Here is a 71,211-nt window from a genome sequence, read left to right as displayed (position 1 = left end):
CATGATATCAGTGTTTTAGTGCCAAATGTAATAAATTTTGTGGGCCTTATGATGCATTTGGGAACAGTTTTAGCATTGGAAATGGAAGGGCTAAGCTGCCCTATACTAGATTGGTCAGTTAACAAAAATTAAGAAATCAATAGAATCATTTAGCAGATGTTTTTTTCAGTAATTCACTATTGTTTTCTGGATACCCTGAATTTCAGAATGTGTTACCTCTGACCTCACTCATTAAACATAGCCAAGGTAAACTCTAAATTAAAGTAAAAATTAAGTTAAAAATCAAAATTAAATTAAATTTAAATCTATGCTTTTGTACAATGCAAAATGGAAGAAAATAAAAGAAAAAGGAAGACTGTGCTGTTTCCAATGTCATTAAACTTAGGCAGGACACTGTACATAACTTTAAACTGTTGTTTTGAAACCACTTGGTTTGTTTACTGCAGAAACAGTGTTTTGTTATGGGTGAACTTAGCAATGACCGACTAGGGATCCCTGTATATTGATTTTTTTTTTTTGTTTTATTTAAGAATAAATTTAGATGGATGGATGAATTTGGAACGCTGTTGCTTCATCTTTATCCCTAATTGAGATACTACCATGGATTGTAAGGCTCTGGAGTATAATGATTTGTCAGCACAGGACACAGAGTGGACCAATTTAATAGTTGCTAGAGGGGTTAGGATTCCTACCGCCTTTGATGAAATCTTTTTTAGGTCAGTAACATTTAGAGATATAGAAAATAAAATGAAGTAATTGGAGAGAAACCAGATGGTTTGTGGCTAATTTGGAAAAGTACAGATTATTGTTGTGCAGCATCTTATTCATTAAATGAAAAGGCCTTAACATTTTATAAGGGACAGCTTAATACTGATATCACGTTATGATTTACACTGTTTAGTGTGCAAACATCAGCCATCCCTTATGTTTTTCTGCCCATGCTCAATGCTATCACTGAAGCCACTGCAGGAGGAATTACCATGGTGAGTCAGTAGGTGACAGCCTTACAAGTACATTTTTCATTAATGTTTTCCTGCTACAGGAAAAACATTTGCACACAAAACACAAATTCAAGTATTACAGAAGCAGCCAAATATGTGCTTATCATGGGAATAAAATACCATGGGTGAGTGAAGTGTTGTTGCAGTGTGTCGCCATTTCCTGTCTCACCTATCCCATCCCCCTCAAGGATGCCAACCTTTCCCCCTCCCCCTGTGTCCTCCTGCCTGGCACCTTCCAGCAAGGTGTTGAGTGATTGGCAGATGCCCCCCAGGCCTGGGCTCATTGGTTTGTTCCAGTGTCCACATCCCCTGACCCTTCCCCTGCTCACACCTGGTTGGCCCTCACCTGTCCATCCCCTCCCCCTGTCCCCGAGGACACAAGACCATGCGGCCGGGGTCTCTGCTGTGGTTCAGTCTCTGCCTGTCTGGCTGGAGCTGATACCACATTCAGATGTCTACCATGCTACAATAAACTCTGGATCTAAGCTACACGGCAGAACCCGCTCCTTTTCTCTTCACCGTCTGAACCTTTTCCACCAAAGGTAAACTGAGTTCCTATTCTGCCTGGACCTGTTCTGAGCGCCCAGCTGCAGCACCCAGCCAGCCAAAGGCATCTCTGGGGTGAAAACCGCCACAGCTGCCGCCTTTGGTCCAGCAGCGAAGCCAGACGAAGCCAGGCAGGATACACCCCGAAACATTTGGGGCTTAATATTTAATAAAGTGTCACAAGCATAAGCTGGTATCTGCATTCCCTGCCATTTTTTTCAGAACATCTTGAAAGGTAAAATGTTTACCCATCTCTAACCAGGTAAATATTATTTTACTCAGATTTATTACAATAATGCCCAGGGACTCTGAATGAAATTGCTGAGCAGTTCATAGGTACTGCAAGGGGCGATCTTTGCCTCACACGTTTTGCACCGAAAATAAGCAAGACAGAAAAAAGATGAGAATGCACACACAGCCTGGGAAGTGACTCTTTTAGAGAGGCTTTATAAGAGAGAGGTGGAATGCTTAGGAACAGTGTCTGCTGACTGAGCTGAGAGATGCTGATCATACACACGAACGGCCCACATGTCCCAACAGATATGCAAGTGAAGTATTTTTAATTGAGAAGCATGAATCATAATATATATTTATAATACATTAATATACTTTATATTTGTGTATTGATATATATCTATGTCTAATTTTGTCATATTTCAAGATGTCATTACAAATTGTTCACAGTATATTGCAACTGGTATAGGGGATTTTTTGGTTCCTATTAGCTAACATAGTGTTCTTAAGGCCTTAACCTTCTGTTGTGGGATGAAGAGATTTAAACTTCACAGCCTCTTGCTGTCACTTGCTGGCATAATTGAGAATATTGCCTGAGATTTTTGGAGAATCCTTTCCATTTGGCAGAGATGTTTGGACACGCTTGTTAGGAACTGAACATTACAAAATAGATGGTCAGCTCTGGAGGGGATTCTTCAACGAGGGAATAGCTGTAAGAAAACAGTGCCAAACAAGCAGCATTTTGCTGAGAGGTTTTCAGAATAACATTCTTGACTTAGAGCCCATTATCTAACAGATGTGTATTGATTTAATAAGCCTCCCTACTGTTTCACTGTAAGCACTTAGTTCTCTCATCTTCAGTGGAGGACGTGAAAAAGGAATCTATTAATAAAAAGTCTCTTATTCCAGCAAAACATGTTGATGCCCATATTTGGCAAGGACAATTAAGTATTTCAAAGCCAATTAAAACTTCATTTTTTTGATTGGGACACTGTGGGCAAGGCCCTCAGCTGGATATAGTGACTGATGTATATACACTGATGTCCTTTTGCTTGACCAAAGAATAATATTGCAAACTATTTAATCTACACTATTTTTTACCTCAAATTGATCTTACAAAACAATATGATTTTCTGTATCTACAGAAGAAAGTAGTTCACAACTTGCCACTGTCAAGTTGTTAATTCATTCTCATTTCTTTTTCTAGAACGCATTTTAATTTTTTTTTCTAGATGATTTTTACTGACCAAGAGCAAAACAGGAAAGATTAAAATAGGTATGATTTGGCACAAAATCTGTTGAAAGAATGCATAAGTGTGGGAGGGAAGAGGGAGGCCCAGCTCTACAGCAGCCGCAGAGTTCTGTCAGGTTTAGCAACAGATTTGGTTTGTGTGGCAAGGCTTTGGTAGTGGGAGGCTCCAGGAGTGGTGTCTGAGAGAAGGTGCCAGAAGGCACCAGAAGCTTTCCCCGTGTCTGATAGAGCCAATGCCAGCCAGCTCCAGGACAGACCTGCTGCTGGCCAGGGCTGAGCCTGTCAGCAACAGGGGATGGGATACAATTTATTCCAGAAGCAGGGAAAACTCGCACAACAGCCACTGCAGTTGGGGAGATGAGTGAGAATACAGGAGAGAAATTCTGCTGACACCAAGTTCAGTGGAAAAGGGGAGTGTGGAGGTGCTCAAGCCACTAGAGCAGATTTTCCTGCAGCCCATGGAAGTCCATGGTGGAGCAGAAATCCACCTGCAGCCCCTGGAGGGAGACCACGTCAGAGCAGGGTGCCTGAAGGAGGCCATGACTCCGTGGGAAATCAGGACCAGCCTGTCAGGACCTATGGGGAAGAGCCCACGCTGGAGCAGGTTTGGTGGCAGAACTTGGGACTCTGGGGACTCTGAGCAGGATGTGAAGAACTGCAGCCTTGGGATTGGACTCATGTTGGAGAATTTTGTGCAGGACTGTGTTCTAGGGGAGGGACCCTGTGCTGGAGCAGGGGAGAAGAGTGTGAGCAGTGGTTCCCCTGAGGAGAAGGAGCAGCAGAGACAGATGTCTCTATCTCCTCAACCTCTTGAAGAGTACCCTTAATGTTTCCCTATGCACATCCCAAAGTAACAAGTCACTTTTGAAAATCTTGTTCAAACGTTATATCCTTTCTTAGAGATGCCTCAGTTAAAAACGTTGTATTTGCATCCCTGTATTCCATATTTCTGTCATGCATACAATGGAAAGCACCCTACGTCCAACAGAGGAAGCATTCTATACAACACAGCTTTTTGGAGGTAAGGAAAGCTTGTGTGAGTGGTTCAACAGCTGTTTTGAACATTGGATCTTTCTTTCATAATCTATTACTACTTTCTGTAAAGTTTCAAGTATATTGCTTCTCTGAACCAGGCTATAAAGCTTTTAAGTGTAAAACTGATCTCCTCATAAAGTACAAATGTTCTGATGCTGTAATTACCTGAGGCCTGATCTTCCAACCCCTCACAGCCTAAGTAATCTGTAGTCATGTGTCTAATCTTTGTGATTGGATACAGGGAGAGTCAAGTGATTCCAGAATATCTACTAGGTCTCTACTAAACTTTCCTAAATCACATTTTGTTTTCACATAGATAAGTGATCTAAGTGAAGGGTTAACAGTTTTCCGTCTCTCTTAATTTGAGATTTGGAAGACAATTATAATTCAAAATGTTTCTTCTAGTTGAGACTCCTTAGGAAAAACACATACATAGCCTAGAGCTAGAAGTCCAACTTTGCTTTTAAATGCAAATATTTTAACAAGTATAACACAAAGAAGCATGAACTATCAATTATTACTACTAGGCATATGTAAAACATCTTGTTTATCCCAAAGAGCCCAAATTAAGCTAAAAAAAAAATAGAAATTTGTAATTGAAATGTTGCCTGTTCTCCTTTAAAACTGCCCATTGTTGTTATCAGAAGTAGCCTTCAGGTTGTCTTGATGCATCTAAAAAGATCTTTCAATAAGAAAAGATGGGAACTGCCAGTGTTGGCAGACTGACTGTCATGCAATGAGATTTCCTGGGAATGTGTTAGAACAGTGCATTATTTACAGCACCAGCCTGTCACTTAAGAGTTAAGGCTTTGTTTCCCCTTACTTTCATTCTCTAGAGGTCTCACTGGTACTTACAGAATGACAGGAGGAAGTTTCAACTCGGGGAGAGGGCATTTCCCAGCTGACCTACCAACACAGGAATGTAGACAAAAGCCCATGGAAATTTTGAAAGTGTTAACTTCAGCAGATATTTTGAATCCAAATTTAAAGGCATTCAACTGAAGATGAAACAAGTACAAGTTTCAACAAATGTTGGATTTTTCAGTATAGTACTGTCTCAGCCTCAGTCAAGTAAAATTCTACTGTCTATCTCCATCCCCCAGAAGACCTTGTTCTGAGACAGTAATACCTTGGGGGTTTGGTTGATTTGTTTCTTTGTTTTTCTAGGCTACTACTACTTCTCTTTTAGGCTTATGGCTGGATTGAGTCCTAGAGGTGATTTAGTTGCATCACATTGTAGACCTGACAGTTTTACCAATGCTTTCCCTTTCTCCAGGGTAGTTGGTAGGCTTTGACCAGAAGATAACTGTGTTAACCACCCTCAGTGCACCTTCAGGATGTCCCCTTGAACAGGAGGAGTCCCAGGACGGCACAGTGCTGTGACTCGCGTGCTCAGGGAACTGAGGAGTTATCCCTGGAACCCTTCTGGGAAGTCAAAGCTGCAGCGCAGCAGGCTCTTGCTTCCCCCGTCCCCATGGCTGTGGAGCTCCTCTGGGACTGGAACTCTCTACTCACTCTTGGTTATTGGACTGTCTTGTTTTGTCCTTTTTAGGTTTTGATACAAATTTTTGTACCAAAAGTTGGCCTCACTATGGAGTAAATTCAGAGCTCCCTGTTGCTACTGGGGTTCTGTATATCACACCAGGCCCCCTGATCTGCTTGAGGTATTTATAGAGGTTATTTCTATTATATCAGATACAGTTTCACCTTGGAATTTACAGTGGTCATAATTGAATCTATTTAATATTGACAAGATTGATATTGTTGTTTAATACCTATTTTACAGAACAGCATGTCTAAGTACTATTCTTTAAAGATGTACTGTCTGCATTGTTTCACAGTCTCTTCTCTCTTACTGATGACTTCTATGCTTTTTCAGGTTCTGAGGGTTCAGATATCAGAACACAAACTGTTTTCCACTCTAGACTTGTTGGAATTAAAGGAAGGCTACCTCTAAACAAGGCTGTCTCAAAAAGTTACATTATTTTTGTTTAGTGTATGACCCCCCACCCCCATAATCAGCTGCTTCTAATTTCTCTAAGAGCATACAATTAAGGAGATTTGGCTCAGCTCCAGAGACTTTCACTTCAACTCATTAAGTTGAATGCCCAAATAATATTTACCTCTGTCAAAATAATAGGTCCTCTGCTAGGTGGTGTTGCATGTTTCTGGTGGTTTTATATATAAACACAGCTACTTCTGTTTTTACCAGACACCTTGTACGTGCATATACAGCATCTGATTTCGCATTTTAATACAGTCCAAGAGTAGAAGTCAGGCCATACCCTTTGTGTCACTCCAACTTCAAAAGGACGTAAAATAGCTCTCACATCTCCATATCACTACCCAAAGTCTCTTCTTTTTTGTTTGGTTTCTTGCACCAGAGAGAAAGGAGTGTACCTGAGGCAGTCAGTTGTGTCTTGTCTCTGTATTGTTTGATGTGTGATGAGCTATCAGATCTCAGTGTGCAACCAAATATGGCTTCACTTGCTCCAGAAAGTGCTTATCCACACAAGGAGACAAATATGCCCTCTACTGACTTCGTCTGTGGCTAGAGTTTAAAAGCTGCTGTCAGAGAGTACACAATGGAACTGTTTGCAAATAAAGCAAATTAAAATAAACATCTTTTATCATAAGAAAGCAATTAGTGTTGACTCGCAGCTTCACTTGGTTTTTCTTTCCTGACCTTGACTACATTGTGATGGTTTTGTGCTTCCTCGGACAGTTTCTACTTGCATCTGCATTGATTAAACCTTGATCTCATTTATTATCTCAGGAAATGGTCTCAAGGTCACAGGGCTGGAAATTTAATTATGGTGGCAGTATATTAAGTGGCACATTTAAAGATGCTGAATTGTAGTAATTAATTTTTTGGATGGTGGTCTCTAGGGAACAGGTTTTCTCTACACTGGGTGTTTAGACATCCATCATAGCCATTCAGCTTGGCAGCTGTCTTTTAGCTTTAAACTGCATCATTATTCATCTTTTATGACTGACTTTAAAAACACTAGACAACTATATCCTTTTTTATTGTAATATATGTCAGATGCTTGTATTAAGCTATACTTCACCTTTGCTATAAAACATTAACAGAGGTTGCTAGCAGCTACCTAGGCTGGCCTCTAAATTGAGACAACAATTACCCTTCGCTGACATCTAGTGTCAAGACATGAGATATAGCTGGAGTGCCGAATCCATTGGCCTGGAAATCCTGCACTTCCCCACTGATTCAGGCTCACCCAAGAAGCTGCAGCACTGGACATAATTAGTGGACACGAGGGATTAACTTGGCACACAGTGTTGACTTTGTAGCAGCACTAGGTTATAGGATGAAATGCAGCACTGTCAGGGTCTTAAAAAGCTTGTAATGTTTAATGAAGGAATGGTCATTAAACTTGCTGGATCAAATATTAGGCAAGATGGAACTGGGAGGTATTTAATAAAGAGGCCTGAAAATATGAACTAAATCACATATATTCATTTAAACTGCTGGCTAAAGCCCAACATATTTCAAAATAATTCACTGCTGGTTTAAGCTAGATGATATGAACCGGGAAGGAGAAGAGTAAGCAGGTTTTAGCTTTCTGCATAACTTTACAGATTTTTTTTCTCCTGTAGATTTATTTTTCTTAAATGAAATAATTTAAAGTTCACATATTCTGTTGGGACTGCAAAAAAATAAGTTCTCTAGGGAATGGGTGTTAGAGTTCTCAAAGTGAATGAGATTTTCAAGTGAGGCCTTTCATACCATTTGTCAAGCTGAATCTTACAGGATTGATACCAAAATATTAAGCAGTGGATTTTTAAAATATTGTTACAAGAGTTGGTCTTCATACCAGTACATTAATAACACTATTTTTTACAGGCTGAGGTGAAGATGATCTCTTAAAGCAGTTGGGACAGTTGGAGAATGGAATGAAATTCTAAGTAGAAATACTGGGTGTAGCATTCCTCCTGCACCTTGTCACCTCCTGAATCTCACTAGACATAGTTCTTCAGCTGTAAAAGCCTTTGAGCTTGCAGTATTTGACCTTCTCCTTAAATTTGTGTTGGGAACCCATCTAGTTCTTTGTGCTATTTGGCCTTTCTAGACCAGTAATCTTCTGGAGAGATGAGCTAGATCTCCTTTTTGTGCTGTGTTTTGTCATTAGAATTATGTGATGGTGGGTGAGTTTAAATGCAGTGGAGCTGAGAAAGAATCATCCTCCCAGGTGTATGTGTAATCTGAGTGCACCTTACTTCCCTGGGCAGCTCCATATGCTCAGCCCCAGGCTCTTGTTAATTCAGAGGATTTGTAGGCAGTATTTGTAAATGCCGGGCATGTCATTCCTCCACCTGTGGTCTGTGTTCCTACAGTTTGAGAAGAAAATAGCAGGAAGAACAGCAGGATTACGGGGAGAGAAGTGGGTGATGGATCTGTGAAGTGAGATATATGAAGGCACACAGCATTTTTCAGCTTCACTTGGGTTTGATCAGAGAGTGCCTGCAGAGGACATCTCCCAGCAGTGTCACAACAACATAGATGGTCTCAAGGCTGGAGAGTGAGCACAGCAGATAATTTGGATCAGGTCAATCAAGTCACAATCAAGCCTACTTAGAAATGGAAATGAGTGATACCACAGTGAATTCTTACAGAGCTGCATATGGAACTTTGGAGGTGTCCACATTTCATCGAATTGAAGAGGTGCAGAGAGGTGGGAGATGGCCAATATCTAGTCAAGAGTCAATTTAAACAGGAAATGTTTGCAAGTATAGTGTTCAGTCTGCTTTCCATCTACACGTGGTTGAAAACTCCTTGGTAATTCCCTTATAAAAACAGACGGTAAACTTGTAAATTAGCCCTCTCCTACTTTTAAATATTGCAACAGAACACAGAAATGGGAATAAGGTATCCTGATCACTCCCGTGGATCATCATGGTTATGTTCTAAGTGCCCTAGTCTGTTCTAAATTGTTAAAATTGGATAAATTGCATGTATGTATGGTTATACATCTAGCTGAGCAAATCAGGGCTAGCTACAGCTGCAAAACCAGGGTAGTTAAAATAGCTTTTTCTTCCCCCATGGGTTTCTGAAGAAGCCCCTTGTTCAGAATCCACTGGATTTTATGAAGAAACAAACAAATCACAATATAAGAAATATGGTGGAATCACAGTATTTGATGGATATTGGTGGGTCCTGATACCTGGAGCATAGTAAGTACCAAAAAAATTCAAGAGGATATATGGTTATTCTTTTTCTCAAGTTTGTTTTCTATCTTCTTGTAACCCATTTAGCAAAGACATGTAGATATTTGGGTTGTAACTCTCTACGCTATTGGGCCATTCACAAATAGTTTGAATATATCTGCATGTAAATATTGCCATCCATATGTACATATGTGAGTATTCACAATGGAGTGCAGACCAGCTCTTTAGAAAGTTTGAATTTTGGAGCATGTAGAAGAGACAAAAGCAGTATAGCTGAGGCAGCAATGATGGAAGAGTGATAGGTATATAATAAATAATCCATAGGTTAAGAGAAATTATTGCAAGTAATTAGATGAGTAGCTTTGAACAACAAATAGAGAAACAGAATTAAAGAAACAATTATGCTAACTTCAGAAGTGCTCATGATACCAAATCACATATTCACCATGAACTGCTTCTTCTGCTGCAGTCATGACATACATTCTATTCAGATTAATTTATTGCTGGATTAAGTCACCAGCATTGTTATCGAAATCAAGATAGCAAATGTTTCCATAATTCATTTGCAATTTATGAATAGGAAAATTAGTCTGTTTTGTTGGGGTTTATGTCAACAAGCTCAATAAAATCACTTATTTCTCCTGTCTGGAGACTTTTTTACCTAAAATGCTACAGCAGAAGAGTAGCAGCGGTAGAAAATTGTTGCACTTCAGCACCTTTTGCAAGAGACTTGCAAATGTTTGGTAAATTCTTCTACTGCTGAAAGGTTGGATCTATAACCAGTCATGAGAGGTTTGGATCCAGTCTGTTGTAAATCATCAGAACTTTCAAATGACATATCAGGTTTTTTCTCTGATTTTAAAGCCTCTCTTACAAGAATAACATGGTGTTTTAATGTATTGACTTTTGCAAATGTCTTGTTGGAGTACAAATTTTTTTAAAAACATTTAAAGCCATTGCTCAGTATACTTGCTTTACTTTTATGGTAGTTCTGAATGCCACAGTTTTAGCCCTTATCAGAGAAAGTTCCTTTCAGATGAGGTAGGCAATAATTGGATTTCTATGTATACAAACTGTCTTTCAAAACTGTTTCGGTGCATACTCACATGAGTGATATCCTCATAACCATCCACCCTGAACTACATTCAACTTTCCTAAATGAGATTTTATTGGAACTGATTATGATTAGATAAATGGGTGACTTCACTAATGTATAATACACTTTTCAATTATAGAGTATGTATGATAATTTACATTTCTTGTTTGATAGTATGATATTTATGTGACATATTCTGGATGAGATCTGCTGCTGTTTATATAATGGCCTTACTTTTCTTTTAAATTAAATCTGCTTTCAACTTTTTCAATATATTTAATTTTTTAGGATAAACAAAGACATTACAAATCCACCTTAATTTACCCTTCAGTGGAATTAAATCTCTTGGTGGATAAATTCTGGTCCCCAAATTTGTTGCCTGAGGAGATAAATTCTACCATCAGAAGAACATAATGTGGCTTGGAAGATCCCCAATTAAGTGACTGCAGAATCAAGCAGAGATTATCAAAGTAACAGCTGAGAGACTGTTACAGAAAAATGGAATTTGATGGAGAAACAGGGTTTCTTCTTTCTTGCAATAAATCTGATTTATGACTCCTGGGTTAACAGTTTTCTTTACATGTAGAATGCATTGCTAATTTTGAGGTAGGTGAGAATTAGAGCATCTTCCCTGGCAAAGAACCTCTGGGCAGAGGAAATAAAAAAAGTATTTAATGTATTTATTTTTTCTGCTAATAGACTTTACAAGTTTTTATATGGTGTGAACACCCAAAGAAATAGCATTCAGTCAGAAAAGAGACATTGTCTACAGATATATCAATAAATTGTATGGCTAAATAGTTTTTAAACCTTATGTTTAAAAAATAAAAAAGAAAGAGTTGTGGTTCATATCTGTAATGAATAAAGAATTTTGAAAACTATCATATCAAATCAAAACTATCATATCAAATTTAAAGTGGTCAAGATACTAGAGAAATACATTTCTCTAATTTAACATAATCTTTCTGAATGTTTTCAGGAGTTTGCTGATGACACAATGCTGGGAGGAGCAGCCGATCCCCCTGAGAGCTGTGCAGCCACGGGAGGGACCTGGGCAGGCTGCAGAGACAGACAGGGTGGCTGAAGTTCATCAAGGGTAAGTGCAGAGTCCTGCACATGGGGAGGAACAACCCCAGGCAGCAGCACAGGCTGGGGCTGACCTGCAGGGAGGCAGCTCTGTGGAGAAGGACCCGGGGCTCCTGGTGGCAAATGAGCTGTCCCTGAGCCAGCAGTGCCCTGTGGGCCAATGGGATCCTGGGTGCCTCGGGAAGGAGTGCCAGCAGGGCAGGGAGGTGATCCTGCCCCTCTCCTCAGCCCTGGTGAGGCCACTCTGGAGTGCTGTGCCGACTGGCACAATAGTTGTGGTTCATTACAGATATGAACCACGTTCTGGGCTCCTCAGGACACAGAGATGTGGAGCACCTGGCTTCAGTGGAGGGCACAAAGGTGGCGAAGGGACGGATGCACAGGAAGTTCCACCTCAACATGAGGAAGAATTTCTTCACTGTGCAGTGACTGAGCACTGGAACAGGCTGCCCAGAGAGGGAGTGGTGTCTCTCTCATGGGATATATTCCAGAACCCTCTGGACACAATCCTGTGCCTTGTGCTCTGGGATGATCCAGCTTGAACAGAGAGGTTGGACCAGATAACCCACTGTGGTCCCTCCCAACATTTAAACATTCTGTGATTCTATGATCAACAAGATTTCTTGAAAGAAAATCACTCAGGATGTAATAGAAGTATAAGAAAGTTCAGGATAGAAGCTGATGTGTCTGAAATCCATGAATGCCCCACAGTAGCCTTCCCAAAAGGAGAAAATCCAAAAAACCAGATAAGCTGTGCAGTTGTAGTGAGGTGATCCCTTTGTGTTCCATTGCTCAGTACTGGTTTCTTTTGGAAGGGATAGTTTTTCCAATCAGGCAAATGGTCAGTTGCTTACGTGGGACAATACTGATACTAAAAATCACTTTGTGTATTTGTGTGTGTGTGTATATATTTATATATCTATATATAGCATACATATATCTATATATATATATATAGTGTGCATATATTTACATGCACATACAGTATCCTCAAAACTGACAGTAATTCCAGCATCTCTGTAACATATACAATGAATTTATGTTTAGTCAGTATGGAACTGATACCAATACTTGGCTTTTAATTCCTTAAAGGGTTTTTAAAAAACCAAAACCTGATGCTTTTGCAGAAGCTTTGCAAAGAACTGCGAACTCACAGATGTGTCTTTATGAAACTTTGAAGACTGTGACAACATTTTTCTTTTTTTCCTGCTCCCTTCATGGCAACCAACAGAGGCAATTGGTAATAGACCTATTTCACATCCCAAATTTTCAATTGTTTTGACTATCCTTCTACTTGAATCATTCCTGGCAAAAGTCCACTGGACTTAGAGAAGGAACAAGGCCTTCTCTAAGTAAGAAGGTACTCTCTAAGAGTACCTTCTCTCTGGGGTTAGCTGACCAGGGGGATTTGAATATGAGCACTGAAATGTCTAAGGTTAAGAATTTGTTAATAAAATATGATTGTGTGTACTTTTTGCTTCCATAAAATGTTTTATCACTTTATTCCAGTTAATATCCTTGTTGTGAGATTGCTGCCATGGGTCTCTAACTTGTAAAAATATGTGAGTTAATGAACAACTTTCACTTGGCTTTTGCCAAGTCACTGAATTATATTAATAGCTGATTGCAGCCTACTGTTTTATTAGGACAGTATTTTCTTAGCTATTGACAGATACATAAATGACAGTGATGAACAACTAGCAGTTTTAGATTGAACTTATGAACTATTTTTATAGTGGAAATTCTTTTTTTCCCAATTTAAAGTTTAGTAAGCATAATGTTTTTAAATTAAAAGAGGGTTGATTCAGGCCTGATATATGGAAGAAATTATTTATGATGAGGGTGGTAAAGAACCACAGCACATTTTCCAGAGAGGCAGTAGATGCCCCATTGCTGGAAACATTCAAGGTCAAGTTGGATGGGGCTCTGAGCTACCTGATCTGGTAGAAGATAAACCAGTTCACTTGGAGGGGTATTGGGCTAGATCTATGAATGTCCTCTCCAACCCAAACTCTTCTATGACTCTAACTCACCATAAGTAATTTGAAGGAAGATATCCATATTAAGCTTTTTGTAAAAGAGGGAGGGGTAAGATAAATACTTTGGGGTTTCTATTTGTTTAACTCACACAGCTCTTTGAGGAGGGGCATTCTCTTCCTTCTGTTTCTTAAAGTTCCCAGAAGTGTGAGGACAAGGCACAGCCAAAGAAGTATTCTTGTCTTAAAACCAATGAAGCACACCAGCTATGTAGTCAGTAATCCCTGAAATGTTTCATTATGTAGGACTGGGAAGCAGGAGCTACAAAATGATAAGCTAGAGGGCAAGCTGTGCTATAAAATGCTGTTTTGGAGCAATCTGCATCTGAGTTAGGGTGACTATTATGCCTGCAAGTCCTTCACTTGAAGATCAAAAAAGGAGGAGTGGTGACTCCAAGCTCCTCTGGTGAGACATGGGGATGCTGCCCTCCAGAGAAGAAACAGGAGGTTAACAATCCAGATGGTGGTTTGAGAAGCCCCATGGAAAGCTTCCAGAGAAGGCTGGATCCCATCTCTGTTCTCTCACTGTAAGACAAATCAAATGGCAGAAATGATGCCATTTTAGACTTCAGTGAGTAAGCACATGTAGGTTGGAAAAAATACAGTTCCATGCATGATGCCATTGGTACAGTTAGAATGGTAGTTCAGAGGAGGGAAAGCAGACTAGGCTGCTCAGGGTCCCATCCAACAAGGCCTTGAACACTTCCAGGGATGGAGAATCTCTGGGCAACCTGTGCCAGGGCCTCACCACCCTCACAGGGAGAATTTCTTCCTAATATCTACTCTAACCCTGCCCACTTTCAGTTTGCACCCATTTCCCTTTTCCTCTCTCTCCGTGTCTTTGTCTAAAGTCCTTCTCTGGCAGCCCTTTTGTGACCCAAATCTGACTCCTCTCTCTAAATCACTTCTCTGCCTTTCAGTAGCAAACTACTGACAATGCAGGTAGTTTGATTAAGAAAAAATCAACTCTTGTGTAAAAGTAGACTATACACATAAACCAGTATGAGGCAAAGCAGCTATAAACATAATTCTCCTCCTCCGTTAACAGGACACCACCTGCTATTTAAGTCACTAACTATTCTGATTATTTTAGACAAATTTCAGTGTGCCTTTTCTTGTGTCTCAGTAACAAGGAGTGTGTTTGCTTTAAAATCACCCTACTACAACTAAATGTGAGAGCATGTGTATTTGATTCATACTGGGCTTTGAGCTTTGCTACTGAAACAGAACAGGAATACTCCCAAGAAGTAAATACTTAAATAAACAATAATGCTGATGCAAATAAGAGGAATGCTGAGTCTAGAGAATGCATTATGAACAGAGTATTAGTACTCACGTTGGCTGAGACGTGTGGATAGCTGTGCATGCTGTAAATAATTCTCTGGCTGTCAAAATAGTAGTGCACAAGACAATTGAACCTAGTGCAGGCAAAATGGCATGAGCCACTTTATTTTCTCTTAAAATCATGGCTCATTCATGAATCAGTAGACAGCTCTTAGATTTTAACAATCTGTTAAAGCCATTGGGCAAATTCCTTGTCACTGGAAGATTACTGCTGACCTCTGGTCTTGTTGTTCTCATCTGAACTGGGGAATGTGTATATACATATATGAGGCCTTGATCATACCTTTACATTTCCTTTTAGAGATTTCAAAGTGTAGTTGCTTTGCCCCACTGACTTTAATATTGTTCTTGTGCTTCTCCACAACAATAACTTTTCTAGCCTATTTTGGACTCTATAAGAACTTCCTAAGGAGCAACCAAAAAGAAATTTGCTTCAAATTAAAATTTTTGAATTCAGGTATGATTCATGCAAACAACAGGCAGAATTTATTTAACCTTCAGCCAGCTGCTTAACCAAGTTGAAATTATTGATAGCCCATCAGCAATGATCAAGATGGAGAACCTAAATGAAGAGGTGCCTTTTCTTTTCCAACCTTCCCTGCACTCCCCTCCCCCCGCTTCCTTGTTTTTTCTAAATAAGAGAACCATTGAGCTGGTAACAAGACTTGAAATTCCATGTCAGCTCAGCCAGCGTGGTCAAGGAGCTCAGCTGTAGAAGGGAAATAAAACTGTTAAGTTATGACTGCCCTCCAATCAGTCACAGGGGTAATGATGTTTGGCTTTAGTCAGGTTATATGTCAGTAAATATACATCTCTCAGACAGCCTTTAAGACAGCCTTAAGATCATGCTTATTGTTTTATATAGATAGGGGTCGGATGCTGATATATGGTGGTCATAGGCCACTGAAATAAATTTCACAGCATTCAGCAGGTAAAGTTAATCTCAGTAGAACAGAATGTGGCAGCACTCTTGATAGAATATTCATTCAACAGTGATGGGGCATTTTTTTTCCGTTAGGTTTTGTGCAAATCACTCAAATGCATATTTCCCCCCCCACCTTGATTCTGAATTTGTGCTACCTGAAGTGCCCATTTCCATTTGGTCTTTAGTGTGGAGCTGTGTCAAGATCAAAAACTCCAGTTTATAAACAACACCGTGTTCACCCTGTTCACTATATTCTGTTCACCCTGCTCACATACAAATCACTTTCAAAGGTAAGGAAATCTCAGCATTCTACGTTCTGCCAATGAAATATCAGTCATGTTTGGGTGATAACAGGAACTTTTGTCTCAAGAGCAAAGGACTGACACAAGACCTTGCCAAGAGAGACATTCTAGACTTACAGCTCTGTGAACTAAAATTTTACTATAGACTTAGACAAAAAAATTTTACCATATTCTTTCTGATAATGATATTTAAGTTTTCACTTAAGTTTACTGCTAAGGACTTCATATAATTTGCAAATATTGGATCATACCTTTCATTCCTGTAGCTTGATATTAGACATTAAATTCGCCAAGACTCCCCATAGCATTTTTAATAAACGTTTTATAACGTTTTATTCATGTTATACAAAGAAGAAGGTTCCCATTATACCAGCTTCTGCTCTCTTACTATTATTCAGCATTACCACTACCCAGAGTAAGAAAATGTAAAAACACAGCCTACATGCATTTCAATAACAGCAGTGCAATTAGCCCAGAATTTGATAAAGCCATGTGTAGTACTTACACCCTAAGTAAAATGTCCTTTGGGTTTTAGAGTAAAATTCAGTGTCCATTTTTAAATTCAACAAAATTATGGCTATAGGCCTAAGGTTAAACTGAAGCATCAAGCTGTCCTTTGGTGTCAGAGCCTTTAATCCAGATCCAGAATAACAAAACTGTTTTAGTTTAATTTAGTAGGATTTATCAGAGCAATGGCTTAATCCTAAAGTTTTATTTTGTGTTTAAATTGTTAAATTTAAACGCCATTAATTAAGTTAATGGAAAATTGGTCTGGGTAAAGACAAAAGTGGAAAAACAACAGGCAATGTCTATAACTGAAAGCAGATGCTGTTGATAAGCTGATTGTATATGTATATCAGGCTTTCAATTTTAACCTTTGTTGATGTTGTTTCACCAGGTTTTTTTGAAGCTGCTGCAGTCAATGAGTAAGTTAAACTCAGAAACTGTAATATTCATTTCTTTATATTATAATATTACAGTTATAATATAACTGTAATATTATAGTTCTTTATATTTGCTAAATGCTGTTCCAAGTCCTAAGAGAAAATATCATAATGTCAGTATAAACATACCAGATTTTACCTTTTAAATCTGCCAGGAGACTTTTTATGAGACTCCAAAACATTAAAAAGCTTTTTTCTCCTCTTAGATGGTATTAACTAGTCTATATTCACAAATTTTAAAATTTCTTTCCTAATATCTGAATTTCTTTTAAAGAAGATGCTCTAATATTCTGGGCTTGCACAGCTCTTTTTAAACAGGTACTGCAGACAGCACTGAATGATGCTTCATAGGCTTCTTGATACAAATGTCATCAGCTGAAAAATTCCCACTATTACCAGAATCCCATAGTTCAATGAAATCCTTTACCTGTGAAAACTGAGTAAGAAATGAGAGTTCATGTTGTCTGAACTACAACTAGGCATGAAATTATCCAGAGACTTCCATGTGATCATCACATGTTAACTTTCAGTTAAGGGGAAGGCCCTTGCAGGGAAGTGCTTAGGCAGGTATTTCAAGCTATCAGCTACTGTAAGCTGTGATTAAGAGCTTTCCTCGAGAGTGACTCTAATTATCATTCTCATGTCTTAAATAAGGTGGGCTATGTCTGCAGACCGACTTAATTTGGGGAATATAGGCTCAGCTTTTCAAATTAACTTATTAAGGTTTTTTATTTTCCTCATTTAGCATATTAAGTTCCTTCAGAGAAAGAAAATAATTTTAAACTATTTTTGAATTCTTCTCCTCTCTGAGTCAAGTTTCGAAAACATTAACTTCCAGGCCTCTGAATATTCTGTTATAGATTTTACTGGCCAGTTCTGACTGTTCTTCTGCTTAATATTTGATCAGTGTGTGGAAAGGCACTGATCTGAAGGAACATATGATCAGTAATGAGTTTGCTACTTCCTGTCTTGCTGAGAGTTGGCTCTCTTGTACCTTATATTGAGTTACAAAAGGTTTAAGTCCTTATGTGCAAGGTTAACGTCAGTGTTATATTATTTATTTTTATTTACCTTTTTTACATCTATATATTATCACCCAGTACCATAACCAGTTCTCCTAAAAGCTCATTTTTCAAATTTCATTTTTTTTCTTGTTTTTCTGTCATTTCTTTAAAAGCACATTAAAATAATTCAGATATTCAAAGCAGGTCTTATTTAGAATGTCTCTAGCTGAAAAAAAAATTTAAAAGCTTCTGCATCTTTATAATGATTTAATGAGAAGTAAAAAGTTTCCTTGATGTGGATAGGGATCAGTATGAATTGTGTTACATTGATGAAACAAATTCTTATGAAGGAAACACAAATCCTTCCAAGTTTTTACAAGCACTTTTAAAATCACTGTACTTTCATATATGCCAATTTTTTTTTTTGCCATTATATCAGAAAACAAGTCACAGCCTTTTGTGTAATGGTCTTGGTGTGATTGGTCAGTATCAATTATTACTTCTTTTCTGTTAAAGATTCTGCATTGCAGCCTAGTGATCTGTAGAGAGCCATGGAAATAAGTATTTGATTTGTTTCTCACAACTTCTTTTTCAAGAAAAAACCAAAAACTTTTCCAGCTGTTTTCTCAAAGTATAGTCTTTTCCAACCCAAATATATCCTCAAGAACTACTAACATAATTCTGTAACTACTAATCTAATTGTTAAACCTCCTAATGTAATTGTTTAACATTTCATAATAGGCTACCCAAGAACTACACCAATGCCCAGAAAATTGAAAGCAAACGGTCACATAGTAAATTACTAAGTTTACATAAATGATGTGGAAGTAAAAGTTCAAATCTATGCAAAAATTATTATTGCAGCATTTTAGTTAGGCTGATAAATGATATTTTAGCAATATTGTGTATGGGATTCTGAATTAAGCTTTTTCTATTTATATCTTCACTGAACAGATTTTCAACACTTGTACATAAAGTATATTTTTCTTATTTTTCTTTCCAGGGCTTAACAAACTACAGCTTATTCCCATATGGGAGGTGGGGGGGAAAGAAAAAGTATTTTATTACTGCACTGCATATCCAGCGTTCAGACACCCTTTAAAATGATGTGATGGTTTTTTGTGTTCAGGCAACTTAAGGCAGACTTTATGCCAAGATTCCCCCAAAGTACTCTGGGAATAACTTTTCATAGTCTCTACTTCCAAACACGCAGCTTTGGATAGGAATTTGTTAGCTAGTTAACACAGAAATTAATCAAATCACAGCTGGCTAGAGCCAAGACAGATATGCCAATGCTCTTTTGCCAAGATCTATCTTATGCCTATGGAGATCATCAGCTGCAGCACTAAAAGGAGGCATTTCCATGAGTTACTCCACAAATTAAGTGTGATTGGTTTTAATACATTCACTGCACTGAATGCTGTCACTGTTGAAGAATAAATGATGAAGGTTGGTTGATGATTCTCAGCAATCACTTCCTAGGCTATCTTTGCAATGAGAGTCAACTGTATCACAAGACACAATTTCTGATTTTTGCTTTTAATGTCTAGGGATCCGTGGCAATTGGCATAGATTTGGCTTTTAAAAAACACTACTAAAACATTCCAAATGGAGAACTGAAAAATACAAGTAAATGTAAACTGCAGTCTTTAATCACGTGGCCATCACTGCACACACAAATAATCTGTAGGAATTTAGTGGTTTTCTAGAACTGACCTCTATTTTTCTTGTCCTTGGTTGCTGAAACATAGAAGTATTTCTCTTAATTAAGACAAATTATTCTGATATTTTCCATAGGCACAGTTTCTGAAGGCAATATAGCATTAATTTTTTGAGATATTTGTCTTGTCTTATAGAAGGTGTTTCATCATTCTCAGAGAAGCTCCCTGTGTAGTTGCCAGTGAAGCTTCACAAACATTTAAATCCCCTACTGGAGGGGAGGTGGATTTAACTGTGAGTCAACATACTTTTTAAACCTCACCACAAAAAAAAGAACACCAAAAAAACCAAACAGAAAAACCCCACCCACAACTGTTTTTAATCAACTCTGCTCCTGAGTATGATTAACAGGAAGATTTCTCTTACAGCATTACAAGGAATAATTAAGCTGTAAATGTAGTCTCTGTTTGCCAAGTGGGAAACAATATTTTTACCACAGGCTTCCCCAACCTCAACTTTATCTATCTAGATAAACATAATTAAGTAGAAGATGATGGTTTGTTAGCATTTTATTACATATGTTTGCAAGGGCATTAAGAATAATCATAAAATGCACAACAAATGTTATAGGTATTAAGGTTTTCAGCAGTAGAAAACGTGACTTTTTAAAATCTGCACTGGAAACATGTATGCCTACAAATTAACTATTGCTCTATGCAGAACAGCCATTGAGATGCTGCTGTCTCAGTTGATTTACATACACTAATTGCTAGTTCCTATTAAGCACTGAGTGGTCACCTGCTCAATAATATAAATAGTTCCTCAGTTTGGGAGATTCAGTTCTGTACCTGACTTCTGAAGATAGTTTTATTTTGGGTTGTTTGTTCTGTTACAACACTTGCCACTTTAAAATGTCCTGATTTTTCAAAACTAAAATACCACAACCACCACCGTGAATTTCTTTTATAGAATTCTTGATTCTCTACACAGGTAGTTTAATTTTCTAGAAAATGAAAAAAACTAGCAAGTGAAATAGTTTTTTTACCTCTGTTTAACTCTTGGTGTTTTGAGGAGTATGTTCAGAGACAAGAGGACCTTGGTGCTCTTGCTGAAGGTATGAGTGTATAACATGGGATGAAAGTAGCATGAACAGCCTGCCGTAGGAAGGTGACAAATACCAGACCTTAGAAAATGCTTTTAAAGTCATTCATTACTTCTGTTATGCCATTGAAGAGGAACGGAACTGCCACTGCTGGAATTCCAAGTGAAACCTCCCTACTTCCATTCACTCCTGGAAGTTACTGATTTTCAGTTTCATGTGCAGCCTAAGGTGCTGAATTCTGCTTGTGCTGTGTTTCTACTGAGCCCACCGAGGACACACTGGAATCCAAGAGGCCATAATTAAGGAGGAAGGGCAAAGGACCCGAGAGAAGCACTCTGAATTTAGGACATTATTGTCGAATATATCTGCATGGTTTTGATGATAAATATTGTCCTGCATAAAGCAAAATAGTTGATAATTCAATCTGATGGACATAATTACTTCTTTTTACTCTGTGTGTGTGTCTTTCTAACAGTTATTTGTTAGAAATATTATTCTAACATTATTTGTTATTCTATGTTATTCTAACATTATTTGTTATTTGTTCATTACTGTGATACTTCTAATGTTAATTACTAATAATTATTAGCTTGAACTGCACTTCATCCCAAAAAGGTGTGTAAAAGTGCACTGATGTTGTCCTTTTGAAATGCTTATGTGATAGTGTAAAGGTTATAAATCATTCCTGTGAGCCAAAATATAATTTTCTACTGTCAGAAGGCAAGTTAACAGTATTACAACTTTGTGGAAATTTGAATGCATTCCACATTCAATTTTTTTTAATAATAAGAACTGTAAATAACAGGCCATTTTGAAGTATAATAAATGATCCTTTCCAAAGCCTAATGATAGCTTACTTTAGTTATAGCCATTCTTTTATAGCAATAGACAGCTTTAAAAAATCATTCTTGCCACATACACATAATTTTAAGGAGCTGGCATAAAGTTTTGGAGTAAATCCATTCATTAAATTTACAGAGGTATGGCAAATATTAGGAGTATCTTTGATGACCTAAATCTCATCTTACACAGAAAGCTGCCTTAACTTCTGGGTTTTGCACATAGTACTTTCTTCCCAGGTATTTCATATTCTAGAGATTTCCTTTCTACTTAGGGTATTGCTTATCCTCATTGATCAAACTCATCAATCAGAGGCTAAAGATTTATGTTTAAAAAAAATAAGATTAAAAAAATTAAGGAAGTATCTATTAAAAACTTTCCTCTGAATTTGCAATCTTTGAATAATATATTTTCCAGATATTAACTGGAATCCTAAAGAGTAATACTTTTTTTTTTTAATTAAGTAAAGCACCAATTCCAAATTAGTCACTCAGATTTGGAAGTTGCAAATTTAAAAAAAAATAGTAAGATTTATTATCTCATTCAGAGGTCAAAATAATGCAGCATATTATTAGCATTAACTACAGCATTATAGTATTTTTAACCTACAAAATAGCAGATAGCTTTTTCAATTGAACTAAGCTTCAAATGTTCTGGAAAAAAAATAGAGTGGAAAAACCAAGTTCCCTTCAAAGAAATCCATGTATTTTTCTGGCTGTGATGTGGCTGTGATTTTGTTGCTCGAAAGCAAAAAGATAAAAAATACTACACATAATAATGCATCATGAAAAGAAATTCTAGTATAAACTTCAGTTTGAAACCACAAATATCTGGTGTAGATGAAGAATACCAATGGTTTTTTGCTATAATGTTTTGACTGCTTGTTTGGTCCTGCTCTTACTACAGATAACAATGCCCAATCACCACAGTGTGTGAGCATGTTCTATGGAGGCTATAGCCATGGAAAGCTCTCCAGCTGGAATTGTGTCTGAGGAAAAAAACAATGAAAATGATTTGGTTTGAGTGGGTATTTTTTTTCTTCAAATTTTGCTGGTGGTCACATTTATTCTTGAAGAGAAAGATGTGACATTCTTGCTTCCCACCTTTGTTCTAAGGGTCAATCATCAGCTGGCACAGCCTTTATTGTCCTTTTTGCACCACTTTATTTTTGTTACGAAGTGTGAATTTCATGGTAGTTGAAAAGATGAAAAGCTGTTTCTGGAATAAACAGCAACACAAACCAGCCAATTCTGCACAGCATAATGGGATTTTAATGTATTCTTCTTGTTGGCATAGTGTATTTCTGTGATAATTTTATGTGACAGCATAATTAAACTGGAAAACAATTCCCATTTCCTATGTATTTTATCTATTTATCATAATTTATTTCTTTACTTTCTTGCTCTGCTATAAATATTATTGTAAGGAGAGTTAAATAAGTTAAACCAATGCAATTACTTTTACAGATTGAAATTAACTTCATATATCAATTTATACTGGTTTGTATACAGCACCTACTATTTGCCCTGTACAAATAAATGCATTTGTTGCAGTATATTTATAGTGTCACTATGGTTTCCATGTTTGCACTCCTTTTGACTAATGTTCTATATGTTAAAACTTGACACTTTAACAGTATTTTCAAACAATTTCATTCATTATCAAATAACCATTTATTACATTGTGGCAATTTCAAACCATTTACTGGACCCTCTAGACATTGCTAAACAATGATTTATCAAGGAGCGTGCAAATTTTACTGCTTATCACAGCAAATACAAAAAGTAACATTAAGTACTGACTTGACAACAGCCCTGACTAAATTATTTTCCTTTTTTAATCCTGATGAGTCATAGTTAGTAATAGCAGTTTGTAAATGCACTGGAAATTGAGGCCAATATTCTAGATTGCTCCATTACATGAGGTTCTTTCTGGTTTGCTCAACTGTTTTGCATGCCTGAGGGATAAACTGAAGATTGTGGTACCCAACAGATGCATCTCTTACTGTTTTTATTTCCTAATGGCACTTATGATGCCCCAACATTGTCCTGTGTGACAGTGCTTTTCACATTTCATTTGACCATGAATTTAAAAAAATTCACCTCCAGCCAAATCTGTATTGATTTTTGCTTACCTAGAGTGAATAGCAGTGAGGCAAAAGATTTTCAGGAAAAATCTCCTTCCAAATATTCTAGCCAATAAGTAGAAGTGATTGACTTTTCTATGTGGACACTGGGCTGCAAAATGCTGCACTTTTAACAGCATCCCTTGTCTCCCCTGCTTCTATAGAATTTGAGATCCATTCTATGTCTGTGAGAGAACTGATACCCACAAGTGACAATCAGGTCTCTGCAAGCACTTAAGTGTAAACCTTACAAGAAACAGTATTTGATGGAGACACCCCCATTCTCAGAGATCTCAGGAATTGCAGAGCTCACACACTCAGCACTACACAAAGTAAATTGAAAGGCTTAAATATTCCAGAGGATATTCACAGAAGGGATTTCAAGGACTTGGAAGTATTCCTCATTTGTGGGGTTCATACACAGAGTAAAACTGAACAAATATTATTAACACTGAATTTAAATGATCCCTATGATCCCTAAATCAATAGTTTGGCATTGTTGGTTGAAGCTACAGTAACATTAAATAGCTCCAGAGAAAGCCAACGCTTCACTGTGCTTCACTGTGTAACAGCTTAACATCATTCTACACAGAAGAATTTATAGCCTACACTGTTTATTTGTGAATTGAGGTAATAAGGAACCACAGAGCAGAGATTGTGATCTTCCTTGGCCAAGGCCATGAAAGGAGCAGAACTGAAAACTACCCAGAGATTTTCTGCATGTCAGTCTCAATTTCAAAGGCATCCAAAAGGTTTTGATTCATTATCTCCAATTCAGGAGTGCTTATAAGGAGCCCTTGTTCTGTTAGTGCTTCCATACTAGAAGCAGCGAAAACAGCTTTTACTCATTAACCTAATAATGTAGTCACTTAATTTAAATTGCCACAGCTGTGAGCTAGTTCTGGTAAGTCAGGCTGGAAACTGTGGGAGAGGAGAAGTACCCAGCTTTCTGCTCTGCACCCCGTGTCACAGGAGGGCAACCTCTGCCAGAAAGGTGCAGTTGGGTTGGGGCACTTTGACAGCCAGTGCTGCAACAGCCGAGGTGCAGCATGAACTGGGGCCTTCACAACTGCAGAAAGGTAAAATCCTGCTTGCTTGTTGAAGGTCTTCCAACCCCCAGCATAAATACTTCAGTTCTTTGATTTTACCAACGTGTATCTTGTATGTTTAGCCCTAGCACCTCAAAGCTTGGGTGTTTTCCTGTGATGTCAGTAAGTAATGTTTGGGCTTTGGGGGGATGGACTGCTTTCTTGAGGTTTGTTTGGTTTTTGGTCACCAGCTCTACTACTGTTCTCTGGGAATTCTGCTAGACTAGTAGGGTATGACTAAGCCTAAAGTATGTTTACAGAGTGCACAAAGAATGTTCATCCAAAAGCAGTAAAAAGGATAATTAATTTTACCTCAAGCAGAACTGCTTGTCTTCTCAAGTTTAACAGATAATTTCTAAAACTTATTAATCTTTTCCCAAATTTTAGTCATTTTAAACATGCTACTTCTTTAAACAAAACTGCCACTGAATTCAGGGAGGACAGCTCAGGCACAAAAAGAAGTTTTGACTTTAACCAATCATTTAAGTGAAGCCAGAATAAATGAACCATTACATCAATGTCCCTGCCTATTAAGAAATCCAAAAAAGTGTCTGAGGACCCTGAGCAGCCCGGAGTAAGCATTTAATCATTGGAGAACCTGAAGCTGAGTTCAATCCCAGGACAGAGCAGAAGGGCTGCTCAGAAACAGATACCACAAATTACAGCACTTTGGGCACAGTATAGTGGGGGATCTGTAACCCCACTCCAGTGGGGTTATAGATGGCCCTAATGTAAGTACAAGTGTATTAACTTGCTTTCATTTTGGTCAGTCTAAATGACAAACTCCTAGGATTTTCAGGTACTTTTAGATCTAACTCTTGTTGATCCAGAATTGATCCTAAGATGACTGATCTTGTTAATCCATTTCCAGCCTCCTTTTCTCCACTAGTTTGCCTACTGGACATTACTATTTCTTTCTTTCCACTGGTCAGATTAATCATATGACTTCTTTTCACCTATCCCTATGAAATCAAGCTTGAGGGGGATTTTTGAGTGGGTTTGGTTTTCTTTTTTGGTTTTGTTATATTTTGTGGTAGACTTTGTATGTTACAATCTTCAGCAACCATCAGCTATCAAGTGCCAGAGATAAGGCCTAATTAAGGCAAAAATGATTTTTAATATAATCAGGGTTAACAGCACTCCCTCTTAGAATGCAGAAATGGAAAAAGAGTTATTCTCTGTGGCCAGCAGCCTGGGCATGAGGAGGGAAGTCATCAAGGCAAGCTCTTTCCTCACTTAAGGAGATATTATACAAAACATTAAACTCAATGAGGGTATCTGTCAAAATCTAAGAGACTTCATCTCTGCTGTTATCTACCTTCCATTATGGATTAATTTGACACTAATTGCAAAAATGATTTAATTTAGCTAATCTTCAAAAAATACTGTTAGAAAATTAAAATTAATGGCCAAGATAAAATGCAGCTATTCTACCTGAATAAAAACTTGGACACAAAGGGCCTGATGCAGAAAGCTTAGATAGAAATTACCTCAAAAATTGCATCTAATACATGAAGCAACAGAGAGCTAAAAATTAATTTAAAGAAGAACATGACAGGTATCAGTGGAGGAAAAGTCGAAGTTGTGTACCAATGGAGAAGGATGGCAAAAACCAAATTTGGAGCATTTTAACTCTAAAAAGAACTTTGGTACTATATGTTTTAGACCTAAAAAACGTCAAGAAATCACACACTTTTAATTCCACACGTTTAGTTATCCAAACAGCAGAACCTAGTAAATCAAATACTTATTAACTGTGTATTGGAAAAACCAGAGAATGTGATTTTTTAGAAGTAGTTTTGTGGTTCAAGAGTCAAATTTGTACCAGCAAACTAATCACAGCTTTGTGATGTTCTTCCAAATTCCTATTTCGTTTAAAGGCACTGTGTAACATGATAAATTCTCATCTGTACCAGATGGCACAAGTCCCTGAAGAATCATGTGCCAGCTGTTCACAGGCAGAACACAAGACACTCCAAGCACACTTGCTCTTTTCTCTCACAGCCTTGCTGTGCTGGAACTGGGGCTGGTGAGCATTCAGAGCAGAACCTGTGTGTCACAGGCTCTCTGTGTAGCACATGTGTGACAGGTGACAGCTCCATACTCTGTGCTCCTACTATGAGTTTGTTCCCCTGCAATGCTTTCCCCTGTTCAGTTTAGCCTTGGCAGGCCTGCCTTGTCCAGGGGTCAGAAGGGAAATGTTCTCCAGCACACAGAGAGTGTGATTTCCTTCCTCCTGTTTGCATTAAATGAAAGGGTGCCGTTCCAGCATCTTCCCAGTGCCACCAGACTTGCCTTGCTCTACAATGCAGTGGGAAGCACAACTGCCCCAACCTGCTTGCCTTGTGCTTCTGTGTGCCTACTTAATGTGATCAGCAACGTGTACAGCTTGCAAGGGAGAATAAGGTTGATTCTAGCACATGGTTAATTAAGACATTACAGTTAGCTATTTGCTAGGCAGGCTCAGGGGAGTAGTAATAGGATATGGAGTCTTTCACCTTAAGTTCAGCCATTCTTCCCCCCAAATTCCCAGGTAGTGATCAGTAATTTCTCATTAACCCTGACACAAGCTGAATCCGACTCCATTCAGGCGTGTGGATGAGTTCTGAGCACATGTCTGCCAACAAGGAGTGTCAGTATCTCTGGTAATTAAATTTCAAAGTGAAGAACCCCACTGCTGTAAGTGAGCAGCAGAAGTTGATGTTTCCCTGTGGCATTATTTTAACTCCTCTGTTGTTGTTATTGTCTCCAAACCCAACAGCTATCATAAGCTGTCATAATATCAGCAGATACAGATTTAGGTTTTGAAGGCTACAAATTGACTATTGTTCTTAGGCTCCCCAGCAAGACAAACAATTAATAGTAAGACCAAATAAAAGTTGGGAAAACATCATTTAAAAAATACCCAATCCAACACCTAAATTTTAATGAATCTCCAAGAGGCCCCTAATTTCATGATCCTACCTGCTCTGCCAAGAATGTAAAGAATCATTGGCTCTTGACATCATTCTCTTGCCAAAGGGCAATTACCTATTCTGTATGCATTGCCTTAATCATGTCAAGTTGTGTCCCATAAATTTGCATGTCTCCCAAGGAAGCACGGTGCATTGCCAGCAGCCTGATAGGCCAGATCAAAACAATTTCCTGGTGTGTGTTTACATCAGCTTTTGGCTTCTGAGCTGCTTTAGCTGTAGTTGCTCTGCAAAACAGCACAAATTCCCTCTCTCTGAACTGAGCTGCATCAGGGGTAGAGGGGGGAGTAAGCAGAATCTGGATGGATGCATCGTCCTTCCCAGAACTGAGCAATGCCTTCTAGATTAATGAACTGCAAATCAGCTGCACAAATGAAACCACATGCTAGAGATAAACACAGTCCTCTGAGATGGGCTTGTTGTCACAGTCAGAGAGAAGGAGAGAGAGCACACACACATGTGTGGCTAGGGGCGTAATGAATGCCAGCTTCCCTCCTGCCTCTCTGGGATATGTGAGAATGACAAACTCTCTGAGGAACAATTCCTTTGACTGGTTCGTTGAGGAAAGGAAACTTGTCATGCTGCCAAGAATAAAACTGCTCCTGGGCTTAGTTTTGAATTTTATAAAGTGAATAAGTGAAAAATGTATACACATTCACTTCAGACCCAAGTCATGAATAATTAAAAGAATATATAATTGTACCCAGCTTTCCCCTCAAGCTCAAGCAGCAAAGATATCTTCTGTCCGTGTAACAGGGCACTTCATGTGTTTTGTGGTTTTTTTGCAGGAGCTGTTGGAAGTGAGCTGAACTGAATCCATCCTGCATGTAGGTAGGAATGACAGCCTGACCATCGCAGCACACAGAAACACAAATTGAGAACTCAACTGTTTCGTATCAAGGAAGCTGCAGATTTTTTTGATTATGCTTAACATTTTCCTGGTGCGAGTCATCCACAATTGATACTGGATTTAGACCACAATATGATAAAAATTATATTAACACAGCATTATTGTAGACTTTAATACTGCAAATGGCAAAGATCAGACATTTTTATAAGGCACAGAAAGGTAAGAATGTTTACCATGTCAAAAATAAATATGCAGAAAATAACCTCAGAAAACAAAAGTTATCTGTATCTAACTATTTCCCTTTTCTGAGACAGGCACACTTCTCAGTACAAATTTAGGAATGTTGAATTAATGGTATACAACCACACATTGCTCTGCAATTCTACTGCTGTACTGGAATTATCTAGTGGTACCTACTTGGAAGGAGATGCAAGAGATCTATTGCTTTTGTTTTTATGCCTTATTCCCACAATTAATAGGTTCTCCAATTTTCAGCCAAAATGCAATTCAGGATTAATATTCACTTTTCTTGAGGGGATAGAAGTCAGCAAATATGGTATGAATAGTCATGTATTTAGTACCTTTCACTTGCAATATAGAAAGACATTAACAAATTCTGTAAACAAAACAATCGTTATACATCCCCTCCCTTCCAAACACAGACAGAAAGTTTCTCATAGGTAGCAAACTGGTTCTTTCTTCCTCTCACACCAGTATGGCTGATTGTAGCCAACACACTGTGATGCTCTCTGATAGAGAAAAAGATATAAAACCCTCTGAAAATCATACACAGAGAGGATCAGTAGGTTGTATGTAGGTAATAGCTATGGCCTTGAAATAGCAAATGTGTGGGATTTAGTTTGACTCTTAGAAGGATGCACATTGTATTTTTGTACTTCTGCAGCTGAATTCCAAACACAAGTTCTTCATGTAGACCTGGCTTAGAACTTGGCCAGAGATGGAAAATACAAAACACCAGAGGGGTGTGTTAGGGGATGTGAAGTGAGAGTGTGCTTAAAAACGAAACCACTACAGCATTGTGAGCTGCACCTGAAGTAGTTCAGGAAGCCTGGGAAGAAAGAACACAGGGACACAGACTTTTGGATCAATAACTTAGCTTATGATATGCAAAGACTGTGAAACTCAGCTGTCATTGCAGTGGGATAACTGAGTGCAACACAGTGGCTTTAAAGAGGAGATGATAGAAATATCAGAAGTGAAGCAGAATATTATACATCACCTACCTCTTATCCAGGTATCTGCAAGCTGCTAACATGTTGATCTTGTCATTTCATATCACTGTTGTCCAAGGCAGGAGCCAAATTATTTTTATGGACTACAAAAGCAAAGTAAACCACAACCCAAAAAACTTACCATCAAAAAAGGGCAAAATAAAGCTGCAAAAAAAACCCAAAAAACAAACAAAAAAAAAAGCAACAACCCACACTAAAGTATCTGGATTTCCTGTACAGGGAAAATGGAAAGGAGGAATTCTGTACAAATGCAGTCTCCACATCCACCCCCACTGGGACAGACTTCCAAATTAATGTTTTCAAGTTCCAAAATTTCTGAGCTGTTGCTTGAACCACTTTAAAGGGAGATATTTCCACCCAGTTGATGGGGTTTACTTAGATTACTAGAAAATATTTTTCTAATACGTAAAATGTGAAAGGACTATAAAAAAGGGGAATGTTTTGTATTCTGCTACTTTTGATGACTAATTTCTATTTAAAGTTTAATTGTCAATTATGTCAGACCCCAAAATTGTGTAACAGTTGATTTTCCCCACGCACAGGACAAAATGAATAAAACAGAGCCTTATTCCTTCAAGCCTGTTCTCTTTGGTAATGCTTTCATGTCAGAAACTGCTTATATTTGCAATTATCTTATGTTTAAAAACATAATTCTTCAACATTCCCCAGTAGTTGGCTCTGACCTTTTGTTTGCTTATTTTCTCGGTTCAATTTGAACACTTGATGGATTTCCAGCTATCTTGTGCCACCCCGTGTAAGAGATGGGAAATTACACAACTTTCTGACCACTGTGACCCGAGTTTGGCATCGGAGTCCTGCAGATGAGTTTTGTGCTCTTTGAATACACTTTTCAGTTTATCAGCAACTGAGGCACATTTTAAAAAGTATTGAAAGTGTTTAAGATGAAAATTAATTTTTTTCTTAAAACGTGATTTCTTTATACTTAAGCTAGTTCTTCCTTTATATTTGTAACTTTTACATGATAATGTATACAGCCTTCAGGCCATCTGCTGTGCATGATACTAGTTCTTTATGAATGTATTTTCAATATTCTAATTAATATACCTTCATAATTGTGCTCTTTCCCGTTATTTGTACTTTTTTTTTATTTGCTGGTTGGTGGTGCTTGCGTTTTCTTTAGTGGTATTTTTCTTTCTCATGTTTTCCTCCATGCATTTTTTTGCACCCTTATATCCCTTTTTAATTCCTTCCACACTTCTGCATATCAGCCACATTAATTCCAAGTTCATTTAGTACCCTACAATAAAAGAAACTTTGCTGCTATTGTTGTGTCTATTGGGCAATAGATCAGCTGTGATCAAGTCAGTAGCTGTCTATATATTATGTGTTAGTGGAAAGTTCTAAACCTCAGCCAGAGCTTTAATTCTAGTTTTAAACTTAGTACTATTACAATTTGGAACGTGAAAGAGATAAAAGAAAAAAAGATTTATCTACCTTTCCGTGATTTTACTGTGATGAAGGTCTGTGTTTCGGATGCTGTGTTTATACAGGTGAAATTGTTAGCTGCAAATGGTGTGGCGATTCCGAGGTTTTCCTCGGTACTTCGGCTACCGCTGTGTTAGTGCTGACATTACCTGTGCTCTTTTCCCTCATGCAGGAGGTTCCCCTCGTGCTTTTGACACTCATCTCACACCTTCTTGGGCTCCTGAAGCATCAGGCACGGCACTCCAGCCCTGCACAAACAACTCCGCGAGTGGATTTGACCTTTTCCATCCCTTGTCCCGCGAGGGGCGACCCAGGACTCGAGCTCTCGGGTCAGTCCTGCGACTGCGGCACGGGCAGTGGGGGAGGGCGGTACCGAGCACAGGGATAGCAGCTAATTAGCGTTAATCGCGGCCAGCCGAGGACTGCCCGGTGCACGGCCCGTCCCCGCCGCGCTCCCGGGCGGTGGCAGCGCTCCTCGGCCCGGTGCCGTCCCTCAGGCACAGCAGGGGCGGCCGAGGGCACTTGGCCAGTTCAGCCTGGAGGAGACTGACGGACGAGCTCACTTCGGGCTGCAGCTCGCTCCCGAGGGGCAGCGCAGGGGCACGGACTGATCTCTGCTCTGTGGCCGGGGACAGGGCCTGAGGGAACGCCTGGGGCAGGGCTGGCTATCGGGAAAAGGCTTTTCACTCGGAGAGTGCACTGAACAAGTTCCCCAAGCAGTGCTCACAGCAGCAAGGCTAACAGAGCTCCAGGAGCGTTTGGACAGGTAACGCCAGGTTAGTTTTACGGGGACTGGGAGCCTCTCTCGGGGTCCGTCTAGTCCCGCCCTCACGGCGGCCGCTCTGTGCCGCTGCGCCCCCGCCCGCCCTCACGGCGGCGCGAGCGCCGCCCCCGCTGCTCACGCATGCGCACGAGTGTCCGAGCAGCGCGCGGCCCGGGCTGTCACGTGACTCGGGCGGCGGATGCGGTTCCGGGTGAGCGCGGGCGCGCAGCGCAGCGCGGCCCCGAGCGCGGCCCGGCCCCGCTGCCGCTCCCGTCAGGTACGGCCGCGGAGGGGCAGGAGCGCCGGGCCGGGAGCCGCGAGCCGGGAGCCGGGGCCGGGCTGCGCGGGGCGGGCGCGGGGCGAGGTGGGGCCGCGGCCCGACCGCAGGTGCGCAGGGAGCGGCGGATTCAGCGCTGTGGCCTAACTGGGGCAGCGGCGGCGGCGCTGAGCAGAGACCCCGCGGCCGGGCAGCTCCTCGGCCCCGCTCGGCCGCGCCCGCCGCTCCCCCGCGCCGCCGCTGTACAGGGAAGGGCTGTGAACGCGTAAATCTGCGAGGGGAAAATCCCCTGCCCTGCTCCGCCCCGCAGGATTTCGCATAGCGTGGCTGTTCCGCTGCAGGCGTAGCGAACGCGCAGTACGGAGCCGTGTCACGGAAGTCAGAGTTGCTTTCTAGTGCCTTTTGTCTTAGTTCCTCCTGATTTCCTGCTGCTAATGCAATACGCTAAATAGTGGTTGATTATTTCTGGTTGACTTGTATGCGTGTTTAAGTCCCACAAAGGAATATCTGGGCAGGGTATAAGTTCTTAGAAGTTAGTGTTTACCTTTAAATAAGTTTGAGTGGTGCATAAATACAGACCCTTCTGTTGCTCTGGATGTGGAGTTAAAAGTAGTATCCTCAGGAGAAAAGCAAGACTTTTCAGAAGTCTTCTCTTTTAGTTGTCTGACTTTTCTGTGCTTTGATGCTGAGAGAGAGAGGAAAGGAGACAATTGATCTGTTATTAACTATAGTTCTTGCATGGTCCCATTTTGCAAACTTTCAAGTGGTAAAGTCTGGAGGGCCATCTTCAGCTTTGGGAAACTTGTCTTGGATTTATGGCCAATCTGGCCACGTTCTAAAGACCATTGGAATTTAGAAATTGCAGTGAGCTGCATCCTGTGGGTTTGTGTACCAGAAGATGTGTCTGTTCCTTGCTTGAGGCTTGCTTTAAATCAAATGTGAAAATTACTCTTAAAAGCACCTCTTTAATGCCTTAAACCTGGAATTAATAGTGCCTGACACCTGGAATTAACTTGACACTCAGTTATTGTTTCTGTTGACACAATAAAGGTGAAATGTGGGGGGTAGAATGTAGGCTAACCTTGTTTTGAAGTTGATTTTGACATTTTGAGATGAAACAGTTTTCTGTTCTTTGCTTATCAGGTATGTTGAAAAAACGTAAAAATGTAAATTTTTAGTAAAAATGCATGACATTGAAATTGTCCTGCAAAGTTAAAACTTTGTATTTATTCTATTTTAGATGTGAGGGTGCTGATCAAGTACTGAATATAGGTATTAGTATTGGATAGGCAGATGTGACCTTGGGAATGTCTGGCTTGTAGTTATTTGTGTATTTGCTTGAGAACTCAAAGGTGAAAACTTAAATAACAATTTTTGCAAGCAGCCTTTAACTTCATGAATAAAATGATCTCATGCTTTCCGTTGTCCTTCTGGCCCACCTCTGCTGCCACCCTGTTTTTTGGGTATTTGGGACAGACCCAAGTCTCTGTTTAGCTCTACTGTAAATTTTTATAAATGGCAATTTTTAACAGGCTTCTTAACATTGTTGTACTTGATATTCCAGAACCAAACAGCTAAGGCAGCTTGGTATTAATGAGAGAACTCTGAAAACTACCTATTTTCTAAGAAAAAAGGATGAAAACACTGATGTTTGACCTCTGGGGCCAGCAGTGACATTCTTCATATGCAAACTTAAGTAGGTTTGACCTGCTGTTCTGGAATGGAAATTTGTTCATTAGCTGTAGTGAAAGAGCAGTGGGTTTGAGTGATGTGTTCCTTTTTTGTAATACCATAACTTGCCTGTTGAGATACTTAAAAATACAAAAAGCATTGAAGAGTGCTAAAGTCCAGTGGCTCCAGTAAGAGAGCAGAACCTCCTGGCAACCCTACATTCAGATATTCTTTGATGTATTGAAGTTTCTGACCTTTAGATAACTCTCCATCTTCCACTTCTTTATGCAAAATAGAAAGTAATGAGCAATGGAGGATAAGATCAGGCTTGCTGTTCTTAGAAACCAAACCTTTTTGAGCTGGCCATGAAGTGTGCTAGGGTCAGGTAGAAATTATTTGCTTTTTTTCTATATGACTGATAAATACTTGCATTATTAAAATTTACATTTTTCCAAGTTACATTTTTAGATTTTAGATTTACAGCTGAATTAAAAAGGCTTTGGCATTTTAAAAACATGTCAGCAATGCCACAGCAAGAGTAGAAGGAGTATTCTAAACTCAGCTTTAGTTTGCATAAGCAGAAGTAGATTTTTTTTTTTTGCCTGCTAGTAAGCATTTATATTTGTTGATGTGAAATAACTCTGAAGTCATCACTTTCCTAACTTTCTTGAAAAGGTTACCCTTCCTTCTTAATTTCTCATTCTTCTATTTGGCAATTGGTAGTGTTTTATTGGTGAGACTTAAAGTCAAGACGTCCAAACCAGCTACTTAGTCTGGGTGTTAGGTAGGATGCTGAAAACCTAAATTCAGTCTTATCTGAAGTTGAACTCCAAGCTTGCCTTGTAAATTGCTTTCAGGCGTCCTGTGTGGTACTTAGCAAATGATTGCTGTATAGTCTACCTCAATGAGAAGCTGCTGATGAGAATTCTGCAGGTAGTGTGAGGAGTGTTCCATAAAAGCACCTTAGGTTTAGGTAACAGCACCAGTAGCTTTTAAACTCTTTTCTTAGTACAACAGGCTTTTCTCCGTGTGATGAAGTAAGTGCAGTTAGAAATGCTTCTGCACTGAAAGGCTGTCCATTTGGAATTAACAGGTGTTACTTGGTGTTTGCTGTTCTTCAAAAGTGTGGGAAGAAAACTGTTCAAGTCTTGGAGCAAAGCCCTGTTTTCAGGTGTCTGAGAACTGGATAGGTGCAGGTCAAGGGGAGCATCTTACAGCCACCAGCACAGTGACAGTCTTGGGGAGGGTGATATTTGGGTGTTTTGACTGCCAATTTTTTGTCCTTTAAGACTGAAGTCATGAGTTAAGGTTTTCTTTCAGGTTTATAGTCAGCTGCATATTTGCACCAGCTGGTTCATTCCATGCTGCTGGTAACCACTGCCTTCTCCTGACTGCTGAGGGCCCTGGGGAAACTCCTTGGGCTTCATCTCTGTCCTGAAACAAATGCATAGAGAGCTCTGCGCACATTCACTGTTACTGCTGATCCAAATGTGACCTTCCCTCTGAGCAAATATTTCAAAGCCACTGTTGCAGCTGCCAGCAGGTTGGTGGCCAGGAGTATCCACACCTTGTATGCTGAGAACATCATCAGCTTGGTGAGAGGCAGGACTTGTTTCCAAGCAGTGCTTTAGTCAGGACGAACAGGGAGAGCTGGGAGGGCACTGGATGGGGCAACTTCTCCACACTGCTGAAGAACAACAGCTGAGAGGTGCAGGTACTGAATGTCTCAAACAGGGGGAGTCTGACCCTGAAGAGGAATTAGGTTCCTACCTTCTAGAAATTTTATTTAAATTTCCTGGGTGAGTGAAGCAGGGAAATGTCAGTAAAACAGGCTTAACTTGAGATCATTAGTGTTTAATTTGTAGCACTGCAGTTTTACGAAAAGATCACTTAATTTTTCTTTATTAATCAACTTGCATAGCATAGCTTTAAGCGTTGCAGGACATTTTAAAATCAGGTCAGGAGAAGAAAAAATTGGATTTGTCATGAAAGGAAAGCTGGTCCTACAGAACAGTAAGTGTAATTTGGTTTTCACCCATGTAAAAAAAAAAATTATATCTCTTGTCACAGACACATTTTATGAAAAATCCTTTCCTTAGGATTTTTTCTCCTGAAAAGCCGAGAGGCCTCAGGAGCAAAATGCAAACAATGGTTCTCTGCTGCTGTGGAATGCAACAGGTGCATCTGGGATTGGCTCATGGGGTTGTTTCTAATTAATGGCCAATCACAGTCAGCTGGCTCAGACTCTCTGTCCAAGACACAAGCTTTTGTTATTCATCCCTTTTCTATTCTTAGCTAGCCTTCTGATGAAATCCTTTCTTCTATTCTTTTAGTATAGTTTTAATATAATATATATCATAAAATAATAAATCAGGCCTTCTGAAACATGGAGTCAGATCTCAGTCTCTCCCCTCATCCTCAGACCCCTGTGAACACTGTCACAATCTCTGGGTTATAAGCAGTATTGGTTGCATTCCAACTTTGTACTTGCTGCTGTTCTGTGTTGATTGGTTCTTTGCAAAATGTCATGGTTTCTTATTTTGATGGATGTTGGTTTTCTTAATACCTTCACCGATAATTTTACATGTTTCTGCCAATCTTTAGTGCCAACATAGCCAAGAGCTTCAACTGGTTTGGACTTCTATGTCAGCAGAATGGTCTACCATGTTCTGTTATTGGGGATTCCTCGTTGCTGGTGATGGGTGAGCCTGAAAAACGACAGCTTTACTTGCACATCATAGGGTGAGTTCTCCAAAAACACTGCCTTAAATAGTTATCTTTAAAATGTTTGGGTTGCTTTTTTTTTTTTTTTTTTTCCTTTTTAAATGGCTTGTAGTTGAGATCTGACCATCTGGACTTTTTCTCAAAATATACACTTATTAATTATCTCCTATAGAATCTAGAGATACATCTGGTTTCTTACATTTTGTTAATCTGAGTGAACTGGTGTAATCATAAATGATAGAACAGATTGCTCAAGGCCTTAATTTTAACTGAGGGGTTGATCTTCCTTGACTGCATTAAATCCCTTCCAACCTAAATTATTGTATGATAAACCATTCCCACAAGCAGTTTTGGGGGGGGGGGGGGGAAGTAAAATGGAAACAAATAAAAAACTTTTCCCTGTGGTGTTTTTTTTTATTCTGCATAATACCTCAACTTGATGATAAGTTAAAGGATGTGTTGGAAGTATGGGAATTACCACAGTATTGAGCTAACACCTTCTGTTATGTTCCTGCAGCTCCTCTTTAGCCCGTTGTGCTGAAGACCAGAGGTTCTGCCTGATCAGGAGTCTCTGTTAGCAATTGAAGTTAGCTGGAGAATGGAAGGGGTTGAGTTTAAGGAAGAGTGGCAAGATGAAGATTTTCCAAGGTTTTGAATTATTTTTTAAAGTAATTTGGATCAAACACATAACATCAGCAATAAGCTACCTCTTGGTCTTCCTGGTGAACTAATACTCAGTAATAATCTTAATAGAGCAGTTTTGAAAAGGTTTTGTGGCATATTTCTTCAGGATTGCCACTGTTGACGTTTCCAGTGTTTTTAAATGAAGATTTGTAAGCTTGGCTTTGTTTATTTCCTGTGAAAATATTTTGCAACTACATTGTTTGCATATTACTCCCAGTGCCTCGTGACCCAAATATTTCATTAAGCAAAATACTGAGGAAAGGCTTTAAAAGTTAATGCTGCTACTGATGCATGGTCCTACAAAAAAATTAGCTTTAGATGCTTTCTATGATAACATGATTAAACTACTTCTGTAATTTATTTCACATCAAATTTTGTCAAGCAAGAATATGACAAGTTTTCTTAAGGATGACACACTGGTAGTAGTCAGTGTTTTGGTATTTGTCACAGGATGGGATGGTCACTTGAATGCTGTAAAGGAATTTTCTGCTGCCTTGGTGTTTGTTTACTGAAATCTTGCATTTAGGCTATAAGTAAAGTTAATTCAGTACTAACTTTACAGTGGGTTTTTGTAGTAATGTGTAAGTCTTAATATATGGCATTAAAAAAAAGTTAAAGCAGGTTTGTAACAATAATTTCTTTGTGTCCCAGGCCCCTGCCAGAGGATGATCCTGTTGAGTCTGATGCATTGGCTGCAGCTGGAACAGAAAATGAGGCTGGTAAGAACATTCCACTCCAGTCCAGCTGACTGCTTCCTCCTTAAATGGCTGCTTTAAAGCTCCTTGGTGTGGGGGGATTTTATTGCTTGTTTTGTTTTGGGGGTTTGGGTTTTGTTTTTTTGGTTTTTTGTTTTTGTTTCATTGATTGGAGTTTTGGAGGTTTTTACATGTCAAATTTGTTTGGATTTTGTCTCTCTGCTTTACTTGCAGTATTTCCAGTGCTGGATTGGTAATCTGATTTTATTCCTTGCTTTCAACTCCTGTCTAAATCATGCCAATATTTGCCTTTTACCTCAAAGCATTCAGTGTATTCACAGAACAGATTCTTTAATTTTATGTCCTTACTGTTGTCTGTCAGTCTTTTTTTTTTCAGCTGGTATATAATTTTCTATTTTATCAAAGATAGTTATGATGTCACTGAAGCCTAACAAAAGCAAGTGCTAGGGACATGAATCTGTTGTATTATTTGTGAGATTTATTCAGTGTAATATCTGGAGCAACTCCTGGGACACCTGCATGCAGCAGGCAGGTGTAGTAGTGTCTGCCACCCTGCTCAGACTGTGTGTGTGCAATGGGTAATTTGAGAACTTTTACCTGCTGTTCTTTCCATCCCCTATTAAAGTCTTACTCCAAAGATAGCTTGTTTAAATTATGGACATTAATTTATAATGCATTATGAGAAAGAACTGTGCTCTTCTGTCTTGGTAATATGCTTATTTAAACTTGTTTTAGCAATAAAAATAATAAAATAATTTTAAAAAAATCAATTTGCTTTCTTTAGATACAGAGGGTAATGGAACCAAATTGAGGAAGAAACTAATGGCTCCAGATATTAGCTTAAATTTGGATCCCAGTGAGGAATCTCTTTTTTCTGATGACTTGGATGAAAGTGGAGAGATTGATTTGGATGATTTAGATACTCCTTCAGAAAATAGTAATGAATTTGAATGGGAAGGTGAGTATTTTGGTTCTTTTGTTTGATGTTCTAAAATATTTTCTTGTGTGCAGGTTGACTGTTTCTCTAATAAGAAATAGCTATGACTCAGTAGTACCAGAGAAATACAAAGGTAGTGATTATATTAGGAATTAGAAATAGATGCAGTGACTTTTTAAAGAGCAAATCAGACCTCATCTGATCAATAAACAGGCAAGCAGTTACTAGCTGTAACTGCAGGTAAACTTAGGTGAAGATCATCTATAAGACCTGAAGTTATGGAAAATCCTCTATTGCAGTAAGTTTTTAAGAACCACACAACAGAAAAAAGTACCCAAGGTATTTTATATGTGTTAGAAATGAGTTTTAAATGGAAGGAGCCAAACAAAGGGATATAGATTACCTACTCAGAAATTGATGAATTTCAATTTAAGGAGGACTGAATAGTATTTTTAAAAATACTAACTAACACCTGATCTCAAATCTTCCTGTGGTGACAATGACAGAAGCTCAGTAGCCTTAGAGTATGCATATTTCCAGATTGACTAGAGGCAGTAAAAGAGCCCCTATTTTATGTCAAGAAATTCTGAAATTGCTTCATAGGAGTTTAAAGTAGCTATAGCCACACTAGTAATGATCTCAGTTTTTAAGACATTAATAGGTGTTACATCTTATAGACAAAACCTGGAGATTCTAACAGGTTTTTTTTTCAGATAAGTGTTTTGTGTAGGAGTTAAAGCACAAATTTTAAACTTTGAGTTTAATGATGGTCTTAAGGCCCTCTTTATGGAAGCCAAGAACAGTTGTGTTGGGCAAATTGTTGGAGTCTCTAACATCTGTAAACTTCATGGTTTAGGAATGTCCCTAATAAGTAAATATGTAAACTCAATTATTATTTTCTCATCCTGAAAATAAAATAATTTAAATTCCTGAAGTTCTCTGTTCACTGTTATGTTTGAAACACTACCTGTGGAGAAATAAGCACTCTTTAGAATAAGGAGGTGGTTTTGGTTTTTAAATAGCTAAAGGCATATTGCAGTGGAAGTTTTCTTAACAGAGACTGTGTGTTTAAATTTGTAAAAGGATTTTCACTGTCTTAAAGAAGAATTGGTGTTTATGGTTGCTTTTGCAGTGATGCAAAGGAAATGTTCCGGATGTTTGTGTCTTGTTTTTAAAAGTGGCTGAAAAGGGTTTCTGTCTTTTCTTCCTTTAATGCTGCTGCCTTCATTTTCCTGGAAGGATAGTTTCAATTAACAGCTTTGTTTCGGGAACAGACAACTAACTTGCAGTAGGTTTTTCTCGCTTTGGGTAAGGTCCATGCAACAAAGTCAAGAATCATAATTTCATTGGAGCAAATTGTCTTACAGATTCCTGTCAGCAAAAATTTCATCTATTTTGATTGCACATGTGAATTAGATTTAATTTCCAATAGATTTGTCTGCATGTCTGCTTGCAAGGTACCTCAATGTTTTGAATCATGCTTCATGTAAATCTGTGATCAACCTCTGTAATTCTCATTGGAGTTAACCACTTTGTTTATTTTGTGAAATTCATTGGGGTCTGTGTTCTGAAAGCCTAAATTAATTAGGCTTCTCCATGAATGGAAATTTTTCACATACTTGTAATAGAGAAAATTGCAGTCAACAGATAACTGCGAACATGAGTGTGTAATTAAAATATCCATGACATCAGTGGGTGTGTCTGACTGGCTGAAGAATACCAAAATAGATTAGATAGCAAAGTGGTTAACTTGTGTTGTAGCTGATTGTCACTATGCATGGTATTCATAATGGGTCTTCAACATGTTCTCATTTTGGCAGATGATCTTCCAAAACCAAAAACTACTGATGTCATTAGGAAAGGCTCCCTGGCTGAGTACACTGTGGCAGAGGAGAAGGATGATGGTCGCCGCTGGCGAATGTTTCGGATCGGAGAGCAGGACCACAGGGTGGACATGAAGGCAATTGAACCGTACAAAAAAGTTATCAGTCACGGTGGTAAGGATTGGTGATGTGCTCTGGGGAACTGTTATGCAACTGTTTCTTTAAGATGAGTTGGAGGGGCACAGGAAGAGCTTTGGGCATGAAGACTTGTAGTAATTAATTTGTTGCAGTGTTAAGACATGGTTGATAAAATAATTTTTTCTCTATTAAACTAAAGTTCCAAAATGTACTCATGGTCACGTGTACTAAAATGCACCTATGTAATAAGATATATTTACTCTATCCTACAGTGTCACTGCTACCTAAGTTTTTGGTTTCTAGACTATTGAAAACATTAACTATCCATCTAGTAAAGCAGAAATAAAGTCATGGCTCTTCCCAACAGTCTGTGAAGTTTAGGTTGGAAAAAAAGTTGATTAAACTTTTAGAACATAAGATGTTATCAAATCTACTGAGGTTGTACACTGAAATGTTGGTTATAGACACAGTGTTTGATTAACATCAGCTTCAGCTGTTGCTTTAGAAGTAGACAAACTTGAAAAAGAGACCTTGATGTTTTCTGTAACTGTATGAATGTGTCTATATGGATGTGGGTACATCTCTTTAAGGTAAATAATGAAAAAGCTTATGCTTAAGATTGTGTAAATGTAGTCAGTGTATTTTCACCTTTGTCACTACTGCTGCTTATTTCTTTTTAGGTTATTATGGTGATGGGTTAAATGCCATTGTTGTGTTTGCTGTTTGCTTCATGCCTGAGAGCAGCCAGCCTAACTACAGATACCTAATGGACAATCTATTTAAGTAAGTCATCCTCTGCCTTTCTGGGTTTTTGTTATTTTTAATATATTTGAGCACTACTAGGAATTACTTTCAGATGAAGATTGTGGATAGTGAAATTTTCTTTGTTTGTCTCTCCAGGTATGTAATTGGCACTTTAGAGCTATTAGTAGCAGAGAACTATATGATAGTGTACCTGAATGGTGCAACAACACGGAGAAAAATGCCAAGTTTAGGCTGGCTTAGGAAATGTTACCAGCAAATTGATAGAAGGTAAGAAGCTCTGCAATATTTTTTTATAATATTCACATGCTCAGAGATAGACAGAGATAGCAGTTTTTAGGAAAAACTGCTTCTTCTGGTTAAGATTTGATGATGAAGGAAATTGGTGTACTGAAAACCTTATCCTAAGCTAGGCAATGTGGGATGATGCTACAAACATGCCTGGTAGTGTTGTGTGGTGGATTTTTTTGTTGCTTGGGGGTTTTGTGTATGCTTTTTGTGGCTGTTGTTCTCAGGGTGGTTTTTTTTAGTGAAAACAGTACTCTTAGAATACTGAATATTGTTATCCTGTAGAATATCCTTACAATTTAATGTATTACATATGATTAATAAGAGAGGTCCTTTGTGAACTACTTTATCATTAGGTCTGCAAAGATATTCAGAGGAGCTTCTCCTTGGAATGTTACTTCCTTGTCAAATTGATACTGAATCTTTAGTTTTTATTTTACAGTTGTATACTGTTTTTTCCTCTGATGGAGGTTGACTTCTAATAATGGGATGTCAGAATACTGTGTTTATGTGACAGCTGTGCTTCTAAAAACATACTTCTTACATATTCCAAAACCCCTGGTCATGCTGCCTTTTTGTTCCAGTTATTATCCCTTGTTTAAATCCTTCAGGTTAAGGAAAAATCTGAAATCGTTGATCATAGTTCATCCTTCCTGGTTCATCAGAACTCTCCTGGCCATCACAAAACCTTTTATTAGGTAATGCTCTGGGAGCTTTTTCATAAATAATTCTGACAATTGTTTGCTTTGAACTTAAAAGACTGTTTTAATATTGACCTAATGAAAAATGTTTAGAGTTGTAACTGTACCCTGCATTTGTTCTTCCACAGCTCAAAATTCAGCCAAAAAATTAGGTATGTCTTTACCCTGGCAGAACTAGCTGAACTCATCCCCATGGAATACGTTGGCATCCCAGAATGCATAAAACAGTACGTTTTATTATTCCAACATCTTCTACACTGATCATGGTTTAGGATGTTGTAATCAGTGTTTGGTTCGAATGTAACACTTAGCACATAATGACTTAACTGAGATTATTGCTCTGTCTAGGAGGAGTGTCCATGCTAGACCTCATTGCTAAAGGCAGTTTGGAATGGAGTAGCATGGACAGTCAAAATGTTCATGTATAGTCATTTTCACAGTGAGCTTTGTGCAATTACTGAGCTGTGTGTAAATTAAGTCTTCTAGAGAAGGTCTCATTCCAGTTGTTCTGCATCTTGGTGGGTGTATTAAACTGGCTTGTGAGTGAGAAATTTGTGGGCATGTTGATGCTGAAGTTATAAATAAGTCTTCTAAAGTGTTTTAATTAAAATGTGGAACAAGTTAAGTGCTGAAATATCACTTGGATTGGGTTTTCATTTGAAAGAAAAGCAGTGATGGGGAAAATGCTGAATCCCTACTCCCTGCAGTTCTAAACTACTTTGGTATAGAAATGAAGACAGCATCAGTGCAAGTTTTTTTTCCTTCCCATCCAGATAAAAATAGCCATTTTAATATCAGCACAATTCTGCTGTCAAACAAGATGATGATCCTTTTGTCAAAAGCATTTGTGAATGCAGTAGTAGAGTAGAAACCATAAACTTGGGTCTTAGGAAAACCAGATGAAAACACTAACAATCCTGATGACAGCCTGTTAGAGGGTGTGACACACGAAGCCTGTGTTGTCTGCATTGTAAGAGGTGACACAAACTGGGGGAAGGTGGCACTGAGGGCACAGCCATGCTGGACGAAGCCTCGTGCCCCCTGCAGATGGCTGCTTATTTCAGTAGACATCCAGCTGCTGTCAGCTCCACAATTTAACTCTCTGTAAGACAGAAAAACAGTTTTTGTGGGGTGGGAGTGAAACATGTGACAAAGCTGAGGCAGCCTTGTGCTGTCTTTAGAATTTTTTGTCTGGGGTTTTATGAGTGTCTTATGAATATTCAGACTGTCTTTCTGAGTTTTAAAAGATTTCTCTTTGTATTGATGAACCTTTAACTGTTCTGCAAAGTCTAGACATGGTTAACTTAAAGAGTTAATTCTCAGATTTCTGTGGAGGATTATATCTGGCTTCAAACTGTCATGGATACAGGCTTTAAGTTTTATTGATGAATGCTAACACTGTACAAGAGGTCATATTGAATTCATTTGTTATGTTGTAGTAAGTAAATCTTAATGGTTTCTGTTTAATGCTAATAAATGTTGGAGGTACACTGTGGTTTTTTCTTAATTATGTCAGTTTCAAAATTAAGTTTCTGCAGACCATTGACGCTAAAACTGGTTTGCAGCTTCTGTTGATTTTGGCTTTTATATGTTATATTTACTGAAATAAAACTTTTCCTCACCAAGGTATGAAGAAGAAAAGTTTAGAAAGAAACAGAAAAGGTATATTCATCTTTTGATTAGGGTTGCATCTATATAAGACAATTTGCACTGCAACTAACTCCCAGTTGATTGGCTTGCATAAAGGAATAAGCATTTGTAAATATAAACATGCACTAGTGCCCAGGTGTTTCTGCATGACAACAACTATACTGTACTTGCAGGCAGTATGGGATCTGTAAGAACTCACCCTGGGTGTTCAGACAGCTATTTGTAAATAGTTTCTATTACACCTTTATGTGAGATGCTCACTTTTAAGGGGATACATGGGTTCTCAACTTGAAGAGGCAAAAGTAGTGCTTCTGTGTGAACCCATTAAAGCAAATGTCATTGTTTCTAACAGGAATTGATCTCTGGAGATGAGCTGTACTTAGTGCTAAGCTGTAGCTATGCATTAGCAGAGATGCAACTCTGTAAGAAGTTCTAATACTTAATCTTGTATTTTTGGTATTTGCTACCTTTTTAGTTATTAACTTGCATAGATGCAATCTAAATTAGTATTTTAGTGCTGTTTGTATTTGCAGTGCCTATGTTCCTTCCCAATAAACACTTTGTTAATTTCCAGTCTCCTGCTAACTATTCAAGCTATTTCACAGCTGATGAATTTTTTGAATGGATATGTTATTTTTTCACTCACTAACAAATTGACTGAAAGATTTTGCTACTAACTTTGGAGTTTTTTTAATTACTTTTCCTTTGTGTGCCTAACTATTAAGGAAGGCTTATTGTCTAAATTGGGTAGAGGAACACTGAGATTGAAGTAAAAGGAATTTAAATTATTTCTGGAAGCTCACATGTAAATCTAGTCATGTGTTGAACATTCTTCAGGAATTACTCCAATTAAGTGATAATGTAAAAAATCTACAGTAGAACAAGCACTTTTTTGTGTCCCTGTTGATAACTTCACCTATACTACCACCACTTTTGTAAAAAGTAGTATGTTCTTCAGTGAAAATTAGATATAGAGATCACAGGCAGAATTGGATACTGAGCCTTCAATCAGGTAGAAAGCAGCTCCTTTTCATGGGTTTGTGGCCCAGAGGAGCTGTCACTGTTTCTCTCATTTTGAAAAACTGGCTGGTTATAGTTATAGGTATGTTAGACAGATTGTTAGAGGTAATCTTTCCCTTTAGAACTGCTGTTGGTTTTAAAATTAATTTACCTCCATGCACAACTTATTTGCCAGAAAATGTTATCAAGACTGTAGCTTGTTCTTACTGTAAAGAGGAAAAGTACAATTTGTGCAGGGGTTCCAATCCAATCATCCCCTGGTTTCTGCAAAGCAGCATTTTGTTTGCTGGTCCCAAGGCAGATAGTAAGAAATAAAGTACAAAATCAAACCCACTTCTATCAGCATGATGGTGAATTTTTCCAGGGTAATTGCAAGAGTCTTAGAACATAATAGAAAAATTATTGCAGTTAAGGAGCCTCTTCACTTTTGTTAATTCAACTAGTGCTGTTACTTTTAATGTTAGAGTAATTAAGCCAAGAAGGTAATTAATTCAGTGCTTATGAATTCACCAGAGTGGTAGTGCTTGCCAGTATTGTCATGTTACATGTACTGTATTTCTTTGCTTTTGTTACTATGAGCACAGGCCATGCTTTTTTCTTCAGTAGTCAAACTTGACTTGCACTTTTCAAATGCTTCCTCTCAAGTGCTGTAGTTACTTAAATGGTTTGCTAACAATTTTAATTAATTTTTAGGGGGTGGTAGGAAAATAGATATTGAAAAGAACCCAAACATCATGACTACATTAAATGAAAACCTTAATTTAATATTTATTTACTAAAACTTTTCCCATATAAAAGTTTTGTGTTTTCCTGTTACGGTTAATATTTTTTTCTTAATAATATGAGCTGTCAAACTATGTTAACATAGTTTAATCTTACTGCTGTCTTTGGTAAGCAGAGTTGACCAAGAGCTGAATGGAAAACAAGAGCAGAAAAGCGAACAGTAAGTTTGGAGTCCAAACAAGACTGAAGAATGCGCAGATGGAAGGATGCTGTTTGTGCTCCATTACAGTGCATTCTCTGTGTGTATGTATTATATAATCTGTTGCAAAAGGTGCTTTGGATTAGCACACCATGAACTGCTTACTGCTGTATTGGTTTGTCTTGACTTTAATTGCTGTTTTATGTAATCATTTCGTACTGCTAAATAGCAAAGAACCCTATGTTTTCAGAGGATGTTCTTGCAGCTGTTTATCTAAATGATGCATGTTCTTCAGTAAAATATTTATATACCTAAATGTTAAAGGAAAGAGATAATATATATATTTTTATGACTGAACAGTATATTGTGTGTACCTGCTGAAGGAATTCATTTGCAGGTAGACAAGGCCTTAAGTTACTTGTTCTTATTGTATAAATCTGTTTTGCTGTAAATGGTCAAGTGCATTTCTTTGTTGTCATGAAAACTTGTTTGGATATTAACAATCATTATTAACTTGGCTTTCGCAAATACAGAGATCCTTATTTTTGTTCATTTCCCTTACACAAGCTCACTCCTTTACCTCACCAGAGTAAGCTTCAACTTTGGTGTCTTTCAGTGCATCATTCGGGATGCAGAACTGCGGTTCTGTGGGTGGCACTTTGTTGGCCAGGAGGTTTAAGCCTAAGCCACAAAAGCTGAACTGACTGGTGAGATACCAGACCTTTTTCAGTTGAAGTTAAGAATTTAGATTCTGCTTCAGTATGTCAAGACTGTCTCAGCTAGCAGTAGGAAATGGGTTCATTGCAGTTCTTTGTGGGTGAATCTTGATTGTCACTGATGGGAACTCTGGTCATGCTCAGTAGAACCTGGGAGCTACACAGGTATTCTAGCCACAATACCATTTCTTGGGCAGAAATATGAGAAGTTTTATGCTACCTGTGTCATTCTGGTAGATGAAACATGCATTTCTAAAGTTGTTAGGCACATGATACCAGCACTAATTTATCTTTTAGGAGGTGTTTTAAAGGTTGGGGTGTTTTCACTCCCCACAGTGGTGGTAAATCTGTGTCTGCAAGAGGTCTTCTTGGACATACAACTAGTGTGTCTAGGCTTCCTGGGACAACAGTAATGCACTGGTTGATACATTGTAAAAGTTTGTAACATCTTTTGATAAACATTGCATTTTCCATGTAAGGGCAAGTGTACGCAAATAAATTCATTCAGGAATTGAGCAATATAATGTTGTAGCAAGTATATTAAATCTTTGCTTTTGGTGTTTATTGTGCTCACAATTTTGTCTTAATGCTAAAAAATATCATTTTTAACTATATTTAATGTTACTCAGTTATCTTATAAAAAAAGAAGTTATGTTCAACCAGATTATTACATGACACTGATAAATAGCAGTTGTGAGATATTCCGTGGTCAAGACTTACCAAGTACCAATTAATCAACTGTCTCCAGTGATACCTGCATAGACCCTGAGAGCATATGGATGTCAGGTGAGGGAAAACTGCTCATGTCTCTGGAGGTTTACTTAAGTCTGCAGTTCAGATACTTTCATCTCAAGATCAAAGTCCTTTTGTTGCAGTAGTTCTTGTATCAGAGTTTCAAGGAGATTGATAGGCAGGATGTATTCACACAACAGAGATAATATCAATGCCAAGTTACCTTGCTTCCACGCCATCAGGTTTGGATCTTGCTCTGAAAGCAGAACACAAATGCACTTTCTTTGGGGCTGTCTCATCTCCTGCTTCAGTTTTGATGTTGACAGAGATTATTGAAAAGTTCAAGTCAGTACATGGAGCTCTTGCAGCCTTGTTTACTTCTGATACTTTCACAGTGGGGTCTGTACGACCGTGCAGATCTGATTTTTACTGGGTTTGCACGTGTCCTAAGCTAAACAGGAAGCATTCTGATTATCTCATTTCCATTTTTTCCTAATTGATAAAAGCATTGGTCTCAGTAAAATTATATTTTTAATGGAGGGATTGTAGTTCTCTGTGTCCTGTGGCTTCCTGTGTGTATAGTGCAGTACAGACTAGCCATTCCTCTGTATATGCCACATTTACCAAATGATGGGATTGTTATTGTGTTTCCTGGTGGCCAAGGATTCTACAGTTTCATGCTGCAGTAGTATGGTTTCTGTTGGAAATGTGTATGTGCTTATAAATGGTTTATTTCTCTAGTATAAGTTGTTGTGAATGAGTATACAGCACAGCAGTTGTTCTGTCTCTAAAGATATGCAGCTTGAGAAAGAAGTATATTAAAATATTATTCCCCTCTGCCTCCTTGCAGCTCATCATTTAGTGGTGAGGTGGATGTTTACAAAAAGCAAAGTGGTCCCAAAGCTATGGATAATGTTTTGTCAAACTTAACTTTTTTGGAATTTATAATATAATGTAATATATTTTAATATTTAAAAACCTGAAAAGTTGGAATGTCATGCTTAAATAAAAATTATTTCAAAACTTGAATCACTTTGTGATAAGATACAGTTTTGGAGGGAATTCACCTTTCAATGGCACTTCCTTCTAAAAGTAAGAGTAATTTTGCTAGAATTTGCTGACCCCTGTCAAGAAAAAATTTCACAAGTCACTGATTTACTTTTGATTTGGAGGTCTCATTAGTTTATATATATTTATATATGTAGTAATAAGTCATTACGTATGTCATTATTGCTGTGCACAGCTGAAATAGAGATGTTGGGGCCAGTGGCCTCTTGATGTGACATTTCCTGATGATTTCTGCAATGGGGTAAATTTAGAAGTGGGAAAGAGATTCTGGAGAAAGTGTCATTAAAAACTGATGTGAGTAGACTGGATTTGCTTGAATGTTTTTGATCTGTGTAATATGGCAGAGCCATGTTCTGTTGGAGGGTAATGGGAAAGGATTTAGAGCTGAAGCAGACTGAAGAACTTTTATTCCAAAAAGGGTAGAACTAGCTAGAATAATATGTAACCTTGTTCATAACAACACACTTTGGTATATTTTTTTCCTTTACCTTCAGTAAACAAATGAAGAACAGCCCCAGCTGCTGTGAGGAACGTTGTACTGAGAGACAGCAGCTACACTCCAAACTGCAGTCCACTAGGATATTAGAGCCTGTGTCTGTTTCAGCAGCTTTGTTGCACCATACCCTGCATGCTCTAATGAGAGTTTAAAACTTCCGGCAGTTAATTGTGTCATACTTCGAGGTTAGATTACACGTGGTAGTAATGGAATCTTGTATGAAGGACCTGCAGGTGTGTCATGGGCCAGGAGAAGGTGTTGTTGCCTGGTGATGTCAGCTTCACTGATGCTGTCTGCTGAAATGTCTGTATTGACTGAAAAATATTGAAGTACATTGTGAATAGGCACTTTATCAACTAAAACTGTCACAAGGGAGAAAGTTTCTTGGTTAAAAGCGTATTTCTTTCAGTGTCAAATTTTTGTCAGTGTATCCTACAGATTTATATAGTATTTAGTATCTAGAAAGGTGGTTTAAATCCATGTCTTCTCAAAAGCTGTTGTCTTTGGAAATGACTTGAATTCTCAAGTCATTTCAGTCTCCCTCAAAAACCTCATATGAGGAATGGAGAGGAGAGGGATAACAGTTTGCAAGCTTATTGTAACCACAGAAGCCTTACAAATCTTGCAGTCGAAATTCTCACTCAGTCCTTGTGGATGCAGGTCATTCTCAAGAGGATTTGTTTCACTCAATGCTTGTCAGAGACACTTGAAACAAGTGCTTTAATTATACTTAAGGACACCTTCTTTTAGTCAGAGTAACAGTCTGAAATGTAAGGAATATTTAAATATTAATCTTCTGAAAGATATCTTGCAGCTTTCCTAGCTTCAAAATTCTATGTTGAACTACCTTGTTTCTTTTATCACATCCCATTACCCATATTAAACTAACAGGAAAAAAGAGCATTTGTGAGGAGGGTGCAGTCATGTTAGTTTTTCATCATTCCCTTCAAGCATGACTGAAATCAGTGAAATTAAAGCCATTCTTTGCTCAACTAGATTTTTTTTTTCAGTTTTGCAATTTGAACTGCCCAGATTACTCCGATTTACATGAATTTTTTTAGTATTGAAAATGATCTGCAGAGAAGCTATCAGAGCGCTTTCCAAACGTCCTTATCTTACCATATTCCTTACTCTAGCTTGCTCAACTGCTAGTTAATACTGGTAAGATGGAATTGCAGGTTAATTATTACAAATAAACATTCATGGACAACAGATGCTTAGTTTACCCGTGGTTCTGCAGTTCTGCAATGTTTCTTTTCATTAACAAAACCTATTTATTAACAAGAAAGACCTGAGCTGTAGGTGCTGTAATGGTTGAACAGTACATTAGAATGATTACACTCTCAATTAGTGTCTGTAAACTTTATTGTGGGTGATAATGGGAATCGTGCAGTGTTTAACAAAGTGAAGCTGTAGTAATCATGCAAAAGCACAGATTGTGAGTCATGGATAATAGAACTGGCTTCATTGGGCTAGTAGCACTCTTCACAGATGTGACTATTTTCCTTTCTCCCTCTACCAGAAAAAATGTAAGTAGAAGACTTCACCTACCTCTTAAGAATATTACCATCCTTTCTTTTTAAATTAGCTTGCTTTCTGCATTCCGGGGCGTGTCGGGGTAATGTGATGAGCACGTGTGTGGATGTGGGTCTTTACTGCCGGCTGTATTTACCGAGCCGCAGCTGTACCCTCTGCAGGCCTCGGCCGGAGCCGTGAGGGCGCCGCTGGGCCCCGGCCCGTTCCGCTTCCGGGCCGTGCCGGCCGGGCGGGGCCGCGCTTCCGCCCGCGCGCGGTGAGGGCCGAAGGCGGCGCGGGGCCGGGCCGGGGCCGCTTCCCCGGGGGCGGCGGCGGGGTCGGGACCGGGACCGGGACCGGGTGGGGCTCGGCGGGGCCGCGCGGTGCCCGGCTCCCGCCCGGAATGGCTCCGGGCGGGATGGCTCCCGGAGCCGGGCCGGGCTCTCGGTTGTGCGGCGCCGGGAGCGCGCCCGAGGGTCGGGCGGTGTTGCGGGGTGCTCTCTATACTGTGCGTGCCCGGCGGGCTGGGCCGTGGGGCGTGCAGGGTTTTATTGTTACCTTTGTTTGTTTTCGATGAGAGCGAGGACAGCCCAGGCGCGCAGCCGTGGATGAACAGGACGTGTCCAGCCCTCGCAGGGAACCATGGCGTACCAGCTGTATAGGAACACCACACTGGGCAACAGCCTTCAGGAGAGTCTGGATGAGCTCATACAGGTCGGGGTCTGGGGTCTGGGCGAGTAGCTTAATAAAGACAGAAGTTTTTATCCAAACGGCTTTGTTGTTCCTGTGTCAGGGTACTTATGGCCAAGGTTTGGGAAACTTCCTGACTGAGATCGTTAGGGTTTGGTGCTACATTCACTTGTGATGTTTTTTGCTTTGAATTTTCGCTAAAGGAAAGTGTTTTATATAAGTGGCACAGTCTTATGTAAATTAACAGCCAGATTAACTGGAACATCGGAGTCAATTTGCTGTTCCTCTAGTTATTTCCAGTAAATATTTATTATAAGAGATCTTTGTGTAATACTGGATTGAAATATAAAAATGGAAATAAATACAGGAACATAATTTTTTATAGAGTGTTCTTCTAGAGATCTGCTTCATTGAAGTGAACTTTGTTTTGATGTTTTTAACTTCTACTGTGTGTTTGAGCTTACTTACAACTCAAAACTTGTTTTCTTTTCAACTACTTCAGTCACAGCAAATCACACCTCAGTTGGCCCTTCAGGTGCTACTTCAGTTTGATAAAGCTATAAATTCAGCACTGGCACAGCGAGTCAGGAACAGAGTCAATTTCAGGGTAAGGAAATGATATCTTAAATTTTTACATGAGATACAGCAACTAAGTGTTGATGCAGAATGGCATTTAAAGCTATGTGCTCTTAGCAAGAACTTAAGAGGGTTCATTTTGGCTCTAATAATGACTGTTTACGTGTGTATTCTGTATGCAGCTGTAAGGCTTGTTACCTTGTTCTGCCAGGGATCTTTTGAATAAATGCAGAAATCAGATGATGAAAACAGGGAAGAGGGAATTGCTTTTTGGTGGATAACGTTGCCATCCTCAGTGTCTTGCAGATGAGGAGGGAGACTTCTGCTTCTCACAGCTGTCCCTAGCAAAACTGAGATGAGGCCAGATTTTCAGCCACATGAGTAATGTGAAGAGAGACTAGAGAGTTTTAGATCCACCCTTTCACTGGATCATTTTGTAGCTATTTTCTGTAGGTATCGTAGAAAAATAAGTTGGGTGGTGTTCCCATTCAGCCACCCTAATTAATGTTAGATAGCCAGCAAGTTGTTAAATGTCAACTTGAATGTAATGTTAAGGAAAAAAAAAAAACAAACCACAAAACCCAGCTTCGTGTTAACTTGTTGTGATGCTACTCTACAGTCTATGTAGAACACATTCACAATGTGGGTTCCTAAAAGACTAGATTTTTAAACAATATAGAGATGTTAAAAATGCATAATTTCTCTAGCACATTTAAATTGCTTTGCATATGTAGCATGGTATAAAAAACAGTTTAGCATGTATTTAGTGGGTAAATTTAAAAAATGTTATCTGGAGCTTAAGTTCGAAGTTCAAGAATGTCAATTAAAAATATGTGAAAGTGAAGGTCAGAAGTTTTCCATATTGACATCCTCAGTAATACATCAAATAGGAGGGATACCCCTTTATGTCATATATGTCAGTTTTGTAGTGATTTTTTATTTAAGCTACCACTTTGTTTAACCAGTTGCAGAATTCACATATTGTTATGGTCACTGCTGTATCTGATTTTTCTAATGGTCCAATATTTTAAGAAATGTTTCCTGCTACTGATCCTCTGTATACATTGAAAATATTGTAAAACTTCTTTGCCTACCTGAGGAGCCTCCCCTTGGATATTCTGTAATGTCACTCTGTGGTTTTGAGAGTTTCAGCCACTGGAGGGCATTTAAACTCCAGTTTTCCTCAGAATTGCTTGCTTGCCAGTTTGTATGCATTCAGGTCCACTGTTGGCTTTGTAGCAATCTGTTCTAGAAGGGACAGGGTTCAGTAGATACTCATCATATTTTCTGTTGCCTTTGAGATGTGTCCTATAGCAAATGTCTCTTGTCTTTTTCTAGGGGTCTCTGAACACATACAGGTTCTGTGACAATGTATGGACATTTGTACTGAATGACGTGGAATTTAGGGAGGTCACCGAACTTGTGAAAGTGGATAAAGTGAAAATTGTAGCATGTGATGGAAAAAGTAAGTATGAAACATGATATAAATAGGTTGAGACACGAGTCTTGATTGTTTTTAGAGAGATTTGACCGAGGGTCTTACTAAAGCCAGGTTGACTGTATGACTTAGATGGAAGTAGGGCTCTGTATTCCCTTTTACAACGTCTGATGAGAGATGAAACAAAAGCCAGCTAAATGCTTCCCTGACTCACAGGCACTGAGGTAGAGCCGTGTTAGGGACTGCTGTGCACCTGTGGCTGGGAAGTACATAATAATACTTGAGCAATTAGAAAATCAGAAGTAATCTTTATTTTCTGTCTGGTGAGTTTTCTAGTACTAACCTATTTGTTGGGATAGCACCATGTTTTATTGAATCTGAAGAGTGCTTCAACTGTCTGAGCAAGGAATTGTCTGAGAAAAGTGTCTAAGCAGTCATTCTCTGGAGACACAATCCCATGGAAAGCTTTTGCGTGCATTTGCAAGTCATAAGACTTATTTGTTGCCTAACAGACCCTCTGTTTGTACACTGCTTGTGGGAGTTTGCAATCCATATCTGCTTGACTGGATTACTTTTGTCCATGTCCCTTGAGATTCTTTACTGGAAAAAGTAATTCAGTTACTTTTGTGGCAAGCTGCTTTATAACTTTTAAAACCATCAGTGTGGCAGAGTATTGCTAAAGCTGTGTGAAATGGTGCTGCTTGTTTCATCCTCAGAGAGTGATGCTAAAAGCAGGAACTGAGCATGGAAAAGCCTTTATTTAAATGCATCATAGACCTCTGAAACAGGTTCTTCATGGCTTCCTGACCCTGGCATGCTTACAATAGTCCCTTCAAATTGTAGTTCTAAAGATTTGACAGAATTTATTGTTTTCTCAACTTCTGGTATTAGCCAAGCATATAATCTTACTGCTTGGTTTTTGTGTGCTTATTATAGCTAGTGGAGGAAACCTTACGTTCCAAGTATTAATCATTTTCATTCCTGATAAATTGTGCAGATAAGATTTAAACAATTGGCTGACTTGAAGTTGCTATTAACACTACAACCTTTTTTTTTTTCCCACGAGAAGCTGACTTGTTGAAGGAACAGTACTAAACACTGGCTTGTTGTTCTCCATATTTGAGTTACATACTTTTTCCACAACTCTAAAAACAAGAAAGTAGTAATGGTAGTGTATCAAAAACTACGCTGGCGTTAATTGGTGATTCTGACAAAAGGTCAGAACAGAGAATTGGTTTGAGTTGCTTTATGAAGATCGTGCTCATTCATGTACCTCTTTCAAAATACATGATAAGCTACAGCCCACACTCCACCAGAGCTTATGGTGCCAGATTTGAAGAAACATTTTTCCTTACTAGATGATAGCCAGATGTGCTTGTGGGCGACTGCAGTAAAGGGTTTGTGTATTGTTACATGTTAGAGCAAAGCTTTTAGTATTTTTAATATTAATACATCTCTGGAGTTTTGTGCTGGCTCTTCTTGGTGTGTGTTGCTAAGTGAGGTGAAACAGCACAAGCAGTTCATGCATGGCATTGAGAGCAGTAGAGACAATAGGGTAGGTACAGAACATGTTCTAAAATCCTTGGGGAATGCTTTAGAACTTGGGGAAGATACTAGAGAAAGTTCATGCTTCTCTGTTTTCAGTGGGGGTGTGTATTTGTCTCACTTTCTCTTTTCTTTCCTAGACACTGGTTCCAATACTGCAGAATGAATAGACCTGTGGTTTGTCTGTAGTATTTTCTGTTAATATGCAGCACTTTCTGGAGAGAAGCATGGAAAGGGACTGATCATACTCAATTCCTGTGATGCAGATGTGAGTTAATCCATACTAGAAAGCATCACAGAATGACAGCGGAAGAAATACCTGTAGCATTTCTTCATTTCACCTTATAGGGCATGAATATAATGTTACCTTTTTTTTAATTACAAGAGATACTGTTGTCTTTTTCTTTTGTTCAAAATAATTTCTGTAATAAACTTTTATTTAAAAACTTTTGAAAGAGTGATCATTGGAAAACTTTGGTTAAAACTAGCATTAACATACCATATTCCCCAACATTTTCTAAGTGTGTTTAGAGAAATGTTGCAAATTAAAAAGTCTTTCAGTTGCAGGGTAACTGCGGTTGCACTGCTAGGTATTGCAAGAAATGTCTGTTACAGAATGATGGAGGAGGACATCAAAAGCTGAGCAGCTCCTGCTGGGCAGCATGCTTGTGTGTTTGTGACTGCAGATTTCTGTCTATAAATAGTTCTGCTACGTGCCCTTGGCTGCACACTCAAATTGGTAAGTAACCATTTTTGAAACTAAAAGAGCAGACAAGTTACTCTTATTTCAATTGCACAATAAGTATCTGTTTTTAACTTAAGGGATGCAAATGTGTATCTGTCTTCTCTTGTTCTACATCTGAGTCAATCTCCTAGGTTTAAACTTTTTTTGTTCTCTAATAATCATGTGGTAACTGAATTTCAACCCATACAAGTATAAAAATTTGTTCTTCTGACCACCAACTGCTTGTAATCTCTTCCTGTCTCTAGACAGACTTCTCCATTTTGAGTTCTCTGTAGCCTTTTGACTCTCCTAATGCAAATAATTTTATCTTTTATTTTGTTCCATTTAAGTGTGCATTAGAATCATAGAATGGCCAGGGTTGGAAGGAACCTTAAGGATGATCTCATTCCAGTCCCCTGCCATGGGCAGGGACACTTTCTGCTATCTCAGGTTGCTCCAAGCCCTGTCCAATTTGGCCTTGAGCAATTCCAGGAATGGGACAGCCACAGCTTCTCTGGGCAACCTCTTCTACTGTCTCATCACCCTCACAAGGAAGAATTCCTTCCCATTATGTAAACCTACCTTCTCTCAGTTTGAAGGCATTCCCCCTTGTCCTGTTGCTCCAGACTTTTACCATTTTTCCGGGATGGTGTTTGTCCAGGTGCTGGATCTACTCCTTCTGTGGAGGTTGTTTCAGTTCATGGAAGGAGCAAGGAGCAAAGGGAAGTTAAGGTAGTCTGGTGCCAATGTTCTTTCTGCTTTTTGTTGCTTTTCTCCATAACTTTCTTGCCACTTGCTATTTTTTTGTGTTTGAATTTCAGATAATCCTACAAAGTTCATGTCATTAATGTACTTTGTGGTCTTGGAAGATTGAATTTACAACTAAAAGTATCAACTGCACTTCTGTTGTACTAAACTTGTAATATCCAGTGGAAGACACATAATTTCACTTGCTAGAGCATCAGCACACTTGCTGCTGCCTATTTGGTTCTTCTTTGCCTGTAGTGTTCTGTTTATTTATTTTTTTGTCGATTTTATTTAGAAAGATCACAATTGCTTCCACATCTCAGCAGCAGAGAGAAAGTAAAATATATCTTTGCACCTTGACATTGAACTGGAATAGATGTTTCTATTTAGGAAGTAGATTAACTTAAAGAAATTGAAGGGAAGAGTAAATACCAGTGCTGAACTGGCTGTGGATGACTGCCTGTTTAAACATGGTTTCCAAGAAAAAGGATTTTATCAATTTCATAGGTGTGCAAACCAGGATGTTATCTGATGTAAGCTGTTTGCTCAGTCAAGGATGTCAATACCTGACTTCAAATGTTATCAGAGAGGCACAAATTTAAAGTGCAGAGGAGGAAGAATTTATGATGAATTTCCAGAAGACAAGTTGAATCAGGACATTATGTACCTCGCATGATGACTAGGCACAGTGAGATAGAGGAGAGTGTTACAGATACTTGTGTTTAAGGATCTTGGCAGCCTAGGGGGTAGGATTTCAGTCAAAGTCCTGCTGACCTGGGTTTGCTTTTCTGTAATCAGAAATCTTGGGGTGGGGAGGAAAGTAGGAGAATGCTACTTTAGTAAGAGAGTACTGGGAGACGTGAACTTTGTCTTTGCTGTAACCTAGAGTGGCTTTTGTTAGGATTAGCCATTATGGACTAGGAGATAATATATCTGTAAATTACTAACGTTTTGGTTTGTATCTTGTGCTAGGAGAACCTGCATTGTTTAAGGAAGTGGAATATTGTTCACAGAGGCTAGTTAACATTTAATGGTCACTGCTCTTGCAGTGAGAAGAAAAAGAACAACCTAACCCTGCTCCTAGAATCAGTTTTACTCTTGACTGCAGATACCTTTATTGTGTTCATATTGTCCATGTCTACTTTTTGTTCCTTTAGAATTTATTACCTGTTTTCCTCCAAATTAATTTTCATTGACCCATCTCTTTATTATAGGGCATCTCAGAGGTGATCATATAAACTATCAAATGTGAAGCAAGAAGGAAATAAACCCCCCTAACTAAAGCTAAAAAGAGCTGTTATGGACCTGTTGTGTAAGTATGTAATAAGCCACATTATTCTTGTAAAAATAAAGTAAAAGGCAATTGGAAATAAAACATAAAGACAGGTTTAAACCAGAAAAATAAATCTGTTATTAAATCTCAGAACTATAGTTTCATCTGCCTCCCATGCACTTCTTGAAAGGTAAATTTGCAGCATTTTACCTCCTTAAACAACTGGTGGCTTATCTAGAGTTCAAGTTTTTAGTTAACAATTGTAGACAGAAGTATCAGATTTTTTACTACACAAAGCTAATATTTCTGATATGGCTTCCAATTGGACAGCCCATGATTTTACTGATTAATTTCATATGGGGTTTAACCTATTTTTGGAGGTGGTCCTATAATCTGATATGATTCTATTACTTTGGGCTGGTCCTACTCTATTCCAAATTCATTATTTTTTCAGTTCTACAACTAACTGGCAAGTTAAAGGATTTCTCTGTGCTCTGTTGCCAACTTTCTAAGATGCCAGCTATCTGATTTCTAACATCCTTTGACATCTCTGGAAGGCAAAGTTCTGTATTAGAGTTGAGTGGTGGTTTTTCCTGCCATTTCTAATGGCAGACACATATCACTGTTTTGATGTATGACTGCACTCATAAGTATGGCATTCCTAATGTCTTTGAAAGAGGATATGCTGAGAACATGCCTTTGTAAGAATCCTTTTGTCTTAGTTCACCTTAAGCATTTGGGAGTAGGCTCATTCTTTCAGAAGAAATTAGGTCACTACTAAAAGAAGTGATTTGAAAATAAATTTGCACAAGATAGCCTTTGTTTATGCAACCAAATCATCTGAGGGGAATTCTGGATAGTAACACCATTAGAAACAGGAAATTTCCTATGGATCAAGCAAATTGGATGTTGAGGTTTACAAGTTGTTTGCCTCTGCAGGTAATAACGCCAAAACAGTCATTTTCATCCAAAACAGTGATCTCTGAACAGGAGGGGCTGCCTAGGCTGTGTTAGATAACTGCTGTCCCTTCTACTGAGTCACCAAGCTGGCTTTATGGTATGCTGACTTCTCTTGATGTCTTCACATTCTATGAGCAAACTCTTTCAAATCTGGATAAATGCTTAGATTCTCGTCTAACCAGGAAGGGCAAAAATTGCAGTGAGTAACATTAAAAGAAAAAATACTTTGACTTTGCTAAAAGGCTTACCATGGAACAGATTTGAAGTGGCACTTTGCACCCTCAGTGTAAATTCTTGTCTCTGTCTCTCCGTTTGTAACATTTTTGTGTCTGGCAACAAATGAAACACTGTTATTGCAGTGTGTACCAGCAATACTTCATGTTTCTGAGAGAAGGAACAGCTGAAGAAGTTAAACATATTTACAAAGTAAAGGGGACAAAAATTCCTTACAAGTCTGTAAGTAACTTGTAAGTATGTCTCTTTCTCTACAGGTATATTTGCAAAATACTGGAGAATGCCCTCATTCAATAATCTTTCACTATTTCAAGCTGGGATTCCTTCCAGCCCCCCAAACACCTTTGTTCTTTAAGAAATAAATCATTTAGTTTTTACAAACATCCATTTCATGGATGGATTTGGGTTTGATGCAATTTCTTAAAACTGATAAGTATGGGGATTTTTTTATCTCCAGGAATATGCACATTTTCCCTCCATTTTCTAAGGGAAAGAGACAACACTTTGCCACAGCTAGAAACATGGTGACCTTTCTCTGCCTGTTTCAGTCCAGAAACCTGAACGTATCGCAGCCCCCCAATGAACCCCTTGGCACTAGTTTGCCATTTTGAACTAACATGTATTAATTTAAAGTAAGCAGAAGAGTTTTAAGAAGCAAAATCAGGTTAGGCAGCAGTGGTTTGATGCAGTCTTCTATGGTGGGAGACTTGAGTTCTTACCCTAAGTCACCAGAGTTTTGTTTATTCTAAAAGAATGAACTAGACATGGAGATAATTTCTATTTAATATTGAATTTGCTGCTGAAACCATTTAAAAAACTTGTATGTTACCATCAGGTTAGCATAAAGCTTTAATCTCTTTAGCAAATGCCTGCTTAGGTAAGTTGGAAACAGCTCCCCCCTGGATCCGTAATTCTATTCATTTGCTCTTTTTTCTTAAACAAATGCCCAATGATACATTGGGTGTTTATGTTTGAGACCTTTTCTTCCCAGTACCTGCTGTTGTTGTCTGTGAAATCACCATGGCATTTTAAAAATCACTATTTTGCAACCAAGTTCACTTTAAAATGTCTAACAAAATTGCAGTGACACCTTTTCCAGTCAGTTACTTCATCTTCTCATCCTATTTAAATCAATGTTTCAAAGATCCATGTGACTGCAGTCATAACTTATCTAAATGTAGCCTGGTGTTTGGGATTGCTTCAGATGTTCGTTGTATAATGCTAATTCTCCACTGTAGACCTTAAATTTGTAAAGGTGAGTGTTTACTTACAAGAAAATTACTTGAATATATTTTTTAAAAAAAATCCCCGTGAGGGGACCCCGCGGGACGGGAGCCGAGCAGGACGGAATTGAGCCTTCCCTCCACCGGGCCACCCCGTCCGTCTGTCCGTTCGTCCGACCCTCGGCGGGGCCGTAGCCCCGCGCCCGCCCGCGAGGCTTCTCCTCGGGGCCGCGCCGAGGCGTGGGCCCCTCAGGGCCCGGGGGATCCTCTCCCGCCGTCCCCGAGGCGCCGTCAGCTGGAGGGGCCCACGGAAGGCAGCAGTCCCTGGCAGAGTCTCCGCGGCTCCCTCTCAGAGCCCCCGGCCGTACAGGGCCTTGTGGCGCAGGTGCTCCTCGAGACACTGGACGGCTGCATCGTCCACCTCGGGGTCGAACTTGTTGGCCAGGAGATGGTGTTGCTGCAGCATCCAGGGCAGGTCGCCCACTCCGTAGATGCAGACGGAGCGCTGGTGGCGGCCGGTGCAGGGCGGGTAGGGCGCGCCCTTGCTCATGTCCCCCTCCAGGTACTCCCACTTGACCAGGCGGGGAAGGGCGTTCATGTCCGAGAGCTGGAACTTATCGCTGAGGGGTGTGCCCCCGGGCACCCCCGGCATGCGGTTCAGGGTGGCCCACACGTACTCGTCAGGGCTGTAGCTGTCCTTGGACCACTCTAGGAACTTTTGTGCGGTGGGGTTCTCGAAGATGTACCGCACGAAGTCCCGCGTGACGGCGTTGTAGGCGCTGCCCGTGAATATGGGGTAGTTGTGGGGTGGGGGCAGTTTCTTCTGGGAAGTGCGAGAGATGGTCTCCCCCACCTCGTGGTGATACTCCCAGCGCTGCTTCTTGGCGGCCGAGGGCCTCTCGGACTCCATGGTGTTCTGGCCCTGCAACAGCTGCAGCACCCGGACTATCTCGGCGTTGGTCTTGATGGGGAAGTCGGTGCCGCAGGTGTTGATGAGGTAGCGCCATGGCACAGGGCTCTGCAGGAGATCCTGCATGCAGTTGAGGTCGGCCTGCACTCGGGACCAGGAGGCATAGACCACGCTTTCCAGGCGGCTGGCCACGAAGACATTGGGGAAGCAGGCAGCAATGGCCCTAACGGCCTCCTGGAAGGCGGCCGGGGATTTGCTGTCTACATGGACGCAGTAAACGTTCTGGGGGGCGTAGACGGACCGCAGGAGTCGCTCAAACATGTCGATTTTGTGGTGGATGATCATGGAGTAGGCGATGGGGAACTCCTCCTCCTCCTGGCTGAGCGGGAACTCGATGTAGCGCCGGGTCTCCTTGAAGGCTCTGCAGTCCCTCGTAATGTTCAGGTACTCGCCGGGCGTCGGTGAAGCCCTTCTGTTCGCCACTTCCAGGTTGTAGAGCTGCGCCTCCTGGATGGCTGTCTGGTCCCCGCGGACGACTGCCGAGCAGTTGATGCGGCGGCTGGGGGAGAGCTCCAGCGCCCGGTAGAGGCGGAGGTGGTCGGCGGGGCCGGGGCGGACGGTGCCGCGCAGCGCCAAGGCGGCGGCGAGCAGCGCCAGCGGCCCGAGCAGCAGCGCCCAGCGCCGCCGCGCCGCCGGGGCCCGCTGCCACCACGGCATCGGCATCCCGCGCTGGGGCTGCCCTGGCTCCGGGCTGCGCTGCCGAGAGGGAGCCCGAGGCGCTGCTGCACGGAGCTGCTCGGCAGCTGGGCACCTGCTTGCCTCCGGGAGGTGGGGAAGCAGTGCCCGGGCGATCCCGGTGTGACCGCAGGTGAACAACAGTCCCCTCCCTCCCTCCCCGTGGCGTGGCTCTGTTGGGTTTTATCAACACTGGGGGTGGTTCTATATCTTCTGTGTCTGTTTAAAAGATGATATTTCACCTTACCCCTGTCCAGCACGTAACGCAAGGAAAATTCCTCTAGAATTCGCCCCTCTGTAAAGCACTTTTAAAAAAGATTTACTAGAGTACTTTGGTGTCTAACCTGCTTTTCCAGTGTTCTGATTGATAGGGAGGATGTGTGCTAATATCTTTACGAAAGCTTCGATGGGAGAAGGGGTGGGTGTTATCGGCTCTACTAACTTCAAGCAGCAGGTTTGTTACAAAGTCCAGACAGTTTCACTCCTGAAACAGATAAGGGTCTGCACAACCTGAACTTCTGTGGTATAAGTGAGGTGTCAGAGACATGTAGATATAGGTGTATATCTATACACCTATAACCTATATACAGGTTCATAGGTATTAGGTAACCTAAACCCATCAGCTTGCTGCCTCTCCCCGGAGTTATTTGGATTAGTTAGTTATGTGAGAAATACCTAACCTGACTCGAGGCCTGTAAAATTAGTTTGTAGGCCCACACCTAAAAATACTTGGGGCTGGCTCTGATCTTCCTTTAATTTTTGGTTATGTAATAAAGTATTATTAAGCAAAATTAGTGATAGTGTCACTGACTGCTATTTAAGCAAAAATTTTCCTAGGTATACTTTGTATGTAATTTTCTGTCAAGTACACATCTTTTAGTAAGATACAGTATCCTCTTGTGAAACACTGTATTCCACTTTTTTCATTTGTGTTCACATACGGAATGTTGTGTTAATAGTAATGGCTCTTTTCAAAAGAACTGTTCTTTTTAAAATCTTTTAAAAATTTCCTTTGAACTATGTCAGAAATGGAGAATAAATTACATTTCCATCTTCTTGGCTGTTCAGATTTTTTTTAACTGTTTCTGCTGGTATTGTGATACTTATCTAAAAATCATGGGATTGTGTTTGGCTTATAATTTTGAGATTTATCATTTTAAAATTATCAATAAACATTTGGAAAATTTCATGATAGCTTTCTCATTATGAATCTTCAGACACCAGAAGTTCAGTGTTCTTTTTATATGGAGTATTTGGCACATACTCCAGAGTGGGAAAGTGAACAAAGCAAAGATGGCAAGTGAACAAGGAAGTATTGAGGTTTCAAAAGAAATAAACCTTACACAAATATAATATATTGTATATGTACACTTTATCTGTAAAACTTTAACATGATGAACCTTGTGGAGGTTCTGTTTTTTGAACCTTGAAACTGTCTGATTACAGACTTCCTCTTCTGTATGCTTCCATTTATTTTCAACTGCATTATGTGTCACAGTCCTGTACTGTCTAACAGTTCAAACTATCTTTACAAGCTGCTGAGATTGCGTGCCCACAAGCAATCTTGGGTCAGTTTGATGACATGAGAGAGGTCAAGTTCATCTTTGAAGAAACTGTTGGATGTTAATTTTCCTTTCTGAGTTCTACTTCATTGCTGGTTTGTGAAAAATGGTTTGAAAGCACTACATGCAGTACCTCTAAACTTGATTCAGAAAGGACATGAAAAGGTACCAGTAAAAAGCAGTAAGTAAAATATCAAGCCACAATATTTTTGTAGCATGCATACCAGTTCCTGTTATTTAACTGAGCACTGCCTGATGCTATTCACCTTACAGCTGCAGGCTCATTTCTTTGCTCTTTCTCGACCTCTGGTGCACTTTTACTGAAGTCAGAGCATTTCTGCTTTGATCCAAGACAAAATTGCTGGACTAAGAGCATAAGTGAGTATGGCTTAGAAAAAAGCCAAAGCAGATGATCATAATTGACGTATCATCTATAGGGTAGTATTGGCTACTTGAAATTTTACACAACAGCTGAACACTGCTCATAAGGTATAACGAGTTTCCTCAGTTACATTTTGTATAACAAAGCAAAATAGGGACAAGGCATTACTCACCTTATACAGATTGCTGAAGAGACAGACAAATAAATAGGATGATGCTGGTAAAGATATTTAAAAGAATTTCCTTTAAACCTCTCTTAAGACTGGCACTGTTTCTGACTGTGGTGGCCAGCACTGTGAGCTGAACTGTGTCCTGGGGGAAGAAAACCTGTTTTTTCTTGAAGGACGTAACACAAAGAAAACACAGTGATACTGGGGATCATAAATGCATTAGCTCATGCTGCATTGTTTCTACAAAAGGGTTGCTTCATACATCATGGGAAATATAAACAAAACAGAAAACAAAACTCTTTTAGACAGATGATAGAGGAGGTCAGGGCTGCAGGAATAAAGAACCAAAAAGAATGGATTTTGTGCATTTCCCACAATGAAAACCCCATTATAACTGTCCTATTTGAGAGGTTATTTCTTAAGAGATAAGGAACTTCCTGAAATAGACACAAATGTTACTGAGAAAGGTTTTTGTCTTTTACCCATAAAAGCATGTTAGTTTTATTTCTTGCCTTGTTTTCAGCTGTCTAAATAGTATTCTGAACTTTAGGTGTTTCTGTGCTGTGGTAGAACTTTTATCAATTTTTCAATGTTCTGTGCAGTTTGATTTGGTCACAAGTAGAGAGTCTGCCACAGTACACAGACACATGCACAGAGTGATGGCTGACACACAGATCATGTCCAAAGCCTCTGTATCATGGAGATTGTTGCTTTCATGTCTCTGTGGCTGCCCAGAAATATTTGAATATGTTTAGACCTACAGCTGGTCTGGTTGCCTGTAGGAGCACAGTTTGTGGTGATTGGGAGTGGGGCCCAGCCTCATCCCCAATGGGGGCAGCTGTGAGCAGCAGGTGAGCAGCACTGCCAGCAATGAGCCATGGATGCCCAGGGGCACTGAGCAACCACCAAAGGGAGCAGAGGGCACCCAGGGGCAATGCATCAGCATGAGGGCTGTAAAAGGTTGGGCTGAAGAGCAGATGCTGACAGCCTTCTGAAGTGACATGCTGTTACTCTTTATGGGCAGATGCTTGAAGCCTTCCAATGTTACTCTGTATGGGCTGAAGCTCTCTGGAATTGTATGGGGATGCTGTATATTGTGGCCCTCTCAACTGCTGGTGACAGGTACTGGTGACATGTGCTGTGACAGTCACCCTTGAATGTCCCACAGCTGGCTAAGAATACTTTGGACTGGGACTTGATCCAGTTGCTGAATAGTTAATGCTGAGTTCAGTAAATTTTCCTTCAATGCTTGTAGGGTTCACACAGAGCGCTCCTTACCTTCACACTCATAGAATGCATTACAAGGGAAGGACAAGGAATCAGTTGGGGAAAGGTGATTGTCATCTGGAACTGTTGTTGTGGGCTATTCAGTTCTGTCTGAAGTTCTTGCCATGTTCTGCCCTTCTTCTGGCTGCAATCCTGTAAAGAAACCCAAGTATTTCATAACAGTTTGAGCACCCTACTTTTTCTGCCATACATTCACAGCAAAAGTCAATATGTAATTACTTTTTAGAGGAGAATGCTGTTATGGGGATTGTAGTACCATTTTTTCCTTATTTCAGGTGATCTATTTGCTTCATATTTTCATCCTTTAGAATTCCCTTATACACTTGACACTTCTGCTTCCTAGTACAAAGCTAGAAGGAACACTAGCAGCACTTATGTCAGAGAAAATCCTGAAGGTTTTTATTGCTTATTGTTTCATTCTTTTCATGCTTATAACATGTCTCTACAGCTTGTCTGTGATGTTTTCACACTGCTGTAAACTATCTCCAGGGAAAAAGTTTGCAACAGCAAAAAAGCTTTCTGTACAGCAGCTAAACAGCTGAGGTCTAGAACCACTGAGGTATTTGAGCATCCCACCTCCGAGTAGTCACTGCCTCAGTATGTGGATCTGTATTCTGGAACAGTTTTGTGCTGCATCTGTGGTGCTGATGCAGCAGACAGCAATTGCATCTTTCTTTGGGCACCTATGATGTGCTGCTGTGTCCTGCCCCTGCAGAGGGGGCCAAAGAAGGAGATGGGTTTTGAGGAGCATTTACTGTCCAAAGACTAAAATATTGATTTAGCTGACTGAAGGTCATGCTCCTCAGTGTGTGCAAATGAGCATGACTGAGCTTATCTTTGTGAACAAAGCTGGTTATGGTGTAGTGCTAGATGTCAGTAAATCAAAGATTGGCATATGTATTTCTACTTACTATTCTTACTAAAAAATATACAACACAAAAACCCCCAAAACAAGCCGAAAACCCCAATAGCTTCTAACCTTCTGGCATGCATTTTCTGCCTATAAAGTGATGCCATTCTCCATGGTTTTGGAACTTGTTTTAGGCAAATAGTGTGCTTTGAAGGAGTACCAAAATGTAGGCCTATGGTAAAACACCTTAATTACAAATTTAACAGTGGGAAGGGGAAGTAGTTTAGTCTTATAAAGACACAACACTGGCATGTCCCTCTCTTCATGTTATTTTCAGTCCGAAATTTGGATGAAGTCTTTTTTTCTACCTCTTCTGTGTTTCAGCGGTGAGGATGTTAAAAGTCCAGTTTATATAACAATGACAATAAATCTGAGTGGGAGTGTGTGAATTGAAGCACTCTCTCATTGAAATCAGATGGAGAGGAAGAAGAGAAGTGTATTTGTGTTTTACTTCAAACAGATAATTTCATAGTTTTTACCTGAACCTTTGAGCTCAACTTTGCTCTGATATTAGCTAAAAATGTGCAGTGTCTTAACTTCTCTTGTTGGAATAGCCCATATACCTGAAGGAGAGTGTTTCAGTGATTTGCTGGTCTTTAGATTACTTCAGTATTGTCTAATGCTGCTGTTGTGAATAGCTGTTTCCAGGACATTTCACCCACCTTTTTAAAGCAATTTTGCTGTTGTCACAAGTAGCTATTAATCACTTCATCTCCGGACTCTGTTGGCAATTGAAAATCATAGAGCCAGTGTCTTTATGATTATGAAATAAAAATAACTATTTGAATATTTGCATCTCTAGTTATTAGGCAACTTGCAGAAGAGTGACGTGGTACTATAAAATATATTTTCAGTTAAAAAATTATTCAGGTCATTTTTCTTAGTCACAACCAAGATGAAATTTTGTGGGTTGTTTCAGAGAAAAACCACTGGAATTGTCACTAAAACCATATCAGACTCCTGAGGTGTATATATAAAAATGGTTAGGCTAGAAAGATTTTGCCAAATGCTAGTGCATAAAAAATTAGAATGTTTGCAAAATATGTATTTGACTAATTGTGGAACACTTATTGGACAATAAACACTTATTGGACAATCCAATAAAGACTGGATTCAACCAAGCTAGTAAGTTGGAACTGCTCTTCCCTCCCATCTTCCCCAGGCAAACTTACAAAAAACAAAGCTAAAAAAAGAATGCCAAGAAAACTACCACCCTTTGCAAGGGTATATTTCAGCAAACAATAGATTCCATACTGAAACAAGGTGTTCTTTAAGAGCACTAATGTTCCTTTATTTCAGGAAGGTTATGGTTCATGGATCTCCTGGAAACCACTTGGAAATGATACAGCAAAAAGGGCTACACTGTTCCACATTTAAAATGGTGAGATCCCAGCACTGATGTGTAAATCCTGACTGATACTGTGGCAGGATACCCTGTGCTGTGCCAGTGTGGGACGGAGTTCCTAGAATACAGATGGCATTGTCCACCTGCTGCTGACACAAGGTGCTAGCTACCATTGCTAAAACTAATGGGCAGGAGGAAATGCAGAGTATTGGCAATCAACTGCTTGGTGGTTTGTTTCCTTTTTTAAAGATATATTTATATATTTTTCTCATATGAGTGTTAGTGTAACTGGAACTGTAAATCTGACCAGCAATATGGCTGTGTCTCTTTACTGCTAAGACTTGACAGGCACATATATACTCACTAGTGGGAATATTTAACATGTAGAAAAGAATTGGGTCAGGAAATGTGGTGTTTGTTGTTGTGTTCATTTGAATAAAAAATACACATCACAGATTAAACTCTCTTCACCAAAAAAGAGGGAAAACCTTCACACACAGGAGGATACCCTGTGCTACAGTCTGGGTAGTTTTGGCATTATTATCTGGGTAGTTTTGCCTTTTGAACCCAAAGAATTCCATGCTTCTATTACCTCCGTAACAGGTGTGGTGAGCTGAAAACTGGGTTAGGAAAATTCTTGTTTGAAACAAGGTACTAAAAACCCAGAACAAATGCTAAATACTTGGTAGTCCATAGAGTTTTCTAAGTAAGACTGAACAAATTATTATCTTTTCTAGGATGGTGGTAGAAGTCCATTTTTCTTTCCTTTCTCCGTAAGAGGATTGGTTTAAATTGCTTGTCCAATGTTTTGGTTTCCAGCTGTGTTTGGAGCTTCCATTAATGATTAATTTGGGATTATCTTCAGGCCATCAATTTTGTTCAGTACTAATACTTTGTGTATGCTTAAAACTGCCAATGGGGTCAAAAGCATTCTAGATGGAGTGCCAAGTTTCAGCTGCAGATGTAAATAATACCTGCAAAGTGCACAAGTCCCACTTTGCAACTCCAGCATTTTTAGCGCAAGGTGAGTAAAGATGAAGGGAGGATAGAAGTCTTCAGGAAAAGAAAAAAAAAAACAAACAACTGAAAAACAACCAAACCCAAGCAACTCTTTGCTTTCAAGTCACCTAAAAAAGAACACTTGAAGCATGTCATACTTGTAAAAAGCAATTCCTCTGTATTTCAGAGTCATCTCAGCATTGTTTGCTTTTCTTTTCAACTTCAGAATCCATGAAAAATTGCCAGAGTGCAGTGCTGGACTCTGAAACCCTCATCACCAACTGAATGGCCTAACAGTGGGACTAAATTAGACAAGCACTTGAAGCAGATATAGCCTTGCCAAATTACTGGGTGCATCAGCAACACCTTCTCTCTGACACCTGGCAGAGGATCTGGCAAATCCAGTATATTGCAGGATCTGCCTCTAGTACTTTTCCACTCTCACCTTGTGTTTCTAACAAAATTGAAGTCAATTTACAGCTCAGGGAACTGGCTAAATTCCATTGACTAGGCCTGTTGTTCAACTCTAGGGGAAGAGTTCAACTGTATTTCAAATTCTTCTATTGTTTCCAGCAGATGATTCAAATAATGAGCGTGAGACATTCTGCCAGTAACTAATTCCGAACTTCAAGTTAATTATATTTATATTGTTTACATATAAAGATAATATGCCTCTTCTGAGCAGTGTCCCATGTGATAGTTGATAGAATTACACTCTTTTATGGTGAAAAAGCTGTATGTGTCTTATTAGTTAAATGTCAACTAATTACTCCTTATGCTTCTTTACAGCTTGTCAATGGTTTCCAGTGAGGAGCTGAGCAGTATCAACACCAAGGCATTGTGAGGGAGAACTTTCATAAATAGTAACAAATCGTGTTCTGTCTCCCAGTGAATGTTGGGACTAGACACTGCCTCTGACACTGAAGGTATGTATAGCACATTGCCTGTTACCTTTTGTATATCCTTGAAGAGTCTCCCTCAGCTAGAAATTACTGTTTCCTATATACACATACTCCCATCTGTCCAAATCTCTATCCTACTGAGACTCAGAATGTGAGTTTTAATGGGTATATATAGGTTAGTGCTACTGGAAGCAAAAAGAAAAGGAAGTTGTTTTTCTCAAGAGGAAAAATAAATAAAACATGACTAAAATAATCACCAAGACCAGTACTGCTGGTTAGAAAGAAAGAACAATTTTGTGTCAAAACTCTCCTCAAACATTACAGGTTCTGTGTGGTTTTATTTGGTTTGTGCAGCACTGTTTTTGAATCAAATCACAAAGTAATGGTGACAAAGTTAACTTAATCTTTTTAAGTTAAAAACTATTTGTTTTGCTGTATACAAACATGTATGTTGTTCAAGCAATATCAGCTGTCTTTTCTCCTGTAGATTTTAAATTCATTTTATGAAACGAACTAAGTTGTTTTTGTCACCTTGCAGAATCATAAATTACTACAGAATGAGTTTTATGTTTTTAAAATATGTGAATACAATGTTTTTGGGCAAGTGCCTGCTTAGTAATGCAAGAATAACTCAATGTCTCCTTCCTAAAGAACACCATGGCTTTTAGCTTAGCACCTTTTTGGATGCAATAAGCCCACTCACCTGGTGGTTAAAGGAGGGATGGCCCTGCTTGCTCTGAGCTCCCTTGTCACGGCTAGCAGGATGGCTGAGTAATGAGAGCAGGCACATCAGAAGGGAGTCAAGATTTCCACTTATTCGCTTCTCTCTATCAGATCATTTCAGTGACCTAGAAGTCAGAGTCACATAAGCTTTTCTTAAAGGCATGAGACAGGGACAACAGACTGTCTTTTCTCTGCAGTCCTCATACTTTCTTCCACAAGAATTTACCTAAACTCCAGAAAGGAATACACTAGAAATTCCTTTAATGGGAGCTCGTCAGTTTTTGCCTATACTTGGGTAATAATTCTGTTAAAGTTACTAGAATAGCTAAAATGAAGTAATTTTCCAGACAAATTATGCATTCATTCAGTTCGTTCCATGCTTTTTTTTATACTTTGTGGTGCTTTTTATTAGAAAATAGAAAACTTTTGGATTAAAAAGGAAAAAGTGTGTTTGTGTGTGTGAGAGAGAAAAGGGAACACTTTCAGTTGCCTCTACTGATGTTTATTTAGATAACTGTTACAAGTTCACATTAGTGACCAGTACAACACAAATGTGCCTGTATGTAGATGAAATCTGAACTTTTAGACAATCTAGAAGTTGTAATTTTTTGATTAAAAGAAAAACTGCTTTTCAGATCATTTCTTTAGCCATGCTGTCTGACCTTGCTTCATCCTAGTTAGTGACATAAATTTTGGTCATGCCATCTTTCAATTAGCCTACATATTTCGCAGAATTCAATACTTTGAGAAAAGGTGCAGTTTGAATAGAATCTGGGCATACATTTCAGTGTTCTTTCAGCACTATTACTCTAACAATAAAGAAATAATGTAAGGAAAAAGAGGAGAGACTGTTCCTGCTTCAGAGAAGACAAGGATGTTCAGATTGCTAGCCTGGGAATAAGATTCGTTTTCATTTTTAGACTTTGCTTTGGTTTAAAGCAATGTAA

General features: G+C 39.3%; 3 protein-coding genes and 1 long non-coding RNA gene across 7 annotated transcripts; 2 read left to right on the top strand and 2 right to left on the bottom strand.

The window, feature by feature from the left end:
• The first annotated feature begins 32,272 nt into the window (after positions 1-32,272).
• On the top strand, positions 32,273-49,222 carry BNIP2 (BCL2 interacting protein 2). Of its 4 annotated transcripts, XM_054516217.1 has the most exons (13): positions 32,353-32,367; positions 33,932-34,063; positions 36,643-36,780; positions 37,280-37,410; positions 38,098-38,165; positions 38,947-39,120; positions 40,920-41,096; positions 41,741-41,843; positions 41,961-42,092; positions 42,722-42,808; positions 42,940-43,038; positions 44,438-44,473; positions 46,380-49,222. In XM_054516217.1, the coding sequence occupies exons 4-13, from the start codon at positions 37,361-37,363 to the stop codon at positions 46,426-46,428; spliced, it is 975 nt and encodes a 324-aa protein (XP_054372192.1). In that variant the 5' UTR covers positions 32,353-32,367; positions 33,932-34,063; positions 36,643-36,780; positions 37,280-37,360; the 3' UTR covers positions 46,429-49,222. The 4 variants fall into 4 exon arrangements, with proteins under 4 accessions (XP_036245481.1, XP_054372192.1, XP_036245483.1 ...); XM_036389588.1 differs by lacking the exon at positions 33,932-34,063 and having other exon boundaries at positions 32,273-32,367; XM_036389590.2 differs by lacking the exons at positions 32,353-32,367; positions 33,932-34,063 and adding an exon at positions 35,734-35,752.
• An 86-nt stretch (positions 49,223-49,308) lies between these two features.
• On the bottom strand, positions 49,309-51,145 carry LOC118690702 (uncharacterized). Its single transcript, XR_004980888.2, has 2 exons — positions 50,967-51,145; positions 49,309-49,729 (listed from the first exon to the last, which is right to left on the bottom strand). It is a non-coding gene; the product is annotated as an uncharacterized LOC118690702 (long non-coding RNA).
• GTF2A2 (general transcription factor IIA subunit 2) lies at positions 51,146-55,628 on the top strand. The gene is made up of 5 exons (XM_036389952.2): positions 51,146-51,207; positions 51,509-51,644; positions 52,123-52,227; positions 53,535-53,661; positions 55,320-55,628. Exons 2-5 carry the CDS (start codon positions 51,573-51,575, stop codon positions 55,343-55,345), a joined length of 330 nt encoding a protein of 109 aa, XP_036245845.1. The 5' UTR covers positions 51,146-51,207; positions 51,509-51,572; the 3' UTR covers positions 55,346-55,628.
• A 4,584-nt stretch (positions 55,629-60,212) lies between these two features.
• GCNT3 (glucosaminyl (N-acetyl) transferase 3, mucin type) lies at positions 60,213-61,967 on the bottom strand. The gene has a single exon (XM_036390012.1). It carries the CDS (start codon positions 61,965-61,967, stop codon positions 60,690-60,692), a length of 1,278 nt encoding a protein of 425 aa, XP_036245905.1. The 3' UTR covers positions 60,213-60,689.
• Positions 61,968-71,211: the final 9,244 nt, after the last annotated feature.

The sequence above is a fragment of the Molothrus ater genome, chromosome 13, assembly GCF_012460135.2.
Source record: "Molothrus ater isolate BHLD 08-10-18 breed brown headed cowbird chromosome 13, BPBGC_Mater_1.1, whole genome shotgun sequence".
NCBI lineage: Eukaryota > Metazoa > Chordata > Aves > Passeriformes > Icteridae > Molothrus > Molothrus ater.
Note: the sequence above shows the minus strand (reverse complement) of the source record. Positions and strands in the feature narration are given on the sequence as shown.

What these genes read in the sequence shown, in the direction of transcription:
- GCNT3 (XM_036390012.1), bottom strand. Translation starts at nt 61,967, where the DNA reads ATGCCGTGGTGGCAGCGGGCCCCGGCGGCGCGGCGGCGCTGGGCGCTG.
- GTF2A2 (XM_036389952.2), top strand. Translation starts at nt 51,573, where the DNA reads ATGGCGTACCAGCTGTATAGGAACACCACACTGGGCAACAGCCTTCAG. An exon ending in GTCTGGATGAGCTCATACAG is followed by an intron (nt 51,645 to 52,122) that starts GTCGGGGTCTGG and finishes CAACTACTTCAG; the next exon opens with TCACAGCAAATCACACCTCA. An exon ending in GGAACAGAGTCAATTTCAGG is followed by an intron (nt 52,228 to 53,534) that starts GTAAGGAAATGA and finishes GTCTTTTTCTAG; the next exon opens with GGGTCTCTGAACACATACAG.
- BNIP2 (XM_036389588.1), top strand. Translation starts at nt 37,361, where the DNA reads ATGGAAGGGGTTGAGTTTAAGGAAGAGTGGCAAGATGAAGATTTTCCA. An exon ending in TAATGAATTTGAATGGGAAG is followed by an intron (nt 39,121 to 40,919) that starts GTGAGTATTTTG and finishes TCATTTTGGCAG; the next exon opens with ATGATCTTCCAAAACCAAAA. An exon ending in ATCACAAAACCTTTTATTAG is followed by an intron (nt 42,809 to 42,939) that starts GTAATGCTCTGG and finishes GTTCTTCCACAG; the next exon opens with CTCAAAATTCAGCCAAAAAA.